General features: G+C 33.2%; 2 protein-coding genes and 1 long non-coding RNA gene across 3 annotated transcripts; 2 read left to right on the top strand and 1 right to left on the bottom strand.

The window, feature by feature from the left end:
• The first annotated feature begins 15,268 nt into the window (after positions 1-15,268).
• LOC107445963 (parkin coregulated gene protein-like) lies at positions 15,269-31,151 on the top strand. Its single transcript, XM_071180912.1, has 3 exons — positions 15,269-15,403; positions 21,933-22,235; positions 30,916-31,151. Exons 1-3 carry the CDS (start codon positions 15,330-15,332, stop codon positions 31,130-31,132), a joined length of 594 nt encoding a protein of 197 aa, XP_071037013.1. The 5' UTR covers positions 15,269-15,329; the 3' UTR covers positions 31,133-31,151.
• A 447-nt stretch (positions 31,152-31,598) lies between these two features.
• LOC139425558 (uncharacterized) lies at positions 31,599-36,114 on the bottom strand. Its single transcript, XR_011636775.1, has 2 exons — positions 36,033-36,114; positions 31,599-31,799 (listed from the first exon to the last, which is right to left on the bottom strand). It is a non-coding gene; the product is annotated as an uncharacterized lncRNA (long non-coding RNA).
• A 21,392-nt stretch (positions 36,115-57,506) lies between these two features.
• Positions 57,507-62,263, top strand: LOC107445966 (protein FAM43A-like). The gene has a single exon (XM_016060487.3). The coding sequence runs from the start codon at positions 58,132-58,134 to the stop codon at positions 59,128-59,130; it is 999 nt and encodes a 332-aa protein (XP_015915973.1). The 5' UTR covers positions 57,507-58,131; the 3' UTR covers positions 59,131-62,263.
• The last annotated feature ends 9,826 nt before the right edge of the window (positions 62,264-72,089 follow it).

Raw genomic sequence — 72,089 nt, forward strand, 5'->3', positions numbered from 1 at the left:
CTTCGTTTCGCCAACAACCAAGGCGTAAAGACAAATGAAACAAACTGCTTAAAAAGAATCTTTCTTCACTTTATTTTCTTTTATTTAAAAAAAAATTCCTTATTTTATTGAATTTTCTTTGACCTTTTTTTTTGTATGCATAAACGATATAGCTTTGAAGTTCATCCAATATTTATTTTTGTTACATTGTAACCCACGAACGAATATTTCTTCTAAAACTAATTACTTTCAGGGAACAGCAGCTAAAACATTAATGAACCCCGAAGTTATCTATTTATTTTGCGTATTTTCCATTTATTTCCATATTATTACAATAGAACAGCATTTTATCTTACCAACCCTCTCATAAAATTATGATAAAAATACTTTTTAAAATTACAATATTTGACAAATTACCGATGTAAAATAAGTTCTTTTATAAAAGAGAAGAAGACATCAGTTATTTAAATAAAATTAATTGAATATCTACGTTATCTAAACGAGGATAGGGTGCCACCAATGAATAAAGCATAACAACGTGATTAAAAACACTAATTAAGATCTCTGATAGCTATTTAAACTGTATATTCTGTTTATTCAAAAAGAATTGTCCGCTGTCCTAAATTTGTACATTCATGTTTCGGTTATCATAAAAAAGCCCCTTATTTGCCTGTAAAAACCTATAAGTAATTGCGGTTTACAAGAGATCAAAGAAACCTGAATTTTACTAATTTTTTTTATTAAATGGAGAATCTCAACTCTAATTAAAATTGGTTAAAAAATAAGAAATTTTAACTTTGAATTCAGGGGAATCAAAAAATCAACTTTAATTTTTTAACCTTGCTTTTTCAACATAATAATGTACTTAAAATAGTAACGATTTTTTCTATAAAATGCAAACAATTACTTTAAACAACGCATTATAACGATATTGGTCAACTTATGCAGATTTCCATACCATTGAGAGCTGTTATAAGTTGAGGTACAGGGTTCGAAACTGACGGTGGTCCAATACAACTAACATTTCTCTCAAGAACACCGTAAAATAATTGTGCACCAGCCATCTATATGGATGGAGGGATGATAATCTAGGCATACGCTTCTGTAGCTTGGACAATAACAAAACTGGTGGAAAATTGTATCGCAATATTTGAGAGAAAGATTTTAGGGAGGTGTAAATGAAAACAATAACTGGAAAGGAGATTTAACTTTACAAGATTTAAGAAACAACCCGATATTATTTAATACATAAAAATAAATAAAATGAATTGGGTGGCCCACGTGATTCGAATGAGTGATGGCAATACAATAAAAAAGATATTGCTTTTTAAAAGTGGGGAAGGGCGTGGTTGAGATGGGCTAATTCAGTGGAGTCAGTTTTTTGTAAACTTTTTTTTTGTAACGGTCATGTAGCAACAGTGGCGTTAGAGCAACGCAGGACGGTCAATTCTGAATGGTACACGACCATTTGTTTGCCAGAAGTCATCGGAGAAATTCGAAAAAAGCAGAAGAACAGGCGAATCATTCTTCATCATGACAATGCGAGCTCTCACACATCGACTCTGACGGAGTGAAGGATCGGCATTTCTGACGGAGTGAAGGATCGGCATTTCTGACGGAGTGAAGGATCGAACTGATGGGTCATCCGCCGTACAGCCCTGATTTGGCACCCAATGACTTTGAAATGGCTTTGACCCAATGACGATTGAAAATTCGAATAAGAAATTTGAACAAGATACATAGAATAGGATACGATTGAAAATTTGAACAAGATACATAGAATAGGATACGATTGAAAATTCGAATAAGAAATTTGAACAAGATACATAGAATAGGATACGATTGAAAATTTGAATAAGAAATTTGAGCAAGATACATAGAATAGGATACGATTGAAAATTTGAACAAGATACATAGAATAAGATACGATTGAAAATTTGAACAAGAAATTTGAACAAGATACATAGAATAGGATATATATGAACAAGATGCGTGAACTAATAGTAAGAATTGAAAAAAGCGTTAATGAAAAGAACCGATGTAGGCAGGAAATATAGGCGGTTTTAGAAAAATTCTTCGTTCTGTTTGACATTAACCTTATGAATAATCAAGGTTCAGTCAATGGTTTGACCAAAAAAAAAACAACGTCAATCTGTGGGCGGGAATTTCAATGTGAACGAGTTTTTGTGGAAAAGGACGACGAATGCACTCTTTAAAAAGCATTTCTCAACTTTTGATGCCAAAAATGGAAATCATTTCTTTTTGTTGTTTCTTAGCTTTCCTTCTACGCAGACAGAAATCATTTATTCGAAAAATAATTCTCTTTTTTCCTTGTCTCATAATTTCCGAAATAGAAACCAGGAAACGTCTTTATATAAATTTTCGCTTTTGCCAGAAATTGTAAGTTAAGTTAAAAAAATGGAGAGTGGAATGGAATGCAATAAACATTTTAGCAACGCCATTTCATTAATTTCTCTTATTTCTAACATTATATTTAATAGTTTCTCAAAAAAGAAATTGAGGATAGCTAAGAATAAAAGAAGTTTACGATATTATATATTCTACGTAGGTATTCTATTATATTCTACGTAGTCCCAAATGATTTTTCAGAATGTAATTCTCGGCATTCTATAATATTCCGCTATATTCTAGGTATTCTATTATGTCCTACGTAGACCAAAATGATTTTTTAGAAAATAATTCTAGGTATTCTATTACATTTTACGTAGACCGAAATGACTCTTTAGAAAATAATTCTAGGTATTCTATTACATTCTGTTATATTCTAGGTATTCTATTATATTCTGTTATATTCTAGGTATTCTATATAGGCAGAAATGATTTTTTAGAAAATAATTCTAGGTGTTCTATTATATTTTTTTTATATTCTAGGTATTCTATTATATTCTACGTAGACCGAAATGATTTTTTAGAAAATAATTCTGGGTGTTCTATTATATTTTGTTATATTCTAGGTATTCTATTATATTCTACGTAGACCGAAATGATTTTTTAGAATATAATTCTAGGTATTCTGTTATATTCTGCTCTATTCAAGGTATTCTATTATGTACTACGTAAACCGAAATGATTCTTTAGAAAATAATTCTAGGTATTCTATTATATTCTGCTCTATTCAAGGTATTCTATTATATTCTACGTAGGCCGAAATGATTTCTTAAAAAGAAATTCTTCATTAAGAGACGCATTTTTTCCTTGTCACATAATTTCCGAAATAGGAAACTTTTTTATATAAATTTTCCCTTTTATTAGAATTTGTAACTTGAGTTAAGGTAAAAAAAAAAATGGAGAAATCGTGACCTTCAGTAAAAGATTTCTTAAGGTGATATTTTAAACTACGGTATATAAAAACATTGAAACTGGAATGCCTTTTTGAAATAACAATTTTAGCAACAAAATTTCATTCATTTCTTCTATTTCTAATATTAATATATTTTATAGTTTCATTAAAAAACATTGAGAATAGCAAAAAATAAAAGGTGTAGATATTTACGATACTAGAATTTTATAATATTTTTTTTAAAAATAAAAGAATTATTTTGTAACTAGTGATTTTTTTTCTGCAGTTCAAATATGAGGTTTTATTATGACAAAATACGTAACTCATTTCATTTGATATATTTATTTTTCAGATTAAACAAGGATTGAAGAAGTAAAAATTGCAGAATTATAAACTTTGGACAAAAATGAAAAGGCGAAATTTAGGTGTTTTCCGCAATTTGGTGTCAGGTAAGCAGTAAATGAAACATTTTGCAACATGTGTTGACATAATTGATCACTACAAAAGTTAAGGGGATAGAGCGTTCTCCTACCAAGGAAGTGAACAGGATTGGAATCCCAGCGGTGGCTGGTCGATGCGAATTCCGCACCCGGCTCGCACCGACCGCAGTGCTGACACAAAATATTCTCAGTAGCAGAAGGATCATGGGTTAGAGTCCAGTTAAACCGTGGATGGTTTTCGCTGTTTTCCTCTCTGTGAAACGCAAATGCCGGTTAGTTCCATTAAAAAGTCCTCCAAAAGCAAATTTCTCCCAATACTTGATCCAGTAGTTTCCTTGTCTTCTGGATTGGGTTCAAAATGTCAAAGCTACAGAGTTGAACATGTGTAGTCGTAAATTCAAAAATTAGTTCAGCTGTTCAACGACGGTTATAAAATTATAAAAAATAAAATCACGGTAATGTAGTTTAACTTACCAACACCTTATTATGGCTGACTATATTATGGTTAAACACGTTCCAACATTTCTTTCCAAAAGTTTTCTCTCCCTTAAAATTTTGGTTACATAAAGAAAAATTCTTTACAAATTGTACAATTAGTTACAACTGAAAACTAAAAAGGAGTGTTCAATAGAAATATTAAACGCTGTGTAACTCCTCTCAGACTAGCCACAAAATCGAATGAGTTTTGTCATTCTCTTCATTTGTTTATTGATCATAAATGAATCATGATTTTATAACATTTCAGTTATACATAGAACGTATCAAGTGTCTTGAATGAAAAAAAACATGAAGTTTGATGCTTACTGCTTAGGAAACTCTTCATTCCTGCTTCAATATTAATAGCGAAATTCACCAATAGAGGCTGCGAAAAACTGTAAAATAATATGTTTTCAAAATAACCACTCTTTACAGTATGCTGCAATCTTAGAACAAAATGAATAGATCCTCTTGCAAGTCTTTCATCTACAGTTTGTCTAAGTAAGAACTCCCCTAGCCATCGTCTCGACCCGTGGTGGGGTCTATGGAAACGAACTATTTCAACAGGTCACTGTTTAGAACAGGTTTCGGTTCGGGTCAGCGATCTAGCCCTAGAGTGAAGAGAATCTACTCTCTCAGAAATGCGCTATTCTTATTTCCATAGCAGCAGACGGGCTTGGACTTTGTGGTGTTCTTATCATGGACAAGATATAGATTAGTCTGACGTGCAGCCGAAAACATTACTTTTTTTCAGCCAGGCGCACCCTATGTTGGATAAATTTGTAACTCATTTTGAAACTTGACAAGGATAAATACTTGGTTTCGCTAGCACAATGCAGCAGCACTTGTATTTCTGTCCCGTTTTTCTTTAGTTAATTCTTCAAATCGGGCGTCAATTAATAAAATTTTTTAAATCGGCAGCACGATTATTCCGGAAAGTTAAAGATAATTTCTTGGTAAGTTTCAATAATTATCAGGGGTCTGTTTAGAAGAAATTTGTGTCCGTTAACGGACCCTTCACAAAATATCTTTTCTTAAAAACGGACCCTTCACAAAATATTTTAACTTAAAAACGGACCCTTCACAAAATGATTGTTCTTTTAACATAAACAATAATGAAGATAACAATAATGAAGATAAACAAATGTGTGAAGGGTCACTTCACACATTTGTTTATCTTCATTATTGTTTTGTTAATCGAATAAACCCTTCCCAAGAAGGGGGGGGGGGAAGAAAGACAAATGCAACTAAGTTTTGTCTTCGGCAGAAGCGTCTTCCTTTCCTTTATTCGTCCGAAGTGAATATTCTGTGTTCAGCAGTATAGGCTAAATACCAAAATATTTGTATGTTGCATCTCTCATTGAGAAGCAGCAATGGCTGTTTATTTTTAAAAAATTTAATTTTTCTTATTATAATTTTACAGTGTTGAGCATAATCTTGTATGTCTTTACAATTTAAAAACTCCTTGAAAAAGTTTTTTTTTCAAAAACAGGACCCTATTTGCACACATTCACAAAAGCAGGACCCTGGTTGAAAGACTGTGACGCAACGTTTGTTTTATATTCACACATTACGAGTCATTTTTTCACAATTTTACAAAAACGGACCTTTCACAAAATGTCTGGACAGACCCCTGAATATTAAGTCACAGTCTTATGTATTTCGAGTGATTTTAATAACACAATGCATCTCTTCGAGGAAAATATTTCCATTGTATTGCCTCTCAAAGAAGGATTCGCAAACGCAAATAATTTTGAGTATCAGAATGATTACTTCATAGAAAGTCTCATCATTGTTGGGTTCGAAGATTTACGAACGCCGGACAAGTAAAAGTAATCACTGCTCGTATATTCATTTTTATGAGCCTCGTTATTAAGAGTTCATCCAGATAATTCTAGAACGAATATTTTATTTATTTTTTTGCGGAGCGAAAGTCGTATTAAAACATACGACTTTCGCTCGATTTCATAGGACCACTCGTAAACGTAACTGATCACGATCTTCAAATTAAAAGTGTGGTATTCAATAAAATTATATTTTTATAGAGCCTTTTGTTTTTTTTATGCGTACGGAGATACATTTATTGCATTCGTCGTTGAAAAGTCGACCCAATTTTGAGACTATCCATGTTCAACTACTTGTCATTTTGAACCAATCCAGAAGACAAGGGAACTCCTGGATCAATCGTTTTTTTTTAATCTTAATTCCTGCGTTTTTTTATTAAAGTATTTTTTTTAAACTTTTTTTCTCTATTATTCCTTTTTTTCTTGTAGGAAAGTTTTTTATTCAATAAGAAGTTGTTATGCAAGAACACAGAGAAAAATATATATCGATTCACTATGGGCCAAAATACTATAATCTTTGGCCAAAAGCCAAAATTAATTTTTCAACTAAAATATGTGTAGGCAGTTTTAATATATCCGAAATTAAGTATTCATAATCATTTCAAACATCGTAATTTACTTTTTGGGCCGACTAGAATACAATGTCATGAAAAATATGTTAAAAAATATTTTTTAAATGTAACTTTTAAATTTTTATTTCAGAAATATCTATCTATATTATATAAAACGCTAATACGTATGTATCAATAAAACCGATGATATTTCTNATATATATAGGAATTTCACCTTACTGTTACAGTTTTATTAGAGTAATTAATCTGAAAATATAGTACAATTTTTAACTTTCGAAAATTAGTTCCACGAGGTAATTAGCTGAACTTTTTGTTGTTGTCTTCTTTGATGTTTCTTCTTTCGAAAAAACCTGCCCCATTTTGTCCGTATTGCAAAGGTGGACTCAATATACCGAAAAATAAAAATTATAATTTTTTTCCTCCTGTTTTCACGTTATTGTGTAATTAATTCGCGCTATTTTGCAATATTACTTCGGAAATATAATTTGCTTTTCCTTTTTAATATAAAATTACGAAAATTATTATTTTTTCATTGCTTTATTTAATTATTTAAATTATATTTATTATTTTTTTATTTTTGCTCGCCCTCATTCAGCCGCCATTTTGTTTTTGCTTTTTGGGTATTTTTAGTGCATTTCAAAATTTCAACTATGAATTCAATTTACCTGCACATAAAAACCCCTAAATACAAATTTTATCGAAATACTAATTGGGGCCACGAAACCTTGGATGCTGTCCCATTGTGCGATTGTCCAAATATAATTTCTTTTCTAAAAGAATAACTTATTTATAAAAACAATATGCATGAGCTATGTCAACCAAAGAAAACTTTCTTACCTTATAGGACCAAATGACAAAAATTTATTACTGGCCAGTTGTGGCCTTTTTTACGCTGGCCATTTTTCAAGAAATAGAAAATTTTGTACGATTAAACAAAAAGTTGTATTTATTAATAATGTAATAAGGCATTTCTTTTGAGACAATTCTCAAATGATTGAAGGGTTCAATTTTAACTTTTTTAATTGTGTTGATATATTTCTTCCAGTTTTGTATAGGATCGATTGACTGATTACTTAACTGCCTGATTACTTAACTATTCAATTAGTTTTTAAATTTTAAGACATTTTGCCTTTGAGGAGGATTGAAGGAAATTTCGCATTCGTGGAGGATCTTTTGATGGAATTAACCTGTATATTCGCTAGTTGGAGGGGAAAACCTCAAAAACATCCCACTGTTAACATGAGAGCAAGGAAAAATCTACTGGTATTTCACGTTAAGACGGAAGATATTTTACGTCAGCACTGCGGTCAGTGCGAGCCTCCAGGTGCAGAATTCGTATCGGCCAGTCATCATGATTCGAACCCGGTCCATCTTATTGGGAGACAAGCGCTCTATCCCCTGAGCCACCACGCCTCACACACGCACATTTTACAACCATTGTTGAACAGCCGAGACCCAATTTTTTGGGTTTATGGCTACTCAACTCCGTAGCCTTGCCATTTTGAACCCAATCCAGAAGACGAAGGAACGCCCTGGATCAAGTATTGGGAGAAATGTTGCCTTCGTGGAGGACTTTTTGAAGAAACTAACCCGCATTTGCGTTACGTGGAGAGGAAAACCTCTTATGGCCATCCTGACAGCAGGGGGAAACTAAGTCCTGATTCGTCTACCACTCAGGATATTTCATGTTAGCACTGTGGTCGGTGAGAGCTAGATGTGGAATTTACATCGATCAGTCATCGCTGGGACAGGTGCATCAGTCACCATTTTACTACACGGGGGTCTTCTGCCGCCGGTGTTCGAACCCACGACCTCTTGGACATAGTGCCTTATCCACCAGGTTCTCCTACACACGTATGTTTGGAAATGAATCACATTATGTCTTCGTTTTTTGACTCTCGTAGGCTGTCAATGTTTTCACCCCGTTCACCCCACTTCTTCTCCGAAAAAAAAACACACCCACCATTAAGATGTTATCTGGAATGTTACATCTTTTTTTCTTCCCGATGTTACGATTGCATTAGTACACTTTTGTACTAAATACTAATGACGTTCCCTTTTTTCTTTGAAAAAGAAATTAAAATGTGCAGAACCAGATCACGAAACATTTCGTGACCTTTTTACCAAATTCGGTGATTTTTAAGAATTTTCGCCCTCACTCATTTTTAGTTTCAATTTTTCTTACGAATCAGGTACTGAGAATTGGGGTTTGGTTTTTTTTTTTTTTTTTAAAAAAAAGGATTCTTAAGGTATCGGAAAAATCATTTGTAGTTCCAAAAATTATCCAGCCCTATTTCTCCTAAACTATTAAAATAACTCATATTTTTTTCTCACATTTTTTGAAAGGTACAGCGCTGTACCATCAAAAGTTTGCTAATCACAAAAAAATAACAAGAAAACGGAAACAAAAAGTTTAAACAAATATTCAAGATGGCGAGACCTCTTAAAACAAGTTTATATCATTTCATAAATACCCTACTTTCATTTTCAGTGCTCATAAAAAATCATTAAAAAGATTTTTCCTCAAAACTTATAAAAGAGAACACTATAATTAACCCATTATTTTTCATGCCTTGAAGGCAAACGATTTCACTGAATTTCATAATGGAGGTTTATCATTTGATTTCCTTGATTTCAGCGCTTTTTATAACAGTATTCTATTTTTGAAAATTGTATCTCTTTTTTTTCTGTTATTCACTTTTATCACGCTTTTTTTTAAGAAGGAAAAAAAAATAAGAAGTTGTTACGTAAGAGCACTGAGAAAAATATATATATCGATTATCTAAATATAAATTCTTTTGCTAAAAGAATATGGAGTATGAAAAAAAAATACATAAACAATGCCAACCCAAGAAAACTTTCTTACTTATATAGGGTAAAATTAGGGAAATTTACTACTGGCTGGTGGCCACACAAAGATTAAAGATGAAGAGATTGGATCGCTATAATGTCCGTACTAATGCTATAATACACCCACTAAATACCATCCAACATTTTCTTATGGATAGGCTCAATGGAAAAAAATGAATTTGTATATATGTAATGTAATATAGTCTACCCTAGTTTATTAATGTAATTTGCATTAAAAGCATAATAATTGTAAAATGGTTATTAAGATCTGCCACCGATTTAAATAACTTTATCTTAAAATTTACCATAAAATTATGTTATTCTAATAATAATAAAAGCAATCCTTCTATTCTAGACATCAAACAAAATAATTAAAAAGAACGTTAATATAATGACAGTACAAGTAATTTTGGCGTTCAAATTACGGAATCCAAAACATTTATTAGAAATCAGTAACTTTATAACTTATATCCATTTTATGCTCATGACAACCAATCCAGTACGAAAATGAATGCGGGAAAACTGGATCCTACCATGTGATTTTCCAGCCAATAAAAATGTATTGACAACGACAGCGACGCCATCATTAGATTTTTGTGTAAGATTCAAAATTTATCAGAAATAAAATTAAAAAGACTTCATTTAATCGTTCTATTTAAATTTCAGTAAGCTGTTCATCCACTTTGTTATGATAGTAAAGTATTTAATTAAAAAGAAATAGGCAAATGTGAACGCTTCATTTCTTCAATTCTGTTTTTTATACTTAGATATAGAAAGAAGGAGAATAGTTGAAATCAAACAAAAGAAATAATGAGACAAAGATTTGTTGGGTCAGTGTTACCTCATTCATTAACTTTTATTTCAAAATAAGCCATTAGTTTTCGTGGAAGTTGTTGAAGTAGAACACTGGTGTTATGATCTTTATCCAAGTTCGTCCATTTATTTTTAGTTCTCTTCAATTCTATTATCAGAAAAAATGTTCCTTTTGTTTTCATATGCATACATGACTAACTGTCTGAGCTTCAAGTTTACACCCAGTTTGGAGGAGAGAGACTTTGTGCTAGTCACGCTCTGATTTGTCCTCTCATTACATTTTTTTTTCTTATCGTCTGACCTTTTCGGAGAAGTTGAACTTTTCGCCATATTTTTTTTTAATTCCAAATTTTTTATGGAATGTCATATCTAAGAAGTTAGATTTTTTTTAAATTTTCTTTTGGGTTTTCGATCTGCGTATTGAATGTTGTATTTTTCCAAGGTTAATCCTTTTCTGTGAAATTTCGATAAAAACGAATGAAATCCATGCAATTTATACTTTGTAGTTCACATAGATTGAAATGTTTTAGAACAGCGGAAAGTGTCATAAGAGTATTCTATTTTAAAATTCCAAGGTTGTTAATTTAAAAAAAAAAGGAAGAAAAAGGATTTCGTAGAAATTTGTTTTAGAGTCGAAGATGAAGAACGGTGATTAAGAAAACAGCTTAACGAACTTTTTCACTGGAATGAAATGTCGTATTTGTTTTTCATGGCTTCAAAATCTGTGGTTCATGCCGTTCTGACATCTCCTAAAATAAAAATGAAAATAAATAAAAAAAAATTTCTTCCTGTCAAGTTTAGAAGGATAATGCAATTCAAAAATAGTCATTCAACACTAAATATACCAATGACCAAATGATCGTTTATGAACTTTTGCATCGAAAATGCGCTTATCGTTTTTGCAAATTTGCACAAGTTGCAAGTTGCACAATTCAGCAAAGACTGTTTCGAAGTGAGTTCAATCAGAATAACTGTGAATTCAAATTTCAAGAAAGTACCTAAAATTTTAGATTGGCATTTTTGTGTCAGAAAAAAACTACAAAAACTAAATGTTTTGGTAAGAAGCTTATATTTTATGTTGACAGCTTTACTTCATTTCTAACTAACTGTTAGTTCTTACCCAGAAAAAATGTCGAAACCATCAAGACAGCATAAGTTCTTAGAAGAAATAATATTAATTATAAGAATTAGAATTCTTATGTATTCTTATAATTATGAGAATTATAGAAATAACAATAATTAGAAGAAATATGTTTGTGGAAAATGTGCAACGGAAACACTCTGTATATGTAAAAAATGTTTTGAGCAATGAATAAAAAATTCTTATTCTTTACTTTGTAATGCATAAAAATTGAAAAACAATATACAATTTTGTTTTCCTTCCTAACATCCATATTTCATCCATTCAATCAAGAAACATAAAGTGTTGTCATTTGACCGGCTATGGTAGAAATAGATTAAGTGTTGGTATGTTTAGTGTTAATTTTGTCCTAATTTATCAGATAGAGTTATGATAATGTCTGGTACCACGAAGCCAACACTTGGGACAACACCAGAGTTTGTCACATTTTACCTAGTCCATATTCAAAGGTGTATCGAATATGATAATTTTATTAGAATTCTACCCCGTAAAACGAACGAGCCTATATTAAATATTGAGATATTACAAGGGGATTCCAATGAGGCGAACCGGGTTCGAAATCCAGTCGATACGAATTCCGCATCCGGCTTGTGTTGACCACAGTGCTGACGTGAAATATCCTAAGTGGTAGACGGATCATGGGTCCCCTTGCCGTCAGGCTAACCGTGGGAGGTTCTCGCGGTCTTCCTTTCCATGTAACGCAAATGCGGGTAAGCTCCATAAAAAACCGTACTCGTTACCGTGAATTACTGAAATCAAGAGAATGTCGACAATCACATAGTCGCTTTGGTGAATGTCCGAAATATCCGATTCGATATTAATTTATTACATTTATTCGATATTTTAACCCTTTTGAAGGCCGTGGTAAGTATACTTATCACCACGTTTTACCACTTTTAATTTAGGTTTCCATTTTTCAATAACTTCAGCTTTCTTGAAGTGAGTTTGAATAAAATTGGTAACCATTTGTCACTTTTAAAAAACGTATAAAAGTTATAAAATACATAATTCCTTTTAAAGTTTGTACCATTTATGGAATTTATTTTACAAATAAAGAAAAATAAAAGTCAGTAAGTTCCTAATAGATCATGTTAAATATATTTACAGCCAAAACAATGGCATTTTTATAAACTAAATGAGTTTTTTTTATATCAATTACTATTCTTAAAACAATTTCAATTCCAAAAATACTTTAATTTACCTTTACCAGGGATGCAGAAAATCCTCAGCGGCCATGTCGTATGATTATGCGGTATGTAAAAGATCCCTGAAGTGCCTTATTGGCACTTGGCATTTCCGGTAAAATTAAATTCCTAGTGCACTTTAGCATCCAAATAGACTCTCGGTGCTGCCATCTAGTGTGGCAGAAACTAGACGTCCAAATTAACATGGCCAACGGTATCTCACCCATTGTGGTGGTCCTGAAAGAGTGGATACCACCTCTGGAGAACGCATTAGGTCTCCTCATCGGCAAGACCGATTGTGCAGTTCATTGGAAATTAAAAAAAACCTTTACTGGAAATAAAGGGCCCATTAAAGGGTTAATATATGATGAGGATAGATTAAGAGAAACATCAGTGTCCGGAGAACTGATTAATTGCGTCATGGGAAGTAGCACTTGATCTTTAAAAAAAACATTGATGTAGGGCATACCGGGCAATGGCACTTCACTAGACCTAGTCTATATTTCGGACATGTACCAAAGAAACTGTGATTGTCAACATTCACAGTAGGAAGTCAACAACCACCCAGTTTTGTCATTCAGGGTAACATGCTCTTAAAATCTTCAGAATTGTTTTTTTTTGCAGAGTACAAATTTTAAAATACTAGTTCTGAAACATTTACCTAATTTAAATAAAGCACTGCACAACTTAAGTTGAGAAGAATTAATCTAAACTAGTGGGCTGCGCCCCCTTCTCGCTAACGCTCGCCAACCCCCAAAAATTGCTACGCCATCTTATATGGTTTGCTTCGCTCGCTACTAACTTAGGTACATTGCAAATGCACAAAATTCTGAGAATTCAAAACAATCATTCAAATCCATGTACCAACTTTTTTTTTAAAAAAAATTGCATCTTTTTAGCAAATACTAAGTCATTAAAATAAATTTGAATTCAAATAAATGACATGTAATTCGTTAAACCTATTAGAAATGTGCTATAAAATAAAATCTTGAGATAAAATTTCTAAAACTGATATCTCTTTAAAAAGGTTAAAATTTTGGCTATAATTTAAGTCTATTAGAAATTGAAATAAGTGAATGGAAATTTTACAGCGGCCTAGGCCTATAGGCCCATTCGCCGAAGTGAATTGCAATGGAAAAACCTGCATAAACAAATAAATTCTAGTAAAACAAATAAATTCGTAATATAAATCAAAAATCGTCAAATAAATTCGTAATATATAAATTCGTCAAAAAAAGCGCTTTCGACAAAATACTAAAATAGAGATCTATCGACAAAGACTACTCACTTCTGCCTAGCTTACGCTCTCTCTGGTTATTTCAGTTTCCGTTTTTAAAAGCGCTATATGTTGAGCCACCTTAAGCTAGATTTGGCATGTGACATTTTTATCGGCAATCATGGGTCGATTTTCTACCGTTACCATTCGGGGAGTTGTAATGAGGCTTTTTTTGTCGCCGTGTAAGAGAAATATATATATAGATATTTTACAATAATCCCGAGAATTTTAATTTGTTATTAAAAAAAAAGTGCAAACAAATGTCTTTTCTGCATTAATAACTGATTTGTTTTGCTGTAAAACATGCAGATTCGACCCCCCAATGTTCTTTGTTGACAAAAGATATATCTATTCCAGAAAAATACTTACGTGTTTAATTTTATTTTTTATATTAGTGTGCAAGACTTATAAAATTTTAACTTAATTTATTGAAAAATAATTTCCTTATTTTTTTATAATTATTTACTTCGTTTGTGCAATTTTAAGAACTGCCACATTTTTAAACAAGCATTTATGCCTGAAAATGCCAAAGTTAATCATATTTACATAATTGATTTACATAATTAATAATCAGTAACTGTGTATTGATTTGCTACTTAAAATATACCTGTTACTCATTACGTTCATATTTTTTTTCCTTTTGAAGGGAAGAATTCATAAAATGTTCTAGCAGGAGTGATTGTGCTCCGGAAAAAATCCCGATTTCCGGATTTCTCGGTAATTGTGATCTGAAAGTTTCCGGAAATCCAAAGTCCAGAAGTTTCAAGAAATCACCGATCAACCTATTATATATAAAAATTCATGTATATTTTATTAAAACATATTAGAACTAGAATTTACACCTGGCATCTCTTTCATTTATAAATATTTTTTCTGGTATAATAATAAAAGTGATTAGAGATGAAAGTAAACTTACACATAATTATTCATTCAAATTATGCTGCATATAATTCATTTAGAATATCATGTTTTGAAAATTTCAATGATTTAAATCTATGAAGATATTAATTTTTTAAATGATTTTACTCAAGAAATTTTCAGGATTTTTGAGTTGGGCCAGCAATCACCCCTATTCTAGTAAAAATGATAAATACTTCTTGTTGCGGTGAGCCGGGTTCAAATCCCAGTGATGGCTGGTCGTAAAAATGAAAGTAAAAATAATCAGTCCATTATTTTAAAAAGTTATTCTTTTCCCGATGTTATTTTGAAAAATTGTTATTTCCTTTCTTTTTGTGCTCTCCTTTTATTTTGTCAAATATAAATAAGTAAGCATGTTGTTCCAAATCTTAATTCAAAATCCCTGAGCTGTCTTCAGCAGCAGAAGAGTCATCGTACTTACTAAACCCAAAAACAAACAGTGGAAATATAGAGCTATAAGCTGAATCAAAGAGCTCTTCTACAAACAGACCGTTTTGAATCAGACAGCTAGATAATCAGAAGTCAGCTCAGATCATGAATCCTCTTAATTCTCAGTTCAGATGTCTTTACAAGAATGGTATGCTTCCACTGGTGTTGGATTATAGAAAGTAATTTCTCATCCGTTTCATCAACCTATTATATTAGATATAAGCGCACATCTATCACAAATAATAGGGTAGACTTATATTTGAGGGTGCCCCTTGATTCTCGCCAAGCTGGGCGATGTTGAAACCCAATCGGGATTCTGTTTGGTTTAGATTTCACCGTTTTTTTTTAAATGTTCAACGGTACATGTAATTTCAGAGGCCCGTTAGTTCAATGTCGCATACCGGCTGGTAAGGTTACTTTTGCTTCTGGTCAATAAGATCGAAGGTATGTGGTCATAGAAAGGGACTTTAGAAAAAAATTGTCACCGCCAGTCCGATACCACAGGCTCAATTTTCGATTCGTATTTCGCCGATTTTATGTGGCGATGGAGGTACACAGATTCTATTCATGATAAATTTAGACAGTATCTAACTGTTGTCAGATAATTCTGTGCACCTAAATCTGAGAATATTCAAACTTAATGAAAGAGTTGTTTTTTTTTTCCTTTTCTTTCTGCGCCTACTCCATTAATTTTTGCTTCGATTCAAAATCCTCTTGGGTTTATTAATTTTGCTTATATTGGGTTCATTACAAGTTTTGGCTGATGTTTTGTTGAAAATTTGCAATGTTTTATTGAAATATCACTATGCTTTGACCGATGTTTTATTGAAATATCACTATGCTTTGACCAATGTTTTATTGAAATATCACTATGTTTTGACCGATGTTTTTTTTGTTGAAATTTTCCAATGTTTTACAGAAATATCACTGTGTATCACAGGATCACTATGTATCACAGTATGAAATATTGAAATATCACAGGAATAGCGCCAAACATAAGTCGCCAATTTTGCCAAGGGGCACCCTCAATTATATTTTTCCCAAAGGGACTTCAGAAAAAAAATGTCACCGCCAGTGCGGTACCACAGGCTCCATTTTCGATTCGTATTTCGCCGAATTTATGTGGCGATGGAGGTACACAGATTCTATTCATGATAAATTTAGACAGTATCTAACTGTTATTAGAGAATTCTGTGCACCTAAATTTTAGGATATTCAAGCTTAATGAAGAAATGAGTTGTTTTTTCCCCTTTTCTTTCTGTGCTTACTCCATTAATTTTTGTTTCGATTCAAAATGCATTTTATTAGGCTTATTAATTTTGCTTATATTGGGTTCATTGCAATTTTATAAAGTTTTGGCTGATGTTTTGTTGAAATTTTCCTACGTTTTATTGAAATATCATTATGCTTTGGCTGCCATTCCTGTTACCAGGTGTTTCGCGTAAACAGGAATGGCGCCAAAGATGTGTTGCCAATTTCGCCAAGGGGCATCCTCAAGTATATTTTTATCCAAATAATACAAGCAGTACCACATTTAAAGAAACCGAACTACCATCAATATAATAGTTTAGCGATTCTCATGCGATACTGGATAAACTATATTTTTGTATTTTTTTTGCCTCGGAAAACTATTCTGTAATATTTTTGAGTAGGGGAGAGTGGGGTCAATTGTAACATTTTTTGCTTAACTATTTTGAACTGACAAAAAATCCAATATATTGTTAGTATTAATTGACAGACGAGTAAACTAGACTATCCTCTACGAGAAAAAAAAACCTTATTTAAAATGTTATTATATTAGTTATTAACAATTTTTGACAGTCGTGCACTTGTTACAATTGTCTCCACTTACGGGGTCAATTGTAACAGTTCATAAATTCAACTAAAACATTGTCAATTATACATATTATAATAGTTGAGATATATTTTTTATTGATCAAAATAGTAGTGATAATTTAGGAGTAAAAATAATAATGAGCAGAGACCTAAAGGGTTAAACTTTTAACTTTAAGGGGTTAAAAATCTTAATTTATGCTGTGAAAGGTCACAAATAAAATAATGCACGTGCAACATAATATAAATGATATAGGAAACTATTGGTGGTTCTTAAGGGGTTGAGTAATGGTTTATAAACATAAGATTATTTATTTTCAGCTGTTACAATCGTCCCTTTACTTATTGTTACAAAACGCCATTTCAGCTTCATTTGTTAAAAACAATGCTAGTTAATTAACAAAACTATTTTTTTAAATGTTAATTAAGGTGTCCACTTACATATTCGGTTAATAATTTTTATTTGTTTAAACAAAATTACTTTATTACAATATAATATTCGAATACTAAAAAAAGTACTTAGGTAGCGTGAAAATATCTTTTGTGATGTAACTCTTTCAAAAGTACATAAAAATGGTTGCCAGCAGAGGTGTATATGTAGATTTATTAAATACACCTTGTGCGACACCTAGGAATCAAATCTAGAACCCGACACTTGAAATTTTTGCTCTGTTACAATCGTACCCTGTTACAATTGACCCCACTCCCCCCTACTTTTCGGTTATCCGGATGCAAGTGGGAAGAAAAATCTGACACCTGCGCGGAAATATGTAACATAATAAAGAGACGAAAAAGAGAGATGAACGACGAAAATATTAACTTTTATTTATTCCGCTACAAATACATAGTGCCCATAAAATAAGTTTAAAAAAATACCAAGAATACAAAAAAAAAATATTTTTAAAGAGAAGAAAAAAAAATATTGTGAACATATGTTTTTAATAAAAAAAAACTAAAAAACCTTAAAATGAAATATGGAAAATATATAATCTCGTGGTCAGCTCACACGAATATATCCGCAAAAAAGAGTGCTTTCTAACATTGTATTATCATAGCACTAATATACAAAGCAAAATATTGCATTATATAAACAATATTTTATCCTATTGTATTGTTATATTTTTCTTTTGCTATAGTAATACAATGTTAGAAAGCACTCTTTTTTTGCGGTTACAATAGTGTGAGCTGACGACGAGATTATATATTTTCCTCATTCTGTTTTCCGGCTTTTAAATTTGTTTTTCAAACTTGTTACTTTTTTTTTTAAAAAAAGACATTTATTTGTAATCATCTTTTTTCCTTCTATTTAATTTTTTTTTCTTGTTTTATTTGTATTTTAAACTGGGTCAAAATCGCTTTCGATAGATAACTGAGTAATTTGATCTGTATGTACATGGGGAAGAAAACCATGAAGACCTCCCGCAGCCGGACCACTCTAACCTATGATTCGTCAACTACTGGGAAAACGCTTTGTCAGCGATATTAGAGAGTATAAATAGATCGTTGATAGGTTGTTAGGCAAGTACCATATATTTTCTTTTTGTAGAAAACAGTGGAATGAAGCAAATAAAAAATAGTATGTGAATGGACAACAGATCTCAACACTTCATACAAAGCATTCACAAACTCTTAATCTATTGGCGTAAATCTTTTGTACAAATACAATTTTAATTTTTACTGTTTTTCGTTTTATTTACCCAAACTTTTGTAAGTACAATGACTGCACAATGCTGAGTGGTGGTGGCTCAGGGGATAGAGCGCTCGCCTTCTAATGAAGTGACCGGGTTCGAATCCCAGTCGATAGGAATTCCGCATCCGGCTTGCACCGACCACAGTGCTGACGCGAAATATCTTCAGTGGTAGACGGATCATTTGTTAGAGTCCCCTAGCCGCCAGTCTAACCGTGGGAGGTGTTCGTGGTTTTCCTCTCCATGTATGGTAAATGCGGGTTAGTTCCATGAAAAAATTTCTCCACGAAGGATAATTTCTCCAAATACTTGATCCTGGAGATAATTTATGTGTGTCACCAAACACAGCACTGTGCTGTGTTTGGTGCGAGCTGGGAGCGGAATTCGTACTATTGCTACAATTCAAACATGGTTCTCCTCATTGGAAGGCGAACGCTCTATCCCCTGTGCCATCACTGCTCAGGCTAGTATTTTGAATATAATATTATAGCTCTGCTACTTTCCGAAGAACGCCCATCGGCAATGTTGTCCTTACAATAAAAAATTCCTACTTAATCTCGCGACATCAGCCAAGTGAAGATATCTCATATTCAAATACGAAGGGTTCCCACAATGGACTGATCTAAGAGACCCAGTACTAGCGTCTACTATCAGTGAGCGAATGAGTAACCACTGTGGGCGAATGGACCGAGGGGGTACGGTATCTGCCCTCGTTAAACTGTTCTCTCCCATAAAGTGTGAGTGAGATCACCAAAGAGAGGGAGCCATCCCCTCTGCAGTGAATCAAAATTGTGATCACGTGTCTTTGGAACATCTTCATCGATTGTTAAACAAATATCCACCATCACATGACAAACTGCAAACATTTTGGCGATCAAAGATAAACAACGCATCATAAACTTTCAAAAACTGTGCCATATCGAATTTGTTAAAATGTAATTCTTTCTCGTCTTTTACTTTACTTAGATTTATTATTTGTTTATGTATTTTGTTGCAGCCTTAACATATTTTTGTTTCGTGTACCTGGCAACTTCGAACCATAGTTTATGTTCTTCACGGCTTCATGCCTAGCAATCTGGTGTGCAATTCTAAATTTCTGCGAAAATTTACTTTTTAATGGTGTTTAATCAATAGTATAAGCGTTTTGATTAATCGTCATTAAAACTGTCTGTGCTTAGTATCATAAAATATAAATGTCATTTAAAGTGACGTTAAAAATAAATAAATCAATGTTAGTAAAAAGTTTAATATACGTACTAATCTGATGTCTTCCGAAAAAAATCTATTATTGAAGACTGTTTTTATACCCGTTTCATTCGCCTATATTTTCCCTTTTCTATTTCTACTATAACAGGGTTTTCCAACTTTCATGAGGCCGGGGGCCACAATTAAAAACACAAATCAAATGGTGGGCCGCAACTATGTCAAAATTTTATGTAGGACTCTTTTATGTTTGAAGGAACATTAAATATTACTGTCAGATTTTTGCCAAGTTGCATAAAACAAAAGTATTGAATTACAAATTAAAATAAGAAGTACATTTTAAAAAATATTTAATTGCATATTAAAAAATTCGGGCTACAATAACTTTAATGTGCACCTATGTATTAAGCAATTGATGTGCAACTTATATCTAATTGTTAAGATATAAAACTCTAAAAAGGTTGGTATTAAAACTTACATAGTTGCACACAAAAATGTTCAATTGAGGTTTGTCTGCTGCAACCACCAGAGAATAGATATTTACATTTTAAATTTACAAATGTGTGTGTCAATATTTTCGTCCAAAATGAGTGGTTTCAAAAAGTTAAATCGGAGAATTTCATCGAGAAAATTTCTGATACACTCATGCTGAATTAAATTCACAAAATACAAAAAAATGAAATAAAAAAGAGCAATATACACAATTATTTTTGTATTTGAATGAATATTTTCTTGGATGCAAAACCTGAGAAATAATTTTTTTTGCATCGTTGGTATGATAAATTTCGCAGAAACGAAGAAATTAGGTTTTTATTAACGAGAAAAGTATTTTAAACCCATATAGATTTTTTACGAAAATTGTCCGCTAAAAGTGACAACTAATATATTTTAGTTCGCAGGCCACAAAAAAAGGCTCCGCGGGCCGGATGCGGCCCCCGGGCTGCCAGTTGGACACCCCTGTACACAATTAGCGTATTCCTTTTTAAATACTTTCAAAATTAAACTTGTTTAGATCCACTTAATGAACAGGAAGTCAATATTGAAGTGTAGTGTATCCTGTTCTAAACTGAAAAACGGAAATTGTATTTTAGCTGGGGAAGCATTTCTCAAAAATAAAAATTTTTTCATTTCTTTATCTCTTCTTTATGCAATTAGGCGGAGACAAGAAAACAACAAATGTCCATTTAAACGGGAAAGTTAAACATTAGTTTTGTGGGAATAGTAGTTATCGACAATGTCAACCTTCATCTATAAAGAGTTAACATGTCTTATATACTAGTGAATTGTAGTTGTAATTTTGTAGTGGTAGATACGCTACAGTACACTCCCACCAGAATTATAGCTGTGATAGAATTCGATACATGGATACCACTAGTTGCTGTATTTTTGACATACCGGGAGAACTGGATTAAGGTCACCGGGTTTTGAGCATTAGTCATGAGAGCTGTATTAAGATCACGGTCGTGATTGCTCCTGTGCTGCCTTTAGCAGACGGGTGAAGGCAGGTTGACGTTGTGTGTGATCGAGACGAGACTGAGTAGCAACAGTGAGAGGAGGTGGATAATATGTCACAGTCACAAGTAGCTGTTCCATGTGGACCATCCATCGAAGTAGGCGTTACTGTCTAGGTGGGCGTGTTCATATCGAAGAGTGGGCGTTTCTGCCAACGTAGGCGTGTTCACATCAAGTCCGAAGGTCACCCATGTGGGGCTAGTAGTTATCGACAATGTCAACCTTCATCTATGAAGAATTAACATGTCTTATATACTAGTGAATTGTAGATGTAGTTTTGTAGTGGAGGATACGCTACAGTTTCTTATAAAATGATTTGGTTCCATTAAATTTTATTCGTATAAACGGGTTATTCGATATGGGGACGAGTATATCTCGTTGCCATAGTCACCGCCACGGGTCCAGACAAATGGCTAGGGGAGTTCTTACTTAAGACAAACTATCTACAAACTTGGTCTCTTTCCCCAAACAGGAAGGCTCAACCTCATGATATCTGCTGGATGGTGGATCGACAACAATTGGATGCAGAGCACTACCTCCCCATCTTCTGCGATGCTCTGAACGATCCCCACTATCCCTTCGACATCCTCGCCCGAGATGGAACGATTGAACTCCTCGAAGTGGCCGGAGAGAGGGTCTTGACCGTCTTGCCGGACATCGTTCTCGCCATTAAGAAAGCTCTCAACACAGAACATCCTCAAATCATGATGAACGCATGCGCGGTCATTCAGAGGCTGACCACCCTATCACCTCTAGTGAGCCTCGCCCTCATCAGGTAACCTCATCCTCCATCACATACTCATGACAACCAAAGATCTTTTTTTTTATTCCAAAAATAATCATGCGATTTTTATTTATCTCCGTCTGACGGATTTTTTTTTTAAATTTATTTTTATTCATTATTTTATTTTATATAAGGCTGGGATAGCCTGATTGGTAGGGCACTGGGCCCATATCCAAGAGGTCGTGGGTTCGATCCCTGCCTGCCGAAGACTCCCCGTGTAGTAAATGGTGACTGATGCACTTTAAATCTGTGGAGTCTCAAAGTCCTCCATTGGAGATTGATCGTTCTCTGGTTCAGGTCAAAATTACGATCTGTGGATGAATGAATGGATATATGAATGGATCCGACCTATAAACGGGTGTGGCAGAAGTCGAATTCTTGGTCATAGATGGCGCCACTCCTCTGCCTGAAATGGCATACGTCAACAACATTTCATTTTATAATATCTTACTGCTGGCAATCGAAATGGGCTACAGGTGATGTAGAGCAAAACTCTCTACCTATGACAACACTTCGCACGCTTACACCATTAGCGCGTGGAGAGTCATAGAAGAAGGAAGTACGTCAGTTTCTCTCTTGATTTTTAAGTAGATTTTTAAAACTTTTATGTTAGGAAACTATATGGAAATGAAAACCACACTGAATATAGTTCTTAAAGAAAACGTCTTGGAAATTTTAAATAAAATACGAAGTAAATGCGAAAAATATTAAGAAATGGGAAAATGGTAGTATACGACTGAAAAGAAAGGGAGAGGAAAGGGTGAATCACATGGAACCGGTCTTCTTCCGAGATGGCGTTGCGATCGCGAAGTTTTCCATTGTTGTCAATGCATAATTATTGGCTTTAAAATCACACGGTAGGATCCAGTTTTCTCGCATTGATTTTCATATTGGTTCGGTTTTCATCGGCATGGAATTTATATTAGTCTTAAAATTACTGCTTTCCAATAAATGCTTTTGTATCTCTCATTTAAAGGTTAAAATGACCTGTACTGTTATAATTACGTTTATTGATATTGCTTGATTTCTAAATGAAGCGTTTAGGAGGATTGTTTTTTTTAATTATTATTATTATTATTGAAATAATGTAAGCAACACCGGACAAAAAATTAATCACCCTTAGAGAAATTATGAAAAACATTTAATTGCGTGTAACACCACCTCTTGATTTGATAGCCACCTGGATTCGGTTAGGAATTCACAATGTTTTGCTGGTATGTCGAATCAAGTTTAAGCCACTCGCTGAGGATTATTTGATCACGCAAATCCAACAAATAGCGAGGGTGCTGATTTCGGCCCCGTTATTCCAACATGTCCCACAAAATTTCAATGGGGTTCAAGTCAGGTGACTTTGCAGGTCTGTCGAGATGTAATTGAGTGTCTGAGTGTTCATAAAACTAGTCACATATTCTTTCAGACCGATGAACTTCGCTGTTGTCATTTTGAAAAACGTTGGTATCTGCAACATGACGAGGTTGACTGAAAGGCAACACCTGATGATCAAGAATGTTCAAATGAACATGCTGGTTCATGTAAGTGGCCACCTCAATCCATAATAAGAAAAACATGACAGACCCACCTCCAGCTTGAACCTAACTTTGCGCGCAGTCAGGATGAAATGCTTCATCTGGTCTTTGGTGCACTGGATGACGTGCTTCGTTTGAATAAAGCCAAAAATTTGATTCGTCATACCACATTACAATCTGTGTGGGCAATGTCTCTTGCGACGTGTTCGTCACCAAATGTTCATGGCATGCAGCTCTCGTCTCAATGTTCTCTCACCAAAAGGTTGGGGTGGACCTTCATTCGCTAGCTGAAGCAATTCCTGTCTGGTTTGGAAGCGAGTTTGATTGTCAAGTCGTGAAACACGTCTCCTTTCATGGGGGATCTTTTTGCGACCGCAATTCGGACGTCGTCTTTGATGACCACGTGTATTACACCACTATTTGTTCTTCTTCTTCTTTCAAATCCCCATTTCTAGCCTAGCTAGACAAGGTCCATGAGATTGTTCACCTTCAAAAAGTCTAAAACTAGTAAGGGTCTTTCAATAAGGTCTTGTTTTAAAAGACCTAGGCAGTCCAGTAGATGTTCAGGGGATGCCTCGGCCGAAGAGCACTTGGTACAGAGGGTAAGCACTTTTCTCCTCCAGAGTACCTCAGTGATTTCAGGTGTCCACAGCGGAGATGTGTGATGGCGGTTTGAGACTGACAGTCTTTGTCAGCTGTCAAACAGCTACCCGGTCTGGTACCCATTACCCCACCACCATGAATAGGTCACCTTCCACTATTTGTAAACACGCTGGACAGTCCGCATTCAAACACCAACGAACCCAGCAACATTCATTCACAATTTGACCACTGCCATTTTAAACTCAATTGCTCCTTTTTGCCACTCTGTCAAATCCTTACACTTACCCATATGAGCGATTCTACAAATAAACGCCAATTAGGCGGCCAAAAAAAATTTTTTTTTTGGCTGCCTAATTGGCGTTTATTTGTAGAATTGCTCATATTTACACACAATTTCCGTTTAAAATTAAAATATCTCACTAATGGCTACTTGCCTTTAATCACATTCAGGCAGCAGTTGAGCCGCGTCACCTGACCACTCAGTCATCTAACGATTAACCTGTGCCTACCCACTAAGGTGAATAATTTTTTTGTCCGGTTAGCTTAATTATACGTTGCATTGTAAGTTAAAGTTATTTAAATCGTTGTCTGATCTCATTAAAGGTTTAAGAATTATTATTTTTTGGGTACAAATTACATTAATATACTATTATGAATGACGATTAAAGACATTCATTAAATGATTTAGAAATAAACTTTTTAACTTCGTGCACAAAGTAATGAATGCAATCGAAATACATCCGTCCATTTGCTAAACAAAACAATATGAAATCATAGCTGTGAACTCAGCTAATTTGTTATAACAATATTCTTTTAATTTTAAATGTTATTTCGAAAAATGATTTATGTTCGCTTATAGATCTTATTAGTATTTCCAAGGGAAATATTTGATAGTGGGAAATGCAAGCACAAGTATTCTTTTTAGTTGAATAATTTCAACTGTTTCATGCCAGGAAACGGAAATTATTGCGATGCAATCGTCGGTGCTCTTGAGCTTCATCGAATAGAGAACCCCCCCAGAATGAGGGATAAAAAATTATTCTTTCTTTAGAATTCATTTAGTCTATAGTTTGTCTACGGTAAGAACGCCCTCCGCCACAAAGTCTGAAGTCGTCTGCTGCTATGGAAATAAGAATAGCGCATTTCAGGGAGGGTAGCTTCTCATCACTCTACGGCAAAACACATTAGACCGAAGAATCCATTTCTAAGCATGTCCCAAACATTGACCCCACACCCCTACTTTAAATAGCTATGACTCGTTACCATAGTTACCAGACGAATGGCTAGAGGAGCTCGTACTTCAGACCAGTGTTTCCCAAAGTGTGGTACGCGTACCCCCAGGGGAACAATTTATTCAGGGGTACGAGTTCTTAGGCGAAATATCTTGCAACAAATGAAAGTTTTATTTAAAAGCAAAGCTTGCCGTGAAAATTTACGATTACGTATTTTTCTATTGGCTATTTTTTACAGAGTTAACAGTTAATAATTGAAATAAGTTAATAAAAAAAAAAAAAATTTTTTTAAAAATACATTCATTTTTTTTATGAGTGGTACACAGCGTTACGAAAAATTTAGAAAAGGTACACAAAAGTCATAAGTTTGGGAAACACTGCCCTAGAATGAAGGATTGTTTTTTTTCTTTAGGATTCATTTAGTCTACGGTAAAAACAGCCTCCGCCACAAGGTCTGAAGTCGTCTGCTGCTATGGAAATAAGAATAACGCATTTCAGGGAGGGTAGCTTCTCATCACTCTACGGCAAAACACATTAGACCGAAGAATCCCTTTATAAACATATCCCAAACAGTTACCCCCACACTACTTGAAATAGCTATGACTCGTTACCATAGTTACCGCCACGGGTTCAGACGAATGGCTTAGGGGAGCTCTTACTTTAGACCATGAGTCACCAAACTTTTTTGATCATCGACCCCTATATAATTTTTCGAAATCTCCATAGACCCCCATAAAAGTTATTTTCTGTTAATTAAAATAAAACTCTGTTAGATACTATGTTTGTACATATATTTAATGATTTTAAACATTTATTAAAGTTATAGTACAATAGTTTTATGAAAAATATATGTGTAATATAGTATGTAACAATAGTTTTATGAAAAATATATTAATGTTGAAATTTAAATACCTTAAGCAGCAGTAAGCCTATGTAGTTACTTTACTTATTATTTCTACATATTTGTAATTACTTATTATTTATTGAATAATAAGTAATTATAAATAAGTAGAAATAATAAGTAAAGTAAATACAGATTTTTTGCTTCTTAATCAATGAGATGGGTGTGCCTGATGTGTTTTTGCAAGATTTGCTATATTGGGTTCAAAATTGGTCAATTTTAATTTTAAATCCCCTCAAAACTCCACATTTAATTTATTTCTGTTCTTAGTTAAGATTGAATTTACGTGACTGAAACCGGCTTCAACCATATAGGAACATGGAAATGCTATCATAAATGGCTGAGCCCCCGAATAAATATACGTTTATTAATTTATGTTCTATAAGGAAACTGATATTAAGTCAATTATAAAAAAAGGTACTCAATTAGGTATGTGAGATTTGCGTATTAAGAACTGTTTTTTCTTCGACCCCCAATCGACCCTTCCAATGCGGATCGACCCCCATTCAACCCCCGCTTTTGCTAAATAGACCCCTGGGGGTCTATGTAGACCACTTTGGCGACCTATGCTTTAGACTAGTGATTCTCAACCTTTTTTTTTGCGGCTGCACACTTTTAACGATTTTGAAATTGGACGGCACACAATGAAAAAAATTAGTTTAAAACTTGTTTACTTAACTATAATACACTGCGTTAAATAGTTTGTGATAATAATTTTGAATGTGAAATAAAATAATATGTAAAAGCACATTTATTTAGAGATTATTTCTTTCGACTAATTTTTTATTAAATAGCAACAGTTATTTTTTTTTGGCTAGTTATTAATTGTTAGCTTGTTTTCTATTGTTATTAAATGTTAGTTTTTTACATTAATTATTATTTTTTGTGATTTCTTTCTAATTAGTTTTATTGCTAATTATTAATTGCTAACTTATTGTTTGTTATTTATCATTGGTTAATTTGTTTTTAGAATTATAAATTGCATAGCTTACTTTAATGATTAGCTTTTATTTCCGTTTGAAAGTTAATATTTAGCTTGCTTTCTTTCGTTAATTAATAATTTTAATAGTCATTAAGTTTTCTGCTTATTTCAACATTTTTTGTCAAAGACAATTTGGTCTCTTCCTTCTTATTTTAAGATTGTCAGAGACAAGACAATTGCTGACAAAGATGTTCACGCGGTTAAAGCGTGGAAATATTATAAAAAGTATATAAATATACAGTAGAACTCGTTTATAACGAGCTCGGATTTAACGAGAACTCGGATTTACCGAGGGANGAGATATTGGATTTTTTATAACACAGTGAAATCTTGAAACGTCATAAGCATAAATTTTTTCTTCTTCTTTTTTATGAAAATTTTCAAAGCATCGTCTAATAATGGAAGATTGAAATGAAAGTCGTCTTTATAGTTTCAGCACGTGATCACTTATAAGGATATGTTGTGCAATTCTCGTGCAAAGCTTTAAGGAAAATTTCGATTTTTTTTTTTCCTCCACGTGTCAGGCCTCCACGTTCAGGCCAAGTCTTGGGCCAAAAGAAGGTTATTTAACGTCTGTATTATACGCTGAAGTTTTTCAAAAATTAACTTCTCTTTTTTTTTTCTTTTTTTTTTTTTTTTGGTCAGGAAATTTAAAGCGTGTAAGATAATGTGTGTAGGAATTTGGAAAAAATCTATTTTGTTTTGTCCTTTCTTAAAAAAAAAATTAATAATCACGAATTAAAAAAAAGAAAAGGTTTATGAACAGATAATTTTAAATAATGCATAATAATTTTAAATAATGTATAACTGACAAAATGAAAAAATTTGAACGAAATCAATCAAATGATTGTTTTTTTTTCAACCGTCTTTGAGCAGTCGACAAAATTTTGGGTTTAAGACTACTACTAATGTTCTACTCCGTAGCCTGATCATTTTGAACCCAATCCAGAAGACAAGGAAACTCCTGGATCAGTACCCCCAGAGGTATGATTTGTTATGGGAACATGGAGGACTGTATGACCCAACTGATTTAACGTTCATCAGTCGATATTTACTACACGGAGAGTCTTCGGCTGGCGGGGATCCTACCCACGAATTCGTGGACATGGGGCAAGTGCCCTACCAACCAGGTTATCCTGACCCAATCGAATGGACATTGAAAAATGAAAATTTTAAAATTATTTTTCTTAAGGTTTATTTCATAGAAGGTATTTGACCCCGAGGCTAGTCATGCACTGTCTAGTCAAATGTTTTTGGTCACCCAAAAGACCCGGACACGGGTGTTCTTCTTGATAAGAAAATTTTGGATCATGTTTTTGGAACAAACTTGGGAATTACCCCCAAGGGCAATAGATGGAGAGAAAAAATCACAAAAACCTCCCACGGTCAGCCTGACTTCCAAGGAACTCTAAGCAATGGAAATATTTTTTCGTTAGAACTGTGCTCGGTGTGAATACAAAACCCAACATTCCATTCCAAGAAACCTCTCTGATGTATTTTTTTTTGTAGGTTTAGAAACCAGTGATCTGTCCAGACATTTTATGAAAGGTCCGTTTTTGTAAAATCGTGAAAAAATGACTCTTAATTTGTGAATATAAAATAAGCGTTAAGTCACATTCTTTCAACCAGGGTCCGCTTTTGTGAATGTGTGCAAATAGGGTCCGTTATTGCAACAAAACTTTTTCAAGGAGTTTTTAAATTGTAAAGACATACAAGATTATGCTCAACACTGTAAAATTATAGTTAAAAGAATTAAATTTTCAAAAATAAACAGCAATTGCAGCTACTCAATTAGCGATGCAACATACAAATAATTGGTAATTATTCTATACTGCTGCCCGCAGANTTCTTGATAAGAAAATTTTGGATCATGTTTTTGGAACAAACTTGGGAATTACCCCCAAGGGCAATACATGGAGAGAAAAAATCACAAAAACCACCCACGGTCAGCCTGACTTCCAAGGAACTCTAAGCAATGGAAATATGTTTTCGTTAGAACTGTGCTCGGTGTGAATACAAAACCCAACATTCCATTCCAAGAAGTCTCCCTGTGTATCTTTTTTTTTGTAGGTTTAGAAACCAGGGGTCTGTCCAGACATTTTATGAAAGGTCCTGTTTTTGTAAAATTGTGAAAAAATGACTCGTAATATGTGAATATAAAATTAACGTTAAGTCCCATTCTTTCAACCAGGGTCCGCTTTTGTGAATGTGTGCAAATAGGGTCCGTTATTGCAAAAAAACTTTTTCAAGGAGTTTTTAAATTGTAAAGACATTATTATGCTCAACACTGTAAAATTATAATTAAAAAAATTAAATTTTCAAAAATAAACAGCAATTGCAGCTACTAAAGTAGCGATGCAAATAATTGGTATTTAGTCTATACTGCTAAACGCAGAATATTAATTTCGAACGAATAAAGGAAGAAGCGCTTGCCGAAGACAAAATGTAGTTTGTTTACTTCTGTCTTTCTCCCCCCCCTCCCCTTCCTGTGAAGGATTTATTCGATTAACAAAACAATAATGAAGATAAACAAATTTGTGAAGGGTCCGATTAAAAGATAAATTATTTTATGAAGGGTCCGTTCTTAAGTCAAAATATTTTGTGAAGGGTCCGTTTTTATGAAAAGATATTTTGTGAAGGATCCGTTAACGGGTCCAAATTTCTTCTAAACAGACCCCTGGAAACTGAGGCTATTTTTAAGGTGAAGTGTTCGTTCCTTAAAGTGGTGTTTATTTAGGTGGGCTATTGCTCTGTAGTTCCTATATTGATGTGATTTTTAAAGTAAATTGCTATTGTTAGGTGTGCTCTTGTCCGGTATTCCTTGCAGTGATGTTTCTTTTTGCGTGAAATAGCCTTTTTCTCGATATTTCCTATTGCTTCAGCTGACATTCATTCTCACCCCTTTTTTCAAAACCTACAGAAGAGAAACAAATGAATGTCGTGAAATGAAATGAAAAAAATAATGCAATGTGCGGAATTCTTTTAAATGCATTTAATATTTGAAAATTTATGTATACATATTTTTTTTCGATTTCCAAATTCTGAAATCGAAATTCCGTTTGAAGAGACACGCATTTCTAAATCTGCAATAAAAGGCAACCATTAACTCCCTGTAAAAGGAGGAATTAGATGACTAGCTCTGTAGCCTTGTTGTTCTTGCAATGCAAGAATTGATCCGTCATTGCAGATAAGAGAGCTCTATCCCCTGTACCATCCCATCCCAAATACAAAATCTAGTTCAATTCCATAAAATTAGATGGGTCGAATTCTTGGCAATAGATGGCGCCTCTGAAAAACAAAAAAACGCGCATTCTGCCTTAAATTTGCTCAGTTTCACAAAGTAGGCTTTCTAGTGTGGCAAGTGGCATTAGAAACAACAACAAAGTATGTGGGTATTATGAGTGACTGACACTGTTTTTCTTTACAGGCATTACAGAGTGTTACTCGTGCCGTTCTTCTGTAAATACAAGACTAAAGAGATACCCTACAGGAGAGGGGAGATACACTATGGTCAGAGAAGGCGCCACCTGGCGGATGTCATCAACCAGACGCTGGATCTATTGGACAGGACGGGAGGACCGGACGCTTACGCAGAAATAAAGTATGCTGTACCGACGTATCAATCTGCCTACCATAATTCTTGAAAATAAATAATTCTTGTTCTTTGCAGTCTATTTTGAATTAGCATATTACTAAGATGAATGACGCCTCAGGGGAATAGAACCTTCCAATGAGGCGAACCGGGTTCGAATCCCAGTCGATACGAATTCCGCATCCGGCTTGTATCGACCACCAATGCTGACTTGAAATATCCTCCGTGGTAGACGGATCATGGGTTAGAGTCCCCTTGCCGTCAAGCTAACCGTGGGAGGTTTTCGCGGTCTTCCTCTCCATCTAACGCAAATGCGAGTAAGCTCCATCAAAAAGTCTTCCACGAAGGCAAAATTTCTCCCAATACTCAATCCAGGAGTTCCCTTGTCTTCTGCATTCGGTTCAAAATGACAAGGCTGCGGAGTTGAACATAAATAGTCGTAAACCCATAACACTGGAGTCGGCTGTTCAACGACGGTTATAAAATAAAATACTAAGATGAATGACGATTTAAACAGCTTTGTCTAGGAAACGTATTTATTCTTGCCAAATTATTTGTGATGTTCGTCAACAGATGTCGCTGCTGAAGGAAAAGTTACAACATTTTGCTTTCGGTTTTATTGCAGAAAAATCATTTTAATTTCCGTTTTTGACGGCACCACGCTGCCATTGCGAATGGAGGTTGTTTTCACAGGGTTGCCACCACTCCACAGGGAAAACCTGGAAAATACAGGAATTTTTTTAAAAAAAACCACCTGAAATAACAGGGAAAATGCAGAGAATTTAAAAATCACATAAAATAACAGGGAAAATGCAGGGAATTTTGTTTCTTATTTTCGTCTTTCAAAAATAGGGTGATCATTCAAAGCGTAATCTATGGGATATTTAACCATAATATTTCAGCTGTATTTCATTGAGAATAGCATTATTTAAGTATGTTCAGCTGTTTTTTCCAGCAATTAAAAACTAATAAATATAGTTACCCCCTATAGCTGACGCAAGAGCACAGTCTCCAAATATAGTGTGTATAATATGTACAGGAAAGGGAATTTTTTACTTCCAGCCTTTGACGGACATTGCAAAGAATCTTTGTGGATCCGGTATCTGAAGCACAAGTTCTATTCATTGAGTTTTCAAACCGCCATCTTTGGGCTCTTTCTTAGAATTGCGTGTTCCCCTCTAAATAGCTTCCCCAAAAAATGATCTGTTCATCATAATTTCACAAAATATTCTTTTGGCCTAGCATATTCTCTGAAATCGATAGAGTGCGAACACAAAAGAACTTCTAATCTTATGATCGGATTTTTATTATATCTCAAGGAGCTTTTTGCATGCTAACTCATATGCACAAATTGTATTTTAAGTTAGAGACACGAAAACGTACTTTCTATGAATGAATATAACTTTGGTATAATTGACGTTCATTTAAAGTATGAAGTTTCTTTTCATTGAAAAACAATTATTAAATAAATGACTGGGGGGGGGGAACTCATAAACCTGAAATATAGATAAATATGATAAACAAGTTTTACATTGGTATAGCTGCATGGGTATCGATGCTATTGCGCATGCTCAGACGGAATTTTTCCAAGATCAATGGATGACATAGTAAAATTCCTTCTATTATACACGAATCGCCTCCCCATACTCTATATAATATCACCCACTGAGAATTCCTTTTACATTTTTATCATGCATCCGAGAGATCACATGTCTGGGTATCCCTTCTTCTTAAAGTGCCCAATTATGTGCAAAAATGTTTTGATTAGCAGCAATGCAAAGCTCAAAAAAAAATGATGCAACCTTTGCGCTACAGTTATGCGAGGGAATAACATGAGGATGAAAGAAAATATAATGCAGAAAAAAAAATCAAAAAATAAGCGAACTTTGATGGATAAAGACGATGGAATGGGGTAACCATTTGAAAACATGTAAATGACAACAAAACTCATTGTATGGAATATACAGGGTGATTCTAAAAAGATGGGGAAAATTTTAGGAACTGATAGTACACACCCAAACAAACAATTTTTATCGAAGAATGCATGGTCGAAAACAAAACGCAAAGGGGCTGGCGCATTTGGAAAGTTTGATGCAAACGATACATTTAGTTCCAGCAGCACCAGCTCATTACGGCTTATTACGTACGAGAAGCGCGAAACTATCTGGACGTAACCTTTCCAAACCAATGGATTGGGCGAGGTGATCCTATAGCTTGGCTACCGTGCTCGCCAGATCTTTCATGTTTCGATTTCTTTTTGTGGGGACAGACGAAGGCTCTTATGTATGAGAGTCCCATTGAATCTGCAGAAGAACTTGTCGCCAAGCTTTCGGCAGCTGCAGGGGAAGTTCGTGATATGCCCGGTATGTTTCAGAATGTTCGCCTATCTTTTCTTCGCCGTTGTACTGCGTGCATAGCCGCTACGGCCACTGTTTTGAACACTTATTATAATCACATGCCATTAAATTTGCTTTTATAACTTAACCTCATTGCTCTTTGTGTGTTTTTGCCTCATATAAGAACATAAACTTTGACGCCCTCTAGCGGTTTTGCGTTTTGTTTTCGACCCTGCATTCTTTGATAAAAATTGTTTGTCTGGGTGTGTACTATCAGTTCCTAAAAATTTCCCCATCTTTTTAGAATCATCCTGTATATTGTTTAATATAGGGTCTCCACGAACTACAGGGATATTTTGAAGGGATACGATAAGGTTATTATCGATGGGTAAATACTGTCCCCATCTCCAAATCTAGCAGAAATAAAATAAACAAGCTCCTTTTTTTACACACAAACAGATGGAACATCCAATTATGGGATCCAGGTTCAAATCCCAGTGATGGATTCTGCTGAGAGTGTTGGTGTTTGCCTTCGGGCTAAACATAGTCTTTGTTTTCCATGTAACGCAAAAGTGGATTAGACAGTGTATCCTTGTCTTCTGGGTTGAAATAAAAATGACGGAGATGAGCAATGTTGTTTAAAACCGGTTACGAAATAAAAGAAGAACTAACTGGAGTGATAGGATGAAACCATCAAGACCTGGGCCGAGATAGCCATGTCCAAAAGGTTTCGATCCCCACCAACCTAAGACTCCCCATGTAGTAAATGGTGACTGATGCACGTTAAATCTATCGAGTCCCGAAGTTCTCCATGTTCCCATAACACTCTAGGGGGGTACTGATCCAAGAGTTTCCTTGTTCTGGATCGGGTTCAAAATGACAAGGCTACGGCATTGAACATTAACACGTTCACGCCGGGGTGACCAACCGGTGGGTCACGCTAGATTTTCTCATCTTGGCAGCGCACCAGAGTAAAAACTGGTAACAATAAATTTCATTTTTTAGTTTTTTTCCGGGAATAATAAAAATCTATAACTACCAAATGTTTTTAACGGATGCAATTTTTATATTGAATTGCTTCTTCGCCGAGATAAATTTCTTTACAGTGAATTGTTATTGTTGAGAATAGATTAACTACTCCCTAATATTATCTAATATTGAAATAGATACATAATGGATAATAGAATTTCCTCACGGTGAATTGTTATTGTTGAGAATAGATTAACTCCCCTAATATTATCTAATATTGAAATAGTTCTTCTACCAGTATTTTCACTTTTCCCGGCGTGAACGTGTTAATAGTTGTAAACCCAAAATTGGGTGGGCTGTTCAACAACGGATATAAAAAAATAAATAAATAAACTAATAAGACCTTTATTCGTTATCTCTAATAATGATCAAATATCCATGTTATAGAAATACAAGACATCGGCACACTATTTTGAAAATGAGTAAAGACAAATCAAAGTTGAATAATTAATAGAGTATTCGGACAAAAAAAAAGTTTCTGATACTCGAGGCTAAATGCATTTATACTTCAAACATAAAAATTATGTTCTTGTGATCGAATATACTATTTGTTCTATTTGTTTAGAAAAAGCTGAGTTATGCCATACATTTCAAAATAAACAGATACTTCTCCCTTGAATAACTTTCCTTTAATGATTATTGCAGACTTAGTTTTGTTTTCTTTAATAGCACCTGCCTAATATAAAATATATAGTTTATTGAACGAAAATATATAGTTTACTCAACTGTTACCGGAAGTTCTAGAAGCTTTCAATGGGTAATAAAGAGAAGGGTTTATTTTTTCTTCTTCTAGAATGTTTATAATTTGGATAATTTTATGAAGATTATAAACGCTTGTACCTACAAACATCGTTAAATTTCCACTAAACTTCTTCGAATGTCAAGATATTATCAAGTTATTTTGGATTTTTATATCATATTTGTGACATGAAGAAAAAACAATGTCTATGTTTGGCTAAAGGTTTTATTTGAAGATTTTCCCCTGTTCTTTCTTTTCTAGAAGGAATATATTTTTAGAAATATATTCCTTCTAGAAATATATACCTTTCTAGAAATATATTCCTTCAAGAAATATATTCCTTCTAGAACTATATTCCTTCTAGAAATATATACCTTTCTAGAAATATATTCTTTCCAGAACTATATTCCTTCTAGAACTATATTCCTTCTAGAAATATATTCCTTCTAGAAATATATACCTTTCTAGAAATATATACCTTTCTAGAAATATATTCCTTCCAGAAATAATTCCTTCTAGAAGTCGAATTATGCTAACGCATTTAATACTATATTTTTCCCTTTTACCCTACTCGACATAGTTGAATTAATGCAGATTTTCCCCTGCTCTTTACACACTTGTATACATACAGTTTTATTGTACTAGCCCATTTGATAATAGATTTTTCTCTCATCTTCACATACTTGCTCACATAGTCGAATTATGCGTATGCATTTAATAGAATTTTTTCCTTATTTTTACACACTTGTACATATTGCCGTAATTTACAAAGAAAATGAGTGAGAGACGGGTTTTTGTTTAAAAAGCTATTTTACGGTGTTATTGATTTGATATATCTTGCAAAATACCTTGTCTTTGTGGGCGTTCTCCACTTGTGCCAATAAATCGTATACTTCTGCTTGAAATTTTTGTTTCTCTTTTTCGACCCTACAAAATACAGGAGAATTTTTAATGCGATGAACAAAATAAACAGGACTGAGAACAAATAATTTCTACAAATACTCATGCACACATAGCATAAAGTACAGGAAAAAAACACGCATTATATAAGGCAGATAATTATAGATACAATAATCAGATTTTCCTTCACTATTTTTTCCATTCCAATGAGTCGGAATACTTCGAATGTTCGAATCACGATCTCTTTTCTTGAACAGATTTAAAATCCTGACTCAAAGTAGTGGAGAACCTCAACGGAGGGGGTGGTTAAGTAGCAATTTGTAAAGTATGGTCGTAGTCGTTAGTTAGCAAAGGATCTCCAAAATTAGTTTTTTATTTTGTCTACATCGCCACGTTTCTATCGATTTTTTTACAATGGTTAGCTTTTACTGAAATTATATTGAGATAATCCAATCCAGATGATTATTTTTATGAATTATTACTAGTTGCTACGCATGAATTATTTTAAACATTTTGCATGTTCTTAAATTATGAGAGTCTTAAACTAATCATAAATGACAATATTTCAAAATTTAGAGCAATCAATCGAATAGTCTTTGAGAAATACAGCTTCGAAAAGTCGTATCTTTAAATTTTCGCTTCTTCAGAACCATTTGTTTAAATTTTGGAATTTTAGCCATTTTATATGACGTTCATTTAGATACCGAATCATTCACAACTTATTGCATCATTATTAAATACTACTGACAAAAAAATTGTGTTAAAAAAGTCCTTTGTGAATAGATGGAAAGAATTACTAAGCATCGATTCCCAAAATACCTTTATTGAAATATATTCCTTCTAGAAATATATCATCATTATCATCAGTAGCTCGACAGTCCTGGGTGAACCCTGGCTTTCTCAAGAAGACTGCACCAGTCCTTTCTTCTGCGTGCCAAGACTTTTCAGTCTCTGACCTTGATTGTGGTAAAGTCCCTTTGGAGGCAATTCGCCCATCTCAGTCGGGGTCTCTAACTCCAGATAGCCTTGCCAAAAAGATTCTTTTAGTTGTTCTGTCATCGTTCAATCTTACAATGTGTCCGGCTCATTTCATGCGCTGGAACTTATGGTACTTCAGAATGTCCGGTTCTCTGAATATCCTGTAAAGTTCAGAGTTAGTTCTCCTTCTCCACACTCCCTTGTCACACACACCACCAAAAATGAATCGGAGTATCTTCCTCTCGAAAGCAGCGATGGTCCTCTCATCAGCTTGGAACAAGGTCCAGGTTTCATATGCGTAAGTAAGAACTGATCTTATTAGGCCTTTATATATTAGCAACTTGGCGTCTCTTTTAATGTTGTCAGATTTAAGGAATTTTCTCGAGAAATATATGCCTTTCTAGAAATATATTGCTTCTAGAAAGATATACCTTTCTAGAAATATATGCCTTTCTAGAAATATATTCCTTCAAGAATGATATGCCTTTCTAGAAATATATTCTTTCTAGAAAGATATACCTTTCTAGAAATATATACCTTTCTTGAAATATATTCCTTCTAAAAATATATTCCTTCTAGAATATATTCCGTCTGGAAATTTATACCTTTCTAGAAATATATTCCTTTCTAGAAATATATTCCTTCTAGAAATAGTTTCAAAACGGGAAGATAAGACGAAGTAATCATTTGAATCAGTCTAAACTGTTCTAACTGAAGTAAATTTAATACGAACTGAAACTTGTTGTTCTATTTCACCTGCGTAGATGATACCTCTAAAGCGAGCACTATGAAACTAATATGAATGAACTATCTCTAAACCGCTTAACCCTGATGACCCCGAGTTAACTCCGGTATGCATAGATTTTATTTTACAACCATCGTTGAACATCTGACCAAATTTTTGGGTTTAATGTTCAACTCCGTAGCCTTGCAATTTTGAACCCAATCCAGAAAATAATGGAACTCCTGGGTCAAGTAGTGGGAGACATTTGCCTTCGTAGAAGACTTTTTTGATGGTACTAACCCACATTTGCGTTACATGGAGAGGAAGACCACGGGAGTCTCCCACTGTTAGTCTGACGGCAAGAGAACTCTAACCCATAATCCGTGTACCACTGAGGATATTTCACGTCAGCACTGATAGCCTTGCAATTTTGAACCCAATCCAGATGATAATGGAACTCCTGGATCAAGCAGTGGGAGACATTTCCTTCGTGGAGGACGTTTTTGATGGAACCCATATTTGCGTTACATGGAGAGGAAGACCACGGGAGCCTCCCACTGCTAATCTGACGGCTAGAGAACTCTAACCCATGATCCGTCTACCACTGAGGATATTTCACGTCAGCACTGAGGTCGGTGCAAGCCGGATGCGGAATTCGTATCGACCAGCCATCACCGGGATCGAACCTCGGTTCACCTCATTGGAAGGCGAACGCTCTCCCATGAGCCATCGCGGCTCAAAGTAGTCATAATTGAAGGCAATAATTATCACGTAAAAATAATGCCACTTTTTTAATTCTTGTTTTTAATATTTTCAAATATAACAGACATGTCCATACCTGCCAAGTCTTCTGTTTTTTTTAACGAAAACTCTTGCAATTTGCGACTATCTTCTGTTTACCCGTATATTCTCAAAATTTTCCGTATTTGCTGAATAAATTAAAAGAAACAAATTGTGATAAAATGTTCATTAATGGCAAAAATACTTCTCTTATTCCTCAACAGATGGTACCATTGCCAGTACTGCAGTATGTTGAGCGTTAATTAGTCTAGCCAAAATGACTCACAGGATAGAGCGTTCGCCTTCCAGTCAGTTAAACCCAGGTTCGATTCCCAACGACGACTGGTCGATACGAATTCCACATCTAGCTTGTACCGACTACAGTGATGACGTGAAATATCCTCAGTGGTAGACTGATCATGGTTTTAAGTTCCCTTGTCATCAGGCTAACCGTTGGAAATTTCGTGGTTTTCCCCTCCGCGTAACTGTGCCGGTTATTTCCGTCAAAAGGTCCTTCGCAAAGGCAAATTTCTCCCAATACTTGATCCAGGACACTTCCCTTGCCTTCTGGATTGGGTTAAAAATTACAAGGCTACGGGATTGAACATTTGTAGTCATAAACCTATAAAATTGGGTCGGTTGTTCTACGACGGTTATGAAATATAAAATAATATTTAGGCCTGGTTCGTAGGACAAGTTTCCAAGAGGTCGTGGATTCGATCCCCACCGACCGACAAGTAAATGGTAACTGATGCACGCTAAATCTGTCGAGTTACAAAGTCCTTCATGTTACCATAACAAACTATAATTCTGGGAGTTCCCTTGTCTTCTGGATTGAGTTCGAAATGACAAGGCAACGGAGTTGAACATAAGTAGTCGTGAACCCTAAATTGGGTCGGCTGTTCAACGACGGATATAAAAATAAAATAAATTCTATTTAACTGTCTCTAATTGTTACCTAACTCCAAATTTCAAAAAGAGACGCTTTTAATGTGTACAGCAACATTCAGGTATGCCTCATAAAATATCCATTTCGTTTCTCAATAAAGCAGATAATGTCATTTGAAGTCCAATGTTTTATGGAATGCTTTAAAAAAAAGTATTGATTGTTTCATCTGTCAATCACGTGATTTGAGGAGATAGTTCCTTCAATCGTTTTTGAGGTCGCGGAAACGTCCTTGCCTACTTAATTTTGCCGCAGCTGAGTCCTCTCAAAATTGATCCAGAAGATTCTAAATAGATTGAATCAGTTGGACTTTTTAAACAATATTTGCAGAAGACTCAAATAATAATTATTATAGTCTTGAAAGTTCTCGACATCTATAACTTTTGAGCAGTTAATAAAAAATCATTAAAATGAAAATTTTATTTCTGCTATAGGCCTAAAACGAAAAAAAAGTCAATTACTGTTATGAAGCCCATTTTTGGAAAGAATAAACATTTATTGTATATGAAAAAAAAAAACTTCTGAATAGTTAAATATGTAAATCAAATAAAATTTTTAAGGAAGTCGTTTTTTAATAAGATGGAAATAGTTTTGTTTTCACAATAGGCCTAAAACAAAAACCGTTGGTCGCATCACTCCTATGAAAGCGATTTTTGGTATTGACAGACATTTATTTTCAAAATGCCTTCTAAATAGAATAGAAATTATAAAAAATAGCGTTTTCTAAGAGGGTGAAAATAATTTTATTTATGCTGTAGACCGGAAGCTAAACTTGGGTCGGATCGTTGCTATGAGGACAATTCTTTTTGAGGTATTTATCGTAAAAAAGAATTCTGAACAGTTAAATGTGTTCATAAAAATAAATAAAATATCGTTTTCTAATAAGATAAATAAACAATCTTATTTTTGCTTATAGGCCAAAAGAAAACGTTAGTTGCATCACTCCTTCAAAATGCCTTCTAAATAGAATAGAAATTACAAAAAATAGCGTTTTCTAGAGGGTAAAAACAATTTTATTTTTGCTATAGACCGGAAGCTAAACTTGGGTCGGATCGTTGCTATGAGGACAATTTTTTTGAGGTATTTATCGTAAAAAGAATTCTGAGCAGTTTAAGGTGTTCATAAAAATAAATAAAGTATCGTTTTCTAATGAGATATAAACAATATCGTTTTCTAATAAGATAAAAGCAATCTTATTTTTGCTTATAGGCCTAAAGAAAACATTAGTTGCATCACTCCGAGGAGGGCAATTTTTGGTGATAACTAGACATTTATTACACAAAAAGAATTTCTGATTACTACAATATGAAAATGAAATAAAAATTATAAAAAAAGTCATTTTCTAATAGGGGGAAAACGATTTTATTCTTGCTATGGACTAAAACAAAAACGTTGATCACATGACTCCTATGAGGACAATAGTCAGTGATCTTTTAATATATTGGAAGAACTGTGAACAGTTTTTAAGAATCGTTATAGAAAATCTTTTCCTGGAAACAAACATTTTTAATGAACCCATATCGATCACATTCAATTGCATTCAACAAATAATTAAATATGAATTACTGATCGTAAGACTAACTTTTATATTAGTTCAAACGGTGGTTTTGATCTGATATGAAAACTAGTTCCTTTTTCCTTCTTTTTTTTTAAAAAAAAAGAGTGCAAAAATGTAAAATTATCAAAATAAAATATATATAAATATTTATAATCGTATTGACGCTACACAAATCACAATATCCCCTTTAAATAAATAATCATTTTAAATAAAATTATGAACTTTCACATTGTGGCAAAACGTGTTTTGGCTCTTTTATTTCATTCCTTTGATGTCAGATTTCATTATAAGACGTTCGCTGCAAAGCACTTTATGCATTGACTATATAGTCATTGTGTAGAATGTTATTGTATAGAATAGCTACAGTCATTAGTCATTCTACAGAATGACTGAAATGTGTGAAGTAATATTGATTTCATACTTTGCCGATCGATTTTTGACTTTTCATAAAACACCGCATTTCACACATTTTTATATTTAATTTTATGACCGTCGCTCAACAACCGACTCAATTTTTTGGGTATACAGCTACTCGTGTTCAACTCCGTAGCCTTGTCATTTTTAACCCAACCCGGAAGACAAGGGAACTCCTGGATCAAGTAGTGGGAGAAATTCGCCTTCGTGGAGGGTTTTTTGAGGTAACTAACCCGCATTTACGACACATGGAGAAGGAGACCACCTCCCGCTGTTAGCCTGATGGGAAGGGGACTCTAACCATAGAGTTGATATAGTAGGTAGAGGAACCAAGTCCGCTTAATTCCTTCCGTAAAGACACGCCACAGATAGCAAGCAAAGAGTTACAATCACGTGATGGAAAGAGTGCAATACTTGGCGCAGTATCACAAATGTTGGCGCACTAAGTTTTTAAACAGCTTTATTTCGATATTACCGATGCGCAAATAATCGGAGCATTTGAAAGAGAGAAAAAAAATATTTTCGTTAATCATATTTCTTTAATATTATTAAATGGGTTTTTAAAACATGAGGAGTTTTTTTTCTCTTAACAAATAATTTTTAATTAAAGTACTGCCTNAAACTTATGTTAAATGCAAAAAAAGTGAGCAAAAACGAGCGTAATTGATTATTAAAGCAAATAAAACATGATTATCAGAGCATGACTGAGTATCGGAAAAATTTTAAAATCAATTTTAAAATAGAAAAAGTGAAAAAAAATGTCGCCCTTTCTTGTAAAAAGTTATCGGACAGTCCCTAGAAAACTTCTCCGTGCAGCAAAATGCTCAGGACTTTTGTACCATTCTTATTTCTGAATTAAAAAGACAGACAGTTAATTGCATCAGACGATCGCAATGCTAAACGAATGGACGGGAATCGAAGCGGTCTCAGTGAACGGCAAGTTTGGGCTACAGTCACGTGACTTTATCTTGTCCACGGGTCGGGGGTTATTCTACTCTCTCTACCCAGTATTTCAACTCTATGACTCTAACCTATGATCCGTCTACCATACCGAGGATATTTTGCGTCAGCACTGTAGTCGAATTCGTATCGACAAGCCACCGCTGGGATTCGAACCCGGTTCACCTCATTGGAGGACGAACGCTCTATCCGCGGAGCCATCTTTGTTTTAAGGGAATTAAATAGATTAAAAGTGGTAGTAGGATGGCCGCGGTGGCTGAGGGGACAGAGTGCTCGCTTTTCAAAGAGGTGAACCGGGATCGAATCTCAGAGATAGCTGGTCGAAACTAATTCCGCACCCGTCTCGCACTGATAACAGTGCCGACGTAAAATTATAACTTAGACTGCAGTTGCCTTCAGACCCACCATGGAAGCTTTTCGTGATATTTTACTCCAAGTAACGCAAATGCGGTTCCATCATAAAGTACTCCCAATACTTGATCCAGGAGTTCCCTTGTCTTCTGAATTTTGTTCAAAATAACAAGGCTACGTAGTTGAACGTGAGTAGACGTAGACTCAAAAAATCGGGTCGACTGTTCGAGGACGGTAATAAAATAAAAGCATATAAAATTTATACAGTCTAACCCCACTATAGTGAACATGGTTTATAGTGAACGAAATGTTCGGTCCCGCGCCTTGCTATACACGTATAATGTTATTTTTTGTGGATAAAGTGAACTTAAAAAGTGAGGAAGTTGGATATAGTGAACTTTTTACTGTCTTTGACTGATTTTTTCTTTTTTTAATAATTTTGAAATGTCTACTTCAAAATAAATACTTATACTGATATTTAAAACCATCTATAGAGTGGTGTGGAATGTAGCGATAAGCATTTTTTTCTTGTTTGCTTCTTTTATTTCACTTTTCCATCCCTAAACAAAGGTCAACACAGGCAGATGTATGGACAAGTTTTTCTCTGCATCAGCTAAGGATTACTATATATATACAGGGTGCGTTCTGAAAGTAATGCGCATTTTCTGGGGAAAATAGATTTATTGATCCTATGGGTACAAATGGTTAAAATTCTTCAAAATAATTCCCTTGTGCATCAATACACTCGCGGAGATGATTCTGCCACGTCTGGAAGGCACCCTGGAACTCCTCGACAGGAATGCCTCTCAGGAACCTTGTAACATGAGCTTGGATGTTCTCCACCGACTCCCAGTGCTTTCCCTTCGGTTCTCTTTTCAGTCGGGGAGCAAAAACAAAAGTCACAGGGCGCCAAGTCAAGGCTATAGGGAGGCTGGGGCACCAACTCATCAATTCCAGAAATTCTTAACTGCGCAAAACTCGAACTTCTTTTTGTTCCTCCGTCAACACCTTCGGCACAGACCTTTTGCATTTGCAAATCCTCCGTCACAATCCCATGTACCACACATTTTGACAAGATTAGGGTGTTAGCGATTGTCTGAGTGCTTAACCGACTGTCTGACTTCAACGTTTTCATCGGGTCAGACTGTTGTTGGGCGTCCAGAACAAGGCTCGTCGGTGACCTTATCCCGACACTCCTTAGAGGCCTTGTGCCACCTTCCACACTGAGATTTCGAAATGCATTCCTCCTTAAAGTCGTCTTGAAGCATGTGATGAGTTTCCGTCACATTCTTCCCTAGTCGCACACAAAACTTTATCGTATACCGCTGTTCCAGCGAACGAGCACTCCATCACGCCGTGTCTCGATTGAAGAAAATACTTTGCGCGAAGACACGTCCTACAATTCGGGGAGTTGTAATGAGGTTTTTTTTCGGTCGCCATGTAAGAGAAATATATATATAGATTGTTTTTGTTTGCGGAACGGATATAGTAAAGCCCCGGTTATAGTGAACCGAAATTTCGGTCTCTTGAATGTTCACTATAGCGGGGTTTGACTGTAGTAGAAAAGGAAGGACGGGAAATTCATTAAATCAGATATTTGATACAAACATTTTTTGAAACACACATATTAATGTATTCCACTGATTGGACAGAAGAGAACAAACAATCAATAGAGATATTAGCATTTTGACGTTCTTTTTTTTCCAGACTGATGATGAGATGGGGGTTGTCAAAAGAATCGATCGTTTGGCAGAGTGACCCATAGCCCTTTTGAAATACAATTGTTCCGAGAGTTGTCGTTTTTACGGTTGGTTGGTTTGCCATCCGATTTCTTTCTATTAAAGCGATACAGTCGTTTGGGGGGAGTCCATTGATTCATGAGGAGGGGGGAAAAGAGATAGTTAAAAAGATCTTTTGACCCAACTACGGTTTCCCAAAAGCACTTCCGGCAATTCCAGACGTCAAGATGGCAATCAATGGGTTATGGAAGGATCGCTCCACTTATTGTTCGATTTTCGTCTTAAAGGAAAAAAATATTTATTTATTATCACCTTTCTTCTGCCATTGTTTTCTCCTACTGATTGGGAAGGAAAAAAAAGGTCTTTTGTTTCACATTTCTTTGATAAAAGCGTTTTATTGGAAGCTTTGTTTGTGACTCTAGATTTCAAACTGTTAATGGTTAAATATTAAAAATCGAACGATCTGCGCTTGTATGAAGACTGAAAATGAAAGAAAACGGGTCTCTTTCACGCACTCAGTCCATTTTGATAATTTTTAAATTTTATACGATAATGAGCTGGATATTTTAAAAACTATACGTCCCGCAGTAGACTGATCGTTAAGACATGGTTCCCAGCAGATCACCGAAGTCAAGCATCACTGGCTACGATCAGTGTGCGGGTGGGTGACCACTTGGATCAGCCTGCGTAGGGACTGAGGGTGTGCGGTATGGGTCCTCGTTAAACTGTGCTACCGTAAAGTGCTCGACTTCGCGTGCAGGTCGTCGGGCTACCGAAGCGGGGGTGTCTCTGCAGAGGATCAAAATTGTGATGGCATGTCCTCGGATCATCCTCCAGGGGTGTTTCCCAGACCATCGCCAATACCCCATCGTGCAGCTCTAGTTCGACGTAAATGAACTACAACATATTGATGTCCTTCACTAAACTGTTCTATCTGTTCTTCTACCTGATTAAGGTTTATGAGCCTAAATTGAGCACAACACAAGTCTTCAAATGAATGTAATTTCAATAAAGCAACAACGAAATGGCCGAGAGCTCTAGAAGGTCAGTTTCCCGAAATTGCAGCAAGGAGTATTGCATTCATTGTTCTGCAGCAGAAGTTTTGATAATTACAAATGTTCCGCGAGTTTCGTCAAAAATAATTAAACAACTCTCATTTCTAAAATTATGATAATTTTTTTTGAGGAATATTTCGTTTTATTTCGCAAACAAAAATTACAAAAACAGCCTATTTCCCCATATCTCGAAAACTTTTTAAGCGAATCTAAACATTTTTGCAGATAGTTATAAAATTCGTGTATCCAAAGTTACGCAATAATATTTACTAGGAGGCTTCGCCCCCTGCTCGCAGGCGCTCACCAACCCCCGGAACTGCTTTTGCAGTTCATTCCGATGCTCGCTTTGCTCGCTCATTGGATACGTTTTTAACGTCTAGCCTTTGTATACTTTTTTGAACACTGAAGTTCCGAAAATTTTTCACNCTACGATCAGTGTGCGGGTGGGTGACCACTTGGATCAGCCTGCGTAGGGACCGAGGGTGTGCGGTATGGGTCTTCGTTAAACTGTTCTACCGTAAAGTGCTCGACTTCGCGTGCAGGTCGTCGGACTACCGAAGCGGGGGTGTCTCTGCAGAGGATCAAAATTGTGATGGCATGTCTTCGGATCATCCTCAGGGATGTTTTCCAAACCGTCGCCAATAGCCCATTGTGCAGCTCTAGTTCGACGTAAATGAACTGCAACATAGTGATGTCCTTCACTAAACTGTTCTATCCGTTCTTCCACCTGATAAAGGTTTATAAGCCTAAATTGAGCACAACACAAGTCTTCAAATGAATGTAATTTCAATAAAGCAACAACGAAATGGCCGAGAGCTCTAGAAGGTTAGTTTCCCGAAATTGCAGCAAGGAGTATTGCATTCATTGTTCTGCAGCAGAAGTTTTGATAATTACAAATGTTCCGCGAGTTTCGTCAAAAATAATTAAACAACTCTCATTTCTAAAATTATGATAATTTTTTTTGAGGAATATTTCGTTTTATTTCGCAAACAAAAATTACAAAAACAGCCTATTTCCCCATATCTCGAAAACTTTTTAAGCGAATCTAAACATTTTTGCAGATAGTTATAAAATTCGTGTATCCAAAGTTACGCAATAATATTTACTAGGACGCTTCGCCCCCTGCTCGCTGGTGCTCACCAACCCCCGGAACTGCTTTCGCAGTTCATTTCGGATTGCTTCGCAATCCGATGCTCGCTTTGCTCGCTCATTGGATACGTTCTTAACGTCTAGCTTTTGTATACTTTTTTGAACACTGAAGTTCCGAAAACTTTTCACTGTAGAAAATTCTAAACCTGTGCATTTCAATATTAATTTGAAATTGCAAACAGTTCACATATTTTTCTTAATCACACTATTCTAAATTTCAGTTGTTGAGAAAAGTAACTGTTGTAAGTTTTGTTTTAAAGTCTTTCCCACCAGAGGGCTAAAACCATGTGTTGTAAAACAATATGAAATAGTACTGAACGCCGGATGTAAAGCATCGGCTTCGATGAAGATAATTTTGTGAGAATTTTTTTGATAATTCGGTGAGAATTCACCCGATTAGACATATGATGCTCACTACGTGCTCTTGCGCGCCGAAGCCTATCAATTAAAACGTATTAGCGTTTTATATAATATAGATTAGCCATATGATGCTCACTACGTGCTCTTGCGCGCCGAATCCTATCAATTAAAAATGAAAACTGTTGCCAACGCGAGAAAAGAAATATCATCGGTTTTATTCATACATACGTATTAGCGTTTTATATAATACTAGGAGGCTTCGCCCCCTGCTCGCAGGCGCTCACCAACCCCCGGAACTGCTTTTGCAGTTCATTCCGATGCTCGCTTTGCTCGCTCATTGGATACGTTTTTAACGTCTAGCCTTTGTATACTTTTTTGAACACTGAAGTTCCGAAAATTTTTCATTGTAGAAAATTCTAAACCTGTGCATTTCAATATTAATTTGAAATTGCAAACATTTCACATATTTTCCTTAATCACACTATTCTAAATTTCAGTTAATATCATCGATTTTATTGATACATACTTACGTATTAGCGTTTTATGTAATATAGATAGATTATTATTGTTTGATTTAATAATAGTTATAAGTAAGGCATAAAACATCATTTTTAAAGAATGTAATTTTTATTGGGAAAAATACAGAGTTTTAACGAAATGGCTAATTGGTAGTTGAGAAATGAAATTTTAAATATTTCATTTGGCAGAAGTGAGTGGGGGATGATTCTGTTTACTTTTATTGTATCTAGTTTTTAATCAAATACAATCAATTTGTCAATTGTGTTGTATTTGATTTAATAATAGTTGAGATGTATAACTGGTTTACACTTATTTACGTTCGTGTATCCATTAGTTAACATTGTAATGCAACGCGTTTAAAAAAATAATATATTAATACAAATAGGAAGGATATGAAAAATCTCCTGCATAAAAACCCATTACATGTGAGTTTAAATATAAAAGTATTGTATATAAACTCGTGCAAAACGTGTCATTATTAAAACACTACAGTGTGCCTAATAATTGCGTCTATTTAATATAATAAACTAATATAATATCTGATGTTATAAATAACCTATATTTATATAATAGTTCGTCTAATTTATCTGATCGTCGAATTTATATTATATATCACCTCATTTAACCCGTTGATACAGTAGCGTAAACAGGTGCAAACCGGTTTAAGTCAGATAAAAACAATAAAGCTGTATAGATTATCACCTGATAATTAAGATTTTACATAGATTAATAATTTAATAATTCTAATAATTCAGTCTAATAATTTAGCCAGTAAATGAAAAACACCTGTTTACAGTGAGAAATGTCCTTTTGAGAGAGTAAAGTATATTAATGGCAAAAATATTCATTTCGTTGTTAAAAAAATTCTTTCAGCAATGAAATGGACTACTATCATTTCATTATGAAATGATAATAAAAATGTCCGTTTTACAGCAAAAAAAAAAAAATGCCCGTTTCATCGAGAAAAACTCTTATAATGAAAAATGTTTTATTTCAAACTGTAAAATATTCGTTTAATGTTGAGAAATGCCTATTTCATAATGCAAAATACAGTCAAATCCCGCTATAGCGAACCTTCAAGGGACCAACATCTCGGTTCACTATAACCGGGAGTTCATTATATCCATACTGTACACAATTTTAAGTCATTTTTTTCAAACTGCTCCCTGTTATGACACATTATTTAAATAAATGACCCATGAAAAGAATTACAAAAATGATTAAAAAACTATATGTAGTCACAGAAAATGTTCACTTTCATTTTTTATGACTTTTCGTCTTGCGCGCAAAAAATTGAGGGATGGAATACTGAGATAAAAGAAGCAAACAAAAAAAATAGTGCGTGGAGTCCCTCCGCGCGGAAGAAGTGAAATTTCGTCATGTGGAAATGAAAATAGGAAGGGGTAGAAATTGATTTTTAGTGAAATCATATTGTTTCTCTAAGACAAACTTTATTAACAATGCTTCACAATTCACAATTGTTACTATCATTTTTGAGTGGAGAAATATCCAAATCTAAAGTGACATCTACAATGGGATTATGATTACTAAAGTAAGATACGAAATGTTTGAGTTCTATTTTTTCAACATTTTTTGCAAAAACTGCATCAATGGTGTAGTTGTTGGATCATTCCTACCATTTATGATTTCCAATCCAAATTTGTCTTTAAGGAAGGTTCATAATGTTTNCATTATTTAATTAAATGACCCATAAAAAGAATTACAAAAATGATTAAAAAACTATATGTAGTCACAGAAAATTTGTTCACTTTCATTTATGACTTTTCGTCTTGCGTGCAAAAAATTGAGGGATGGAATACTGAGATAAAAGAAGCAAACAAAAAAAAATAGTGCGTGGAGTCCCTCCGCGAGGAAGAAGTGAAACTTCGTCATGTGGAAATGAAAATAGGAAGGGGTAGAAATTGATTTTTAGTGAAATCATATTGTTTCTCTATTACTTTAACTATCTTATTATCTAATTATCTATAACTTTATTAACAATGCTTACAATTCACAATTGTTACTATCATTTTCGAGTGGAGAAATATCCAAATCTAAAGTGACATCTACAATGGGATTATTATAACTAAAGTAAGATACGAAATGTTCTATTTTTTCAACATTTTTTGCAAGAACTGCATCAATGGTAGTTACCCCTGTTGGATCATTCCTACCATTTATCATTTCCAAACCAAATTTGTCTTTAAGGAAGGTTAATAATATTTCAGGTAACGAGAAATTCACATTAAAATCTCCTGCAAGGATCACAGGCCGCTCACAATGATCAATTTCAGTAACGTCTGCCAGAGCTTGTGAACCTGCAGTGGATAGTGGCAATAAATAATTTAATATCCCTCATGGCTGCATTTGGTGAAATATCAATGGCAATTAGAAAAGAGAAAACCTAACAATCAATTGATGTTCACAAGAGACGTACCTTCACATAACCTTAAATCCGTCGCATCGTCCGTGGGATTGTTTTCACTCATTTTTTACAATTGTTATCCACTAAATTTGAAACTAAAAAATACTACCCTATTCAATTATATGTGTATCAAAACAAACTGAAAAATATATTTATAGAAAAACAATATTTTTATTATTTTAATGCTATTGAGAACCAAGACAGTATGGAGATGAATGAGGGAAAACTGGATCCTACCACGTGATTTCCCGGCCAATAAAAAACAATAAACGTTTAACGCTACCTTGTTGGAAGTCGCATAAGAAGTATCACTTAAAAAAAAATGCCTATGTTAAATTGTTATGATCGTTAAATATATTTTATGTAGAAATTTTTAAATGACCAGAAAAAAAAGAAGAAAAGAAATCAGTCGATGACAAAGAAAAGTTTATACTATCCAATTTAATCTCGTATTTTGGTTCACTATATCCACAAAAAATAATATTATACATGCATAACGAACATTTCGTTCACTATATCCGGGAGTTCACTATAGCGGGGTTTGATTGTATCAGTTTTATAACTTCCATTTCAAATAAAAATATTTGTTTTATAATGAAAGTGATTTTTCTTTAATGCCTCGATATTTACCTTTATACAACAAAATAATTTTCAAGTCATTCCGAAATTAACAAATGTATACAATGCACCGCATATTTTTTTTCTTTTAATCGCAGCCTTTCAAAATGGATTTCGTTCTAAAAGCAGCCGATAATTAAATTGAGACATTCCCTATTGCGGGTAAACATCCCACTGTTAATTGCCCGCAGAGAAGAGGTTGTTCGGGCTATGACGTCATCAATGTTTGTGTTATTAGAGAACATGTTTTGGAGGAATAAATGTTTTTTGAGTTCACCTTTTCCTTCCCTTGGAGGTAAGGAGGAAAAGGCACACAGAGAATTCCTTAAATTCTTTATTCACTCTAATCTAGAACAACATTCTTTCGTCTACAAATAATTATCGAATTTTAGCAGAAAAATTAATCCAGGAAATCGCTATCAATTATTTATGAACTTGAGCACAAGCAGTAAGTAATGCAGTCCCTGCAAAATTGTCAGATGCACTCTAAGATTCTATGTAAAATCTTAATTATCAGGTGATTCTATAACAGCTTTATTCTTTTTAAGAGACCGTTTGCACTTGCTTAATGCACTTGTATCAATGGGTAAAATGAGACGAATATATTATATAAATATAGGGTAAACTAACCAGAGAACGAACACTTAAGCTTCGCTTGCCTTTTAAAAAGTCATATTAATTTCAAAATTCGTAATTTTAGTTAGATGACAGTGTCAACATATTTGTTACTAATTGTAAATTATGTGAAACAAAATTGTAGAGAACTTACTTTGTTTTAAAGTTTTAGAGGTTTAAATAACAAGTAGTGAGAAGAAGGAACAGCTCTTACCAGTGAATGAACACCCAGTAAGGGAACACTTAAGTTTGGTCATTTTTTAATGCTCTTTATGAATTTATAAGCCATACAAATATTTAAAAACAAGCCTATTCCTGAAATTATATTATATGAAAATACTTGGAAAATGTTAACGTTTTTTTTTTTGTTGAAATCATGAATTAAAAATTAAAGTGTCAACATATTAACGCATACTGTTCATTCACTGGGAAATCTATGCCCAGTAAAGGAACATGCCTGTTCCCTCACTGGTTAGAAGTTGTTTTTGCGTATTTTTAACATACTTATGATGCGGAACATCTTAAAGGTACAAGAAAATTAAAGTTTATCTTTTATTTTCATTAACTTAGAAAAAAAACCAGTAAAGGAACACTTGTTCCTTCACTGGTTTTTCATCGTTTGGTGATCCAGTGAGTATCTCAGTACTTTATTATGCTATGATGCTTTAAAAAAATAAAACGTAACTTCAATATCTATATTTTAAATTCTCTTTTTCACAGTGAGAGAAATAAAACTGTGATATGCAATAAATTCCACTTCAAACATAAAAATACAAACACTCACCTTATAATTTTTTTCAAAGAAACAAGGCGTTGCAAAAATAATAACAAAATTTTTTCCAGAGAAGTCTATTTGACCATAGGTAATCCAAAACATTGCTATAGATGACTTCCTATTGCTTGGCAGTAAGCTATTGTTACCAATCAATCTAAAGAAATACTTTCAAATTCTTTTTTTTAATCAATATATGTGAAATATTCCTTCACTGGTTGGTTTACCCTAGAATATTTATTATATCAAGCATTATATTAGTATACTATAATAAATAGACCCTATGAATAGACGCACTGTAGTGTTTTAATAATGACATGATTTGCATAAGTTTATAGGCAATACTTTTGTAATTAAACATTCATTGTAATGGGTTTTTATTCGAGAGATTTTTCATGATACTTCCCATTTGTATTTATTTTTAACGTATTGCATTACAATGTTAACCCATTGATACAAATACAAATGCATCTGAGTAAAAACAATAAAGCTGTATAGAATATCACCTGATCATTAAGATTTTACATAGAATCTTAGAGTACGTCTAGTTGTATGACCACGGATTGTAGATATTTGGACCATTCTATCTTTTAAGTTTTTGTACCGCCATTAAAAGGAACGTTCAAACTCTGTTTAAAAGGAGACTATGGTATCAGATATATAGCAATATTTGGTGATAAATGTAGCTGATCGTAAATGACGAACATATTTAGCGACATTTTAGGGCGAATTTGTGAAAATTATGGTTCAGAATGTATCGAAACATCAGGATGCTGTTTACAAATCATCTTTCTCTAAAGAAAACCATGTAACCTAAATATCGGGTCGTATCAAGCGATTTTTTTAAGAGAAAGAATCCTGCAGTATACAACATATTATAACAACATGTTATTCTTAGACATAGTATATTCCAATGCTTTTAAAATGAGCTGTGATGGCTCAGGGGATAGAGCATTCGCCTTCCAATGAGGTGAACTGGATTCGAATTCCAACGGTGGCTGGTAGATACGAATTCCGCATCCAGCTTGCACTGACCCCGGTACTGACAAAAAATAGCCTCAGTGATAGACGGATCATGGGTTAGAGTCCCCTTGCCGTCAGGCTAACCGTGGGAGGTTTATGTGATTCTCCTCTTCATGTAACGCAAATGCTGGTTAGTTCCATCAAAAGTCCTCCACGAAAGCAAATTTCTCCCCAAACTTGATCCAGGAGTTCCCTTGTCTTCTAGATTTGGTACGAAATGACAAGGTTACGAAGCTGAACATTAGTAGTCGTAGACCTAAATAATTGGATCGGCTGTTCAACGACGGTTATAAAATAAAAATAAAATGTTTTTAAAATGCCACTTAATATTCACCAATTTCTTCAGTTCTAGAAAAAAGATATATCGTAAATTGTATAAAAACTTGTGAATGTGCATTAGAACTACTATGACCTCTACATTTTTTTTTCAGGCATTTTTTTTTCTTTAAATTTTCTTGCCTAGAATACTCGATCAAAGCTGTAAAAATGATTATCTCATAAATTTTGCAGATAATTATAATAAGTTATGTAAATTTGATTTTAGTAGAAAATTCTCGGATAAATAAAGTAAAAACAACGTCACAATTAGTGCCAGATAAAAAGTTCATGTATTCATGTATAAAGCTTAGAAAATCATAAATAATGTATAAATCGTTTCAAACTTTCTTTTCAAACAAGATTCAAACGAGAGAAAAAAAATCTTTGGTTTTTGGTCAAAAATCTATTGCTTAAAAACTTCACGATATTTTCTATTAACTATTTATAAATAAACCTCTCCGAGCAATCAAGGAACATTATTTTATTTTTTTATTTATTGTCTGAACTTAATTGCCTAGCAACGGAGTAAAATTAGAAATAGCTCTCTTAACTAATAGCTCTATGGCTGTTTTAAATTATTCATTTGCAGCGGTAACTTTGCTTGGCTGTTTTTTGGAACTATAGCTTCTTAGCCTCCCAATTTATGACCCAATCTTTTCAAAATTTCGTCTATCCCCCTATTTTGAGGGAGGTTTGATTTCGTAACTTAATTAATAGTTAGCAATAATTAATCCTCATATTTGAAGTCATATCAGGAGCCATTACGATTGACACTTGGTATGTAAAAATCTGATCATTAGAACGAAAGTTATCTAAAGTGATAACCTTTTTTTTTTCTTTGCGCACTATACTCTCTTGGGTCAATCAGAAATAACATTATTTTCCCCTTTTTTTAATTAACCTTAAAAATCGCANTTTTTTTTTTTTTTGTTTCATTACTCCCAAAGCAAGTTATTAGGCCAAAGAAATAATCAAAGAAATAAATAGAAACGGGTGCTTATTAAATTTTTTAGATTATTTTTTTTAAAATTACCTTTATTTTAACCTTTAAATACTAAAAAATGTATGCTGGTGGTTTCATAAGACTATTTATAAAGAGATTAGTATTTCCCTTTCTTTAATGCTTTAAAACACTCAATTTGCTATCTGTATGATATCATATTGTATTTGTATTAATATTATGCACGAATATTATGAAAAAAAGAATGTATTTTTTGCTAATCAAACTTGTGTATTGCTGATTAATTAGTATTTAAGTGAAATCGACAAAAACACAGAACAAGAATTATACAGGTAGCATTACATTTTTACCAATGTCATATTTCGTTGGTTTTCGTTTTTCTTTTTTTTTTATATATAATTTTTTCTTTCCTTGGTTTAAAACAGATCAAAATTAAAAATTATTTAATTGAAAGATCCAAATATGTATGAATGTTAATTTCTCTTAACAAACATGTTTTTATTTTATTTTATGACCGCCGTTGAACAGTCGACCCAATTTTTGGGTTTACGACTAATAATGTTCAACGCCGTAGCCTTATAATTTTGAACCAATCCAAAAAACAAGGAAACTCCTGGATCGGTACCCCCAGAGGTATTCCTTTGCTATGGGAGCATGGAGGACGTTGAGACTTGACAGATTTAACGTGCATCAGTCACCATTTACTACACTGGGAGTCTTCGACCGGCGGGGACCGAACCCACGATCTCTTGGACATGGGCCCGGCACCCCACTGACCAGGATATCCCGGCCTAGTAGCGACAATTTTGTTTATGTTTTTTTTTAATTCTTATTTAATTTTCGGTTATTATAAAACAGTTATTATTTTTTTTCGCCAAAGACATTGCTTAGAAGTAGTGCCGAAAAATATTTGGTATTTTTCTTTTCAGTTTGATTTATTGTTTTGCAATTATTACTTTACTTATCTGTATAAGTTTAACGTTCACAGTTATATATAATATTGAAGTCGTGGTGGCTCAGGGGATAGAGCGTCCAATGAGATGAACAGGGTTTGAATCCCAGCGATGGCTGGTTGATACGAATTCCTCAGCCAGCTCGCGCAGTGCTGATTTAAGATATCCTCAGTGGTAGACGGATCATGGGTTAGAGTTCCGTCAGGTTAGCCGTGGCAGGTGTTCGTGGTTTTCCTATCTATGTAACGCAAAAGCTGGTTAGTTCCATCAAAAAGTCCTCCACCAGGGCAAATTTCTCCCCATACTTGATCCAGGATTAGTCTTCTGGATTAGGTTCAAAAATACTAGGCTATGGAGTAGAAAATTTGTAGTCGTAAACCCAAAATTGAGTGGGCTGTAAAATTAAATATACATAATACAGTCGAACTTCTATTTAACGAACTTCCTTTTTATGAATTTTTCTATTTTGCGAATTTTTTCCAGAAACCAAGAACTTTTTGGAAATTTCTTCGTAAAATAAGTTCCAAATAGCGAAGTGAATTTTCTATTTAACGAATTTTTTTTTTTAAAGATCCACTTTCCGTATTTCCGTAAAATTTCCCGAATATTTTAAACTTGTTAGCGCATTTTATGGGGGAAACGCCCTTGAATTGATTTGTGAAGCCACTTAACTTTTAGAGAAAACAGTAGAATCCTTATCCATTTTTTTNTTTTTTTTTTTTTTTTTTTTTTTTGCATTTCAAACGAAAAACGCAAACAAAATAAACGGATTCTATCAGTAGCCATTAAACTTAAGAATGCATGTGGTAATGCGTGTTTAATATTACTTTAATAATTAATGCATCGATAATTTTACTTATAAATTTAGCTTCTTTGAGTTTAAAATGTATGTAGCATGATAGCGTAACACTGGATAAAGTTTTGCTCTATTCTTGCTTTGCATGCACATTTCTTATATTTTTAAGATTTATAAAATAAATAGTAGATACTACTTTGCAAGATAAGGGTGTATTAATTGCTATTTTAATGATGTCTACCGTTTATGAATTTAAAACCTGTTTTGTGTCGTTTCAAAAGGTGATTTTATATTAAATGAATTTTCTATATAGCGAACTTGTTATCGGGATTTAGCGACTTCGTTAATTAGAGGTCCGACTGTATTATGTAAACAAACATTACTTGTCGAAAAATAAAATTAGCTTATTCCCTGATAAATGATGTAAAACAGTAACTCGGTGTTTACCATAAACTGCCGCTTGATAAGGTGTAATCTTTTGAAATTGCTATGCAACACCAAAAAACTTTATTTTAGTGAAAATGATTTCACTTTGAATAAAATCCTTAACTTTGAACACGATTGTCACTTTCCATTTTAATAAAAGAAATCAAAATAAAAATAACATTTCTAAAAACCACGTTTTGGTAGTGGAGAATAATAATTAAAAAAACAAAAATTTGAAAAACGAAAAACGTGGGAGGCATGAAATACAACTAAAAAACTTCACATACATAAAAATATAGCATTTTTAACATATGCAATAATTTGAACAAATTTAAATACATTTTAATTTAAATTTGTTTTTAGAAGACCCAAAAAAACTGAATTCACATAAAAATTTCATTGGAAGGTAGAAAAATAGATTTCGGTTGCCTTTTTAAGTTTTCCTGGTGATAAACTATTCAAACCATTGTTCTTTGCACGATAATCAATCGCTATTTGTGGAAAGAAAAACAAAATACACACTTTATACAATGTAATATGTTTATTTCAAAAAATATATAAGATAATTTTTTTTAGTCTTAGTTTTTTTAATGAAATTTGTAAAAAGTAAGATTCTCAAGGGTCTGGGGCCCTCGGGCACTGCTCGGGTGTGCCCATGCATAAAGACGGTACTGCTATCCACAAAAAATATTGTTATGTGTGTAATATAAAAAATATTATTACGCAAGGCACGGGAACGAACTTTTCGCTCACTCTATCCGGGAGTTCACTATAACGAGGTTTGACTGTATTACTTTTCGTAGACTTCTCTTTTTTAGTTATCATCGGTCTCAGACCAAGATCTATTTTCGAGCGGGTGTTTTTTTTTTCTTCACGTATAGAGCAATAACATGATCGCCAAACGATCGGGGGAAGAAAAAAAAACCAGTCATGCTCGCCAAGGTATTTGAAGAGAAGAAAAAAAAAGGAAACAAAACAGAGAACGGCAACCCTGCCTTCAGAGAGAGAGAGAAAAAGTACAGGTAGAAAAAGAACAGTGCGAGGCGTTCCCCGCCATGCAGGACACAACAACAGGTTATATTCTCATTTGTTTTCCTGTTTTCAAACGTTTCGGCTGCGTGCAATCACTGCCTCTGTGTGATAACATTTCTCTCCTGCGACTGCGCTTATTTCTTATCACCGTTCTGTTGGGATACAAAAACCCCGATGTATCATCATCTCATCCTACAAAGATACATCTCTAGGTGATATCTCTAGAGTGGAATAATTCGAATTATTTTTTTCCGCACCTGGACGCTTTATCTTTTCATCCGAAAGAATATTCGCTCGTGCTTCGTGAAAAAGTTGTTCTGACTTCTCCTTCTTCGCTTTGTGTGTTCTTTTTGAAGTTTGAAAAAAGAAAACGATTTTTTTTTTCAACTTTGAAGTTGTTGGATGGCATGTGTTTTTTTTTAAAGTTTGACCAAACGAAGATTTGTTTCATTTCTTGTGCTTAATTGAATTTTCGTATTCTGAAAATTGTGTGAAAATCGGTTTCGGGGATACAACAGAAAATGTTGTTGAGCTGATAGAGAGTTTAAGAACGAACCTTTTTTCATTGAAAAGCAATGGAAATTATATCCATGACGAATCCCTTCACTACGAGCAACATGAAGAACAAGTGGTGCAAACTTTGGAATAAGAAATCTGTGACTATCACCGAATACGACCCCATCTATAAAGTGACTTATTTGGGGAACGTGATTACTCAGTGGGCCAAAGGGGACGGCTGCACGGACAAACCACTGGCCACCCTCTGGAAAAACTATTGTGCCAACGTCAAACACGACATTACCATGAAGATTACGGTTAGCAATTCCGGACTCAAAGCTACCACGAAAGAACACGGATTGACTGAATACTGGTCAAATAGAATAACCTACTGCGCGGCCCCTCCTCACTACCCTAAAGTCTTCTGCTGGGTGTACAGGCACGAGGGCCGCCGCATGAAACAGGAGCTCAGGTGCCACGCTGTTCTATGTGATAAAGACGACCGGGCCAAGTTAATGGCCGCACAGTTGAATGAGAGGCTGACGCAGGCCCTACAGGAGTTCCGGCGGGAGAAATTCAGCCGGCAGAAAGCGAGGCTGTCCCTCGCTAACTCCTGCTACGACAATCCCACACTTCCCCGCCGGAAGTTGCTCCTGAGCACAGGCTCCACCAACTTCAGACCTCCGTTGGAACGTTCGAAGAGTGCCCCCAAACTGACTGCCATCGACGAAATCGAAGAGGAAGAAGAAGAAGACATCATTCCGTACGACGACGATTTCGATGATGAGTTGTTCCTGAGCGGTTCCCTCACTTCCGAGATCGAATCGAATTCTGACATAGTGCCAGACGATGTGGATTCTCTTTCGGATCATTATCTATCGAACAGTCAGGAATCGGACTTTTTCGATTCGAACTGTTGTGTGGATGATATGCCCAATCCGAGACATCGGAGGACTCAGTTTTTAAAAATGATCGGGGAGACTGTTGACGAGGAAGACAATGTCTCTGACGAGTCAGGTTATTCGGAGGAGAAGCTCTCGTTTAAAGAGGACAGTCTGGCCTCTTATAAAATGTGATCCAACTTTCATTCCAAATGTAGAACAACAGCTGAGGTAAAAATGGTAGAAACAAAATAATTATTTACAAAAATAACTTGATGTTGTAAAAATATTTCTATCAAAAAAAAAAATTTAAACTTATTAAATTATATTTTTAAAGGTAACACTATTATTTTTGCATAACATATTTTAGTGAATTATCTGTGTGCAATGAATAGACCAGGGTGCGTAGTGTTTTTGAAAAGTGATTATAGGTGCTTATTTTTGATTTACGTTTTTAAAAGCCCTTAAAGGTGCTTTTTTTTTTATTCGGAGTTTGTAAAAAGTGCTTAATTTTCTATTTTTTAAAAATAGATTTTTTTTCTTCACCGTATCGATTGTAGTTCTAAATTACAAATAATGGTATGATTTTTCACAATTTTTTCTGCAATATTTATCAGAAATTAGTTATTTTATCATGATTAGGAGAAGTTTTTGAATTTTTTTTTTTTTTTGATTTTATGTTTATAAATAAGAACTTTAAATGATAGAAAAAAATAATTTTTATTACTGCACAGATCCAAATTATGATTTCCTTTTGGAAAATGATTAAAAATATTTTTTGAGTGCTTAAAAGGTGCTTATTTTTTGTTGAAAAATCTGGCTACGCACCCTGATAGACTTAATGAATAGATTTAAAGTAATTACTTTATAATAAACATAGTTTTCAAAACAACAAATATTTTTAAAGTAATTACTTTATAATAAACATAGTTTTCTAGAGAAGAATTATTTTTAAAGTAATTACTTTATAATAAACACAGTTTTCTAGAGAAGAATTATTTTTAAAGTAATTACTTTATAACAAACATAGTTTTCAAAACAACAAATATTTTTAAAGTAATTACTTTATAATGAACATAGTTTTCTAAAGAACAAATACTTTTAGAATAATTACTTTACAACTAACGTAGTTTTCTAAAGAAAAATTATTTTTCTTTAATAGACATATATCAAAGTAATTACTTTATAACAAATGTAGTTTTCTAAAGAAGAATTATTTTTTAATAATTGATATAAAATAAATATATTTCTAAAAATCGAATATTTTACTTTATGTGATAAAACTACCTTTTTGCTATAATTTTTAAATGAGTAAAAATATGTTCTTTTTTATTATTTTTTTTAATATGAAACGATTCTAAAAAAAAAATTATACTGGAAGAATATAATCGCATTTTAAAAAATATTTGCTCACTGATTCTGATTATCATTGTTTTAAAATTGCAACAATAACTATTTTATCGTTCGTTTTTTTTGGAAATTTGGTATAATTTTTTTTAACATTTGTGTACTAACTATTACTAAATTAACGTCTTTATTTAGAATTGAATTTTAATTTTTATTATAAATGTTTAAATTAATCTTTTTTTTTAAATTTAAATTTATAAATAGTTAAATTTTTTTAAATGTTGAAATTACAAATGCTTTGCTTATTAAAAATATTACTAGAAAAATATGAATGTTCAATTTTGAATTTGAATCTATATTTAAATAATAATTGTTTAAGTAATCTTGTTTATTTTTATTTATTTATTATTTTTTGACAATAATTATTTGAGATTTTTGTGGTTTAAATGTTTCTAAATTATAAATGTTTCTAAAGTAAAAAATACTCTTCATTTGAATCAAACCTTTCATTTGTGTTATGAGTTTATTTTAATTTTTTCGTTTTGATGATAAGTATTTTAAATAATAAGTTTTTTTAAAACTAAACTGTTACATAAAAAAAATTGAAAATTTCCTATTTTGAGTTTAAAAAAAATTTTTTAGTCATAAATGTTCATTTTAACCTTATTAATTTTTTTTATTCTGATGACAAATATTTGAACTTTTATAGACATTAAAATTATAAATAAATAAAATTAAATCAAATATTGGAACGTTTTTATTTTTAGTTGAATTTTTATTTTGGTCATAAAATTTTATCTTAACTTAAATTTAGATGATAAAAAAATGTATTTCGTTGATGAATAAAATTTTATAAACAATGATATTACAATTATTGTTTTTTTTTAATAATTATATTCTTTCAATTATATTCTTCCAATTTATTCTTTAAATCTACTTTTATAGTTATTGAAATGGCTTACCAATCAAGAATTTCTTCATGTATTTTGATTCTGTATAAGTTTGTTTTTAAATAAATAAATACTTTTAATGTGCCAAAAGTTGAAATTCATATAACATTTTGTGATCATTTCATTTCCTAATAGAAGATTTCTTACAAATTTAGATCTGAATCTGATTTTTTAAAGCCTATTAGAAATTTAATTTAAAAAATGATTATTTGAATTAAAATGCTTTCGAATATGTTTCATTCACGCATTTATTAAATTCAATTTATTCTCTCACTATAAAATTCAGTTAGGGTACTTATTTATTTTCATGAACTATATTTAAAAATTCAAAAAAATATCGCCATTTTTTTAGAATGAACATTCATTTAAAAGTTTTTATAATTTTTTTAACTTAAGTGACTATGATTTCATATGAATTTTAATAGAATATAAATTTTAATATTTATAATTATTTAATATTCTGAAATTCTAATTCTATTAAAATTCTAAAAAATTATCGTCCTTTTTTTAGAACAGACATTCATTTGAAAGTTTTTAAAATTTTGAATTTAATTTTTTTAACTCAAGTGACCATGATTTCATATGAATTTTAATAGAATATAAACTTTAATATTTATAATTATTTAATATTATAATTTTTAAATCTCCTATTGACTGTTTGATAGAAATCTTGCTTTGAAAATAATTTTAAAACTTTTAATACATAGTTCAAAGTTTTTGCTTAGTTTTTATTCTCATGAAACTATCGGAATTGGCACAGTTAGAAGAAAATAAAAATGTTACTTATTATTCGTATTGTTAATAATCTGTTCTTTTATATGAAATGATTACAAATCAATGCAATTTTGAGATACTATCAAAGAATATGTTTCAACGTTTATTATAAACATTCCTTTTGAATGATGAAGTGTTTTTATATATATCTGAAATTCATTCCAAAAAAAAAATGTGAAGGAAAAAAAAAACTGTTAATCATTGTATTATATCATCTTTCACCAAAGATCATTTTAATAAAACTGTACTTTTTTTGATTTCTTTCTTTCTTTTACAAAACTCATTTATTTTACATTTTTCTTTTCTATTTTGATTTAAAAAGATTCTTCCGGGTTTTGTATAATGAGGGTAGGGTAAACCAACCAGTAAAGGAACATTTCACGTATATTGATTAAAAAAAGGAATTTGAAAGTATTTCTTTAGATTGATTGGTAACAATAGCTTACTGCCAAACAATAGGAAATCATCTAGCAATGTTTTGGATTACCTGGTCAAATAGACTTCTCTGGAAAAATTTAATGAATTTGTTACTATCTCTGCAACACCTTGTTTCTTTGAAAAAATTATATGGTGAGTGTTTGTATTTATATGTTTGAAGTGGAATTAATTGCATGTCATAGTTTTATTTTCAAAATATAGATAATCAAAGAGAATTCAAAATATAGATATTGAAGTTAAGTTTTACTTTTTTTTAAAGCATCATAGCATAATAAAGTACTGAGATAAGGGGTGTTTATTCACTGGATCACCAAACGATGAAAAACCAGTGAAGGAACAAGTGTTCCTTTACTGGGTTTTTTTNACTCCTGCATTACCGCATCGAAAGTATGTTAAAAATACGAAAAACAACTTCTAACCAGTGAGGGAACAGGCATGTTCCTTTACTGGGCATAGCTTTCCCAGTGAATGAACAGTATGTTTTAATATGTTGACACTTTACTTTTCAATTCATGATTACAAAATAAAGTTAACATTTTCCAAGAATTTTCATATAATATAATTTCAAGAATAGGCTTGTTTTTAAATATTTGTATGGCTTATAAATTCATAAACAGCATTAAAAAATAACCAAAATGAAGTGTTCCTTTGCTGGGTGTTCTTTCACTGGTTAGAGCTGTTCCTTCACTTGGTCTTCTTACTACTTGTTATTTGAACCTTTAAAACTTTAAGACAATATTATGTAAGTTCTCTACAATTTTTTTCACATAATTTGCAATTAGTAACAAATATGTTGACACTGTCATCTAACTAAAATTACGAATTTCGAAATTAATATGATTTTTTAAAAGGCAAGCGAAGCTTAAGTGTTCCTTCACTGGTTAGTTTACCCTCTCTGCAAAGTCATAAGAAAGCATGGAAAGCCATGAATTTCGGTATTGAACAAAATTTGTCATGAAGTGTCATGGTTTTAACTATTTAAAAAAAAAAATAATCCTGAAATGTCATGGATTTAGGTCGCCGAAAAATCTAAATTTTTAAAATAGAATTTAACCCCCTCCCCCAATTTCATGGTGTTCCGAATATTTGAATTTGTAACAAAATCCCCACTCACAGTAATATTTTATTTAAAAAATAAAAAACTTTTTTTATCATGTTCTTTAAAAATTAGGGTGTTTTTCAAAAAATGAAAAGAAAAAAACATCATTTCTAGAGAGAAGTATCTTTTAAATTTCTGTGATTTCAGAATTTTTGTTATTATTACTTTTTTATTTTATTTTATCAATTTAAAATTCTAGTTGAAGTAAGCCTGTCATTGGCGAATTTTTTTTATTCTGAAATAAGAACAAAAAAATCAGGAGTATTTCTTCTTTCCTTTCCGATTGAACAAGAAAAGTATTGATGGAATATAATTCTGCAGAAAAAAATAAATGTATTTTCTATTGTATTTTTTTCCAGCTATTTTCCTGCTTCAACTCTGTTTTTTAAATTTAAAATCTTTAAATATGAAGATGCATAGTATAACAGTTTTGTTTATACCTATCATTTCAATGACTGTTATTATAATGCTTTTTTGAATGTATTGTTGTACAGGGAAAATAGTAACATCGTTAGGTCATGAAAAATTCTTGGAGTTAGTTATGGAAAGTCACAAATGTGAAAATGTAGCAGATACCCTGTATAGTACGAAAATTATTCTTCAAAAGATATTTTTTGCACTCATTTTATTTTATTTTCAGAGTATTTAAGGGGGGACCCCACCCTGAGAAGGTAAAATATTAACGTTTTTCTTGAATTTTTTTAAGTAATAGAGACAATGCAGAGACTCCTTGTTTTTTTATTATGTTATTTAGCTACAGTCTATTTAAAAAAAATTTCTTTTACAAAATAATAAAAAATAAGTTGGTGGTAGCTCCGTGTGTGGCTGGTCATCAAAAAATAGCACCTCGCTGGCCTCATGGATTTAGAAGTCCTGAAACATAGGAAAACGATTTTGTTTTGATTTTCTGAAAAGTAAAGACATTATCTAAAAAGTAGCATAGCGGTTTTTTGATATTCGCAAAATTACCAAAATGGCGGCAACTTGAAGAAAAATTTAAGTTTTTCATTAAAAAAATATTCATTAAAATACTAATATAAAATCGAAATATAAAAAATATCAAAAAAATCCTATGCTACTTACTAAAGAATATATTTTTACGTAATTTAAAATAAAGAACAGCTTATTTCGTTGTATCATGAGATCATGAGAAAAACGTTAGGCCAGGTCAAAAAACATCGTTTTGAGAAAAGTTTAAAGTTTTTACTTATGGTAGGGGAAAACGTTTAATTTCATAATGGTCGATAAATGAAATGCCTACAATAAGTTTCTATATGCAGTCAACAGAATGGATGAGACACAAAGAGAATGTCGCCCCTCCTAATCCGGCATAGCGAGGACTCTCTATTTTCCGGTATAACTTCCAAACGAAGTTAGGTACCGAGAAATCGTTTTAGACAGACATTAAGAAGGGTACAAAGATTCGAAAAATGCAAAAAAAAATTTTTCGAATTTTTGAAATATTCAGGGTGGGGTTCCTTCTTAAATAAGTATCACTGTTAAGGGTTGTAAGACTCATTTATAATTTGAAACTATTTAGAGATTTCTTCGGAAAAAAAATCGTTTTTTTTCCCGCGCACAGGAAAACATAAAAAATTATAAATGCATATCGGCTGGATTTTCCAGTAGACTACTAGATTTTGCCAGTTTCTACTGGTTTAATTAAAATTCTCCTGGTTTTTGTACATTTTAGAAAATTCCCTAAAATTGAATAAGTTTCCTAAAAAATCCCTATTGAAAAATCCCTACAGATTATTGCTTGTATATTTAAATAAGTATTAATATTACAAAATGAAGCGAACCTCATTTATAGAAATCAGTTCAAAACGTATTTTTTTTGTTCTAAAATGTTCAGTTCATTTTTTGTTCAGAAATTAATCTAAAAAAATCTCTTCGCTATCTTTGACGAATTAAATGCCTATTCATATTCGAAATTTCGAGTAAACATGAATACATAACATTTCAAGTATATTTAATATGAAATCATAATTGGAAAATAGTGCAGTTTTTCTATTTTGATGTCTATAAAAATACCTAAAATTCCGTGTGTATAAAATTTATTGTACATCATGCAACAATTATGGTGAAATTTACATTTCCTAAAATCTTCTGGATATTTTCTTTTTTGTAATGGTAGATTATGAACATTTACAGCAGAAAACAAGTAAAAAGAAGAAACACACAGTACAACAACGGAGTTTATTGACAGATTTAAATTTCAGTAATTCTAAAGAGATTTTTTTGGAACGCCTTCCAATGAGGTTGTCGATTCGAATTCCGCACCTGGCTCGCGCCGACCGCAGTGCTGATGTAAAATATCCTCAGTGGTAGACGGAGCACGGGTTAGAGTTTCTTGTCGTCAGGCTATCCGTGGGAGGCTCTCGTGGTTTCCCCCTCCATGCAACGCCAATGCCGGTTAGTTCCATCAAAAAAGTCCTCCGCGAAGGCAAATTTCTCCCAATACTTGGTTCAAGAGTTCCCTTGTCTTCTGGGTTAGGTTCAAAATTTCATGAACATGAGTGGTCGTCCATCCAAAAACGTTCGGACGTCCAAAACGACGGAGTTGAACGTTCGTAATCGTAAACCCTAAATTGGGTCGGCTGTTCAACGACGGTTATAAAATAAAATAAAAATGTAAGGATTTAAGTAAATATCAGTTTACATTTCAAATCAATTTTCTGTCTGTTTTTAAAATAAATAAATATTTCCTTATAGTTTATTTTGGTTTAAAGTCTGTATGACCGCTCGTGTAGTTAATTTATTTTTAAAAAGGATTTCTGTTATCTTAATTTTGTCAGATAAACTAGTACACCAATACATTATCTAAACATATATTATCATAAGTTTATTGCATGCTTTTTAGAAATAAAATTCAATACTTAGATAATAATTGCGGACACACATTATTTATTACAAACAGAATTTACTTGTTAAATTCTGATCTCACTGGTTTTCATTACGATTAGTTTTTTTAGAATGTTTATTATTTGGTTTTAAATATTAGTTTTGTGTTACGTTTTCGTATACTAAAAATATTAAACAATTGAATAAAAATTTAACTAGAGATTAATATTTAACAATCGATTAAAAAAGAAATTAAACCATTAAGTTGCAATGTGAGAAAATCCTAAGCTTTTTTTTTCTTTTAACTTAAATGCAATAAGGAACTGTTTTAAAAAATGTATTCAATATTTCTTTTTTTTATTAACGAGTTTCTTCGGATGAGAGCAACGTTTTTTTTCCACTTTGGATCGCTAAGCCTGATTCAAATTTAAAAAATCCTAAAGGAATTTAATATTCAAATGTGGGAAATATTGCAGTTATTCATTTAAAATTTTATTTATGAGTGAACTATAATTGAATGAATTTTAGAAGAATTTCTAAATTATTTTTTGATATTTACACAATATTTAGCGTGAAGTTTAGATTATTTAGTAAAACCCTCTGTATTTTTCTCTTTTTCATGTTGACAGCTGTGATTTTTTTTTCTTTCTTTTAAAATTGAAGGGGGGGGGGTATTCTTTTTTTTTCTTTTAAAAAATTGACTATTGGATAGCCATCGTTGTGATAAACCAATAACGCAGAACAGTGGTTTCCAACTGGCAGCCCGTGGGCCGCATCCGGTCCGCGAAGCCTTTTTTTCTGGCCCGCGAACAAAAATATACTAGTTGTCATTTTTTTTTTGGACAATTTTCGTAAAAAATCTATATGGGTTTAAAATGCTTTTCTCGTTAATAAAACCTAATTTCTTCGGTTCTGTGAAATTTATCATACCAACGATGCAAAATAAATTATTTCTCAGATTTTGCATCCAAGAAAATATTCATTCAAATACAAAAATAATGGTGTATGTTGCTCTTTTTTATTTCATTTCATTGTATTTTGTGAATATAATTCAGCATGTGTGTATCAGAAATTTCCTCGACGAAATTCTCCGATTCAACTTTTTGAAACCACGCATTTTGGACGAAAATATTGACACACACATTTGTAAATTTAAAATGTAAATATCTATTCTCTGGTGGTTGCAGCAGACAAACCTCAATTTCGTCATTGATCATTTTGTATGCCACTATGTAAGTTTTAATACCAACCTTTTTAAAGCTTTATATCTTAACAATTAGATATCTGTTGCACATTAATTGTTTAATACATGGGTGCACGTTAAAGTTATTGTAGCCCGAATTTTTTAATAGGCTATTAAATATTTTTTAAAATCTACTTCTTACTTTAATTTCTAATTCAATACTTTTGATTTGTGCAACTTGGTAAAAATCTGACAATAAAATTTAATGTTCCTTCAAACATAAAAGAGTCCTACATAAAATTTTGATAAAGTTACGGCCCGCCATTTGATTTGGGTTTGTAATTGTGGCCCCCGGCCTCATGTAAGTTGGAAACCCCTGACGTAGAAAATCTGTTAACCCTGATTCCACAGAGCAATGCAGAGTAAAACGATTCCTTTCAAGGCGACAAGAAGAAAGAAAAATATTTTTATGAAGAAGACAGGAATATTACAGTATAGAAGGAGGAATTTTGAGGAAAAAACGTCACAAATTTATATCGAATTTTTAGGGAATGTAAATAAATGCTCGTCTTTTACGATCGAATATTCCTGCCTGGAAATTCTCAAACATTGAAATTCGTTTTTCTCAGAATCAGCTTTCATGGTCTTCCATTGAAATTGAACCATTTCATTTTTATTATGAAATAAGGGAGTCTTCAAATTTTCGAAAACTTATGATCTGTTTTCTATTAAAACACGTGTTACGGAAATAAATGTGTTATCTCAATCGTGAATTTCTGCAAGGAAAAGAAAAAGTGTCAAAACTTTTGGAGTTGATAAAATAAGACATTAACATATTTATTGCAGAGAGCATAACTAATTTAAGAATATTAATCCCGAGAAACTGAAGAAGATAAATAAACTTGATGATATAAAAAATTTTATAAAAATATAAAGATCGTAAAAGAGTCTACACGTTTCAAGCTCTCAAAAATAGGCACCCATTCTCAAGATCCGCTGGTCGCGAATGAGAAAAAGAAAAGTAATTTTGAGACATAAAACAGAAAGATGCGAATGAGAAATGAAAAATTATAGGCGAAAAACAAAAAAACAGCGGTAACCTCGATTTAATAAGAAAATAAAAAGTAAATAAAGGTGAGGAAAAAAAAGTTAGAAACGTTTTGTTTTTCACCGTTATTTTCCTTCACATTTTCTGTTTCAAAATCACTTTTGTTTTCCTCATTCACATCTGGAGAGTCTAGAGCAGGGATGGGGAAACTACGGCCCGCGGGCCGACTGTGGCCCGCCGGAGGATTTTATCCGGCCCGCGGATAGAATTTTTATTTGCCGACCAGCGGCAAATATAAACAATATACATCCATTTTATTGTCGACTATGTTTAAAATTATTTCTGTTTTTCCTTTTTTAACAAAGTACTGATGACATTTTTACTTTCTCTATTTTTGTTCTACAAAACATAAATTGATGGATATAGTTAGCACAGACAGCTTCGATTGGTAAAATGTTGAAAGCAGAAGTTCTTTATAGAATAGCCGTAGATTGGCTCCTACTAGCGTTTGTCTTTCTCGAGGAGCTGACTTATGGAATCTAATATTGGTAAATTGTACTTCACATTTGGCAGACTGCGCATTTTAAGCTCCAAAGAGCGGACAATCTAACAATCATCTGAAGCAGTTGTTTCTAAATATGCCTAAGCTTGACAAATCATTACCAAAAGCTAGTTTACAAAATTTAAAATTTCACGCCCAGAAAATCAGTGCTATGTTAGCTTAATCTTATATACGTGAACAAGAGTTTTCAATTATGAACCTTAGAAAAAATTATTTCAGAAGTAGACTAANGTAAGTAAGTAATCCCGAGAATATTAATTAAGATAAATAAACTTGATGATAAATAAACTTGATATTGACTAATTAAGATAAATTAACTTGATGATATAAAAAACTTCATAAAAATATGACGATAGTAAAAGAAGTCAACACGTTTCAAGCTCAAAAAAATAGGCACCCGCTCTCAAGATTCGCTGATAGTGAATGAGAAAAACGAAAGTGAGTTTGAGACATAAAACAGAAAGTTGCGAAATGAAAAATTATAGGCGAAAAACAAGAAAAACCGCGGTAACCTCGATTTAAATAGAAAATAAAAAGTAAATAAAGGTGAGGAAAAAAAACTAGAAACGTTTTGTTTTTCACCGTTATTTTCCTTCACATTTTCTGTTTCAAAATCACTTTTGTTTTCCTCATTCACGTCTGGAGAGTCTAGAGAATGGGTGCTTATATTAGAGCGCTCGAAACGTGTCGATTTTTATAACCATCTTCATATTTGTAAAGCAATCGAAGTTTTTACACCATGCAGTGCTTAGTTGTAAATCTTGGTAACAATTTCAAGATAGATTGCGGTTGTAACCTTATTTAAACCCACGTAGAATGCTTTTTGGTAGGCGGATATGGATGAAACTTGGTATATATGTACACCGAAGAGCCATTACGTTATGACCACCCTCCATCTATAACAATGGGCTCGCCCAGGTTTTCATTTTTTCTCTCCCACGAACAATGTTTTCATGGGGTATAATCGGGTCGAATCGTCGAGGAACATTCCACTGACTTTCAAGTCATGTCTTGGCCCCCAAATTCACCTGACCTTAATCCAATAGAGCATTTGTGGTCCTACTTGGAAAACCAAATTCGTGCTGCCACGCTACCCCCTCGCAATGTGAGGGAATTGCAAGACCAGTTGGTGAGCGCTTGGTACCAGATACCTCAGACTACATATCAGCACCTTGTGGAATCAATGCCACGGCGGGTGCTAGCAGTTTTGAGGGCTAAAGGTGGTCCTCTACATGCTATTAGCAGCGTGGTCATAATGTAATGTCTCTTCGGTGTATATTATAAGGAAGCAGAGGAAAAAGAAATAAGAGAAAAATCGGTTTCGACCACCAGGTGGGTCACATTGTACATTTAACAATGTGCACTTCATTTTCGTCCAACACACGCTATAGAGAAAGGCGAAAGATTTTTTTAAATTATTGCAGCTACCAGAAGTCCTAAACTCAATTTCGCACACTTCAGGATAAGGCCTCTATGATTATAGTACAAATCAAATCTGAAAATCTTCAAACCTGTGGCCCAAGGATGGCAGGGAAGGGGAAGCTAAGCATTGCTATCTAGACAAGTGAAGTATGCTTCTGATGTATTTTTTTAAAATTAGTCTTAATAATTTTCTTTTTAATGCTTGCAGTTCTAAAGTAATATCTACTATAATTCTTTTTTTTTTCTTCTTAAAAGTTTATTGTGCATATTCTGAAAATGATTAAAGTAAGCTGAATTATAGTTTTAAAAACATCAAGAGGAATGGTTATCGGACATTCTTGAATGGAGAGATTACTTAATTGAAATGTTCAAAGAGTAAAACATAAATGAAATGTTTTATAAATGGATACATAATTTAGTCAACATGATGTTATTGGAAGAAATATTTCAATTTTTAATTTTGCAATTTCATTTTTATAAGATATTTTACTTAAATATTTCTATAAAAATGAGCGAATTATTAAATAAGTTACTCATTATTGATTGGATATCTATATATATATTTCTCTTACACGGCGACAAAAAAAGCCTCATTACAACTCCCCGAATGGCAACGCTAGAAAATCGACCAATGATTGCCGCTAAAAATGTCACATGCCAAATCTAGCTGAGGTGGCTCAACATATAGCGCTTTTAAAAACGGAAACTGAAATAACCAGAGAGCATCAGCTGCGGCAATCTCATACTATTAAGCTAGGCAGAAGTGAGTAGTCTTTGTCGATAGATCTCTATTTTAGTATTTTGTCGAAAGCGCTTTTTTTCACGAATTTATATATTACGAATTTATTTGACGATTTTTGATTTATATCACGAATTTATTTGTTTTATTATTGTTATTAGTTATTAATTGAAGAATGAGTCTTTATTTGAATTCAAATTTATTTTAATAGCTTATGGATATTTTATGGATTTGAATGATTGTTTTGAATTCTTAGAATTTTGTGCATTTGCAATGTACCTAAGTTAGTAGCGAGCGAAGCAAACCATATAAGATTGCGTAGCAATTTTCGGGGGTTGGTGAGCGTTAGCGAGCAGGGGGCGCAGCCCACTAGTATATGTAATTACAGGTTCAAAAAATCATCAAAAATAATCCTTACTATCGGAAACCTCTTAGACGTGCGAAACCATTTTTACAAATTTGTTATTTTGACCTGTAACTTTTTGTGTCTTTCTCAACAGCGAATATTTCATTCTGGTAAATTATCAAATATTCGCCATTTTGTTAAGCGTTCTTTCATTTCCTCTCAAAAATAAAGTATATCTAAAATTAAAGATAAAATATCGTTTTCATTGAAATAACACCACGTATTCTTTTAATGTTTCATAAATGTACAGTGCTCCAAAAAATAAATAAATAAAAAATGGACCACCGTGAATAACTTTTGATCTAATGATCGGATCTTCACGATCTAGGACTCCATCTTACT

The sequence above is a fragment of the Parasteatoda tepidariorum genome, chromosome 5 (assembly GCF_043381705.1).
Source record: "Parasteatoda tepidariorum isolate YZ-2023 chromosome 5, CAS_Ptep_4.0, whole genome shotgun sequence".
NCBI lineage: Eukaryota > Metazoa > Arthropoda > Arachnida > Araneae > Theridiidae > Parasteatoda > Parasteatoda tepidariorum.

Bases quoted from the DNA above. Each gene is read 5' to 3' on its own strand.
- LOC107445963 (XM_071180912.1), top strand. From the start codon at position 15,330: ATGAATCCTCTTAATTCTCAGTTCAGATGTCTTTACAAGAATGGTATG. The intron at 15,404-21,932 runs GTAATTTCTCAT...TTCCCCAAACAG, and splicing joins CTGGTGTTGGATTATAGAAA to GAAGGCTCAACCTCATGATA. The intron at 22,236-30,915 runs GTAACCTCATCC...TTTTCTTTACAG, and splicing joins GTGAGCCTCGCCCTCATCAG to GCATTACAGAGTGTTACTCG.
- LOC107445966 (XM_016060487.3), top strand. From the start codon at position 58,132: ATGGAAATTATATCCATGACGAATCCCTTCACTACGAGCAACATGAAG.